Genomic DNA, 72,089 nt, shown 5'->3' on the forward strand with positions numbered 1-72,089 from the left:
ACTAAGCCAAGATTCATCAATATCATGGCTCCTAAGGGAAAACAAACCAATTTAAGAGGCAAGAAAGAGAATAATCCAAAGAATCTTTGGAATCAAGAGAAGTTCTTAACCAAAGAACATGAAGACCATTATCACAAAATAATGGGTCTGAGGTCAGTGATCCCGGAAGTGAAATTTGATCTGAAAGAAGATGAATATCCGGGGATCCAAGAGCAAATTCGAAACAGAGGATGGGAAGTTCTAACCAATCCTGAGACAAAGGTTGGAAGGAACATGGTTCAGGAATTCTACTCAAATCTGTGGCTGACAGATAAGCAGAGAATGACTGGAACCGCTTACCATACCTATAGAACCATGGTCAGAGGGAAAGTTATGTACTTCCATCTGGACAAAATAAGAGAAATCTTCAAGTTGCCCCAACTACAAGATGATCCTGACTCCTTCAATAGGAGGATGGTGAGAGTAGATAAAGGGTTGGATCAAGTTCTAGAGGACATATGCCTCCCTGGGACTAAGTGGATAACCAATTCAAAGGGTGTCCCAAACCAACTCAAGAGGGGAGACCTCAAACCAATTGCAAGAGGTTGGCTAGACTTTATTGGGCGTTCCATATTGCCCACTAGCAACCGTTCTGAGGTCACCATCAAGAGAGCAGTGATGATTCATTGCATTATGCTTGGAAGAGAAGTGGAGGTGCATCATGTGATTGCTTGTGAGATCTACACAATTGCAAATAAGAATTCCACTGAAGCCAAATTGGCTTACCCAAGCTTGATCTCCTTGCTCTGTAAAGAGGCTGGGGTGAAGATGGGAGTAGATGAGTTCATACCCATTGAACACCCAATCACCAAGAAGTCAATGGAAGGACAAGTGCAAGACAACTCTATCAAAAGGAGGGCGCATGAGTTCCTCCCTGAATTCCCTGAAATTGGCTACTGGGCCAACCTAGAAGCATCTATTAACAAGTTGCAAGAGACTATGGAGCAACTGAAGGAAGAACAGCAGAATCAAAACTGCATGCTCTGCAAATTGCTGAAGGAACAAGAGAAGCAGGGGCGTGAAATTCAGGAGATGAAACGCCAAAAGCTCTCCTCTCAAGTTGAGGGAGCATCCACTTCTCAAAATCAAGGTTGTTGAGTCCTAACTCTGTGAAAACCTCTATCATTAGGAGCCTATTTTTGCATTTTCTTTGTTTTCTATTTTTATTATTTTAGTCTCATCTTATATCTATATTTAAGTCTTGTTCTTAGTTCATAATTAATAAAATTTATGCCTTAAAGTTATGAATGTCCTATGAATCCATCACCTCTCTTAAAAGAAAAATGCTTTAATCACAAAAGAACAAGAAGTACAGGATTTCGAAATTTATCTCTGAAACTAGTTGAATTAGTTTGATGTGGTGACAATACTTTTTGCTTTCTGAATGAATGCTTGAACAGTGCATATGTCTTTTGAATTTGTTGCTTTGAGAATGTTAAAAATTGTTGGCTCTTGAAAGAATGAGGAGAAAGAGAACTGTTATTGAGGATCTGAAAAATCATCAAATTGATTCTTGAAGCAAGAAAAAGCAGTGAATACAAAAAAAAAAATTTCGAAAAAAAAAAGAGAAAAGAAAAAGAAAAAGAAAGAAATAAAGTTGTGAACCAAAGCAAAAAAGAGTGTGCTTAAGAACCCTGGACACCTCTAATTGGGGACTTTAGCAAAGCTGAGTCACAATCAAAAAAAGGTTCACCCAATTATGTGTCTGTGGCATGTATGTATCCGGTGGTAATACTGGAAGACAGAGTGCTTTGGGCCACAGCCAAGACTCATACACTAGCTATGTTCAAGAATCAATATACTTAACTAGGAGAATCAATAACACTATCTGAGTTCTGAGTTCTTATAGATGCCAATCATTCTGAACTTCAAAGGATAGAGTGAGATGCCAAAACTGTTCGGAGGCAAAAAGCTACTAGTCCCGCTCATCTAATTGGAGCTATGTTTCTTTGATATTTTGGAATCTATAGTATATTCTCTTCTTTTTATCCTATTTTGATTTTTAGTTGCTTGGGGACAAGCAACAATTTAAGTTTGGTGTTGTGATGAGCGGATAATTTGTACGCTTTTTGGCATTGTTTTTAGTATGTTTTTAGTATCTTTTAGTTAGTTTTTAGTATATTTTTATTAGTTTTTAATTAAAATTCACTTTTCTGGACTTTACTATGAGTTTGTGTGTTTTTCTGTGATTTCAGGTATTTTCTGGCTGAAATTGAGGGTCCTGAGCAAAAATCTGATCCAGAGACTGAAAAGGACTGCAGATGCTGTTGGATTTTGACCTCCCTGCACTCGAAGTGGATTTTCTGGAGCTACAGAAGCCCAATTGGCGCGCTCTCAACGGCATTGGAAAGTAGACATCCTGGGCTTTCCAGCAATATATAATAGTCTATACTTTGCCCAAGATTTGATGGCCCAAACCTGCGTAGCAATCCGGCCTCAGAAATTCCAGCGTTAAACGCCGGAACTGGCATAAAACTTGGAGTTAAACGCCCAAACTGGCATGAAAGCTGGCGTTTAACTCCAGAAAAGGTCTCTACACGAAATTGCTTCATTGCTCAGCCCAAGCACACACCAAGTGGGCCCGGAAGTGGATTTTTCTGTCATTTACTCATTTCTGTAAAACCTTAGGTGACTAGTTTACTATTAATAGGATCTTTTGACATTGTATCCGTACCTTATGACCTCATGACATTTTTTACACGTTTCTTTGTGTACTTCCACAGCATGAGTCTCTAAACCCCATGGTTGGGGGTGAGGAGCTCTGCTGTGTCTTGATGGATTAATGCAATTACTACTGTCTCTTATTCAATCATGCTTGCTTCCATTCTAAGATAATACTTGTTCTTAATCCGGATGAATGTGATGATCAGTGACAATCATCATCATTCTCAACCATGAACATGTGCCTGACAACCACCTCTGTTCTACCTTAGATTAAGTAGTTATCTCTTGGATTCTTTAATCGGAATCTTCGTGGTATAAGCTAGAACTGATGGCGGCATTCAAGAGAATCCGGAAGGTCTAAACCTTGTCTGTGGTATTCTGAGTAGGATTCAATGATTGAATGACTGTGACGTGCTTCAATCTCCTGAAGGCGGGGCGTTAGTGACAGACGCAAAAGAATCACTGGATTCTATTCCGGCCTGATTGAGAACCGACAGATGATTAGCCTATGCTGTGACAGAGCATCAGGGACTTATTTTCACTGAGAGGATGGGAGGTAGCCACTGACAATGGTGAAACCCTACATACAGCTTGCCATGGAAGGAGCCTTGCGTGTCTGAAGAAGAAGATAGTAGGAAAGTAGAGATTCAGAAGATGGAGCATCTCCAAACCTCAACCTATTCTCCATTACTGCAAAATAAGTACCTTTTTCATGTTCTTTTGCTTTTTACAATCAATCCTGATAATTTCTGATATCCTGACTAAGATTTACAAGATAACCATAGCTTGCTTCAAGCCGACAATCTCCGTGGGATCGACCCTTGCTCACGCAAGGTATTACTAGGAAGACCCAGTGCACTTGCTGGTTAGTTGTGCGGGATTGCAAAAGTGTTATTGCAATTTCGTGCACCAGTGCATCATTCTGGCGTTTAAACGCCCATTGGTGCACATTCTGGGCGTTCAACGCCCATGTAAAGCATGTTTCTGGCGTTGAACGCCAGTTTCATGCTTGTTACTGGCGTTCAGCGCCAGTTTTTCCTCTCTGGGCACATTCTTGGCGTTCAGCGCCAGAATGTTGCTTGTTTCTGGCGTTCAGCGCCAGAATGGTGCTCTGTTCTGGCGTTGAACGCCAGCCAGATGCATTTTACTGGCGTTGAACGCCAGCCCGTGCGTCCTCCAGGGTGAAATTTTTTTTCTTCTGCTGTTTTTGATTCTGTTTTTAATTTTTATGATTTTTTTTGTGACTCCTCATGATCATGTACCTAATAAAACACAAAATAACAATAAAATAGAATAACATAAAATTAGATAAATAAAATTGGGTTGCCTCCCAATAAGTGCTTCTTTAATGTCAATAGCTTGACAGTGGCTCTCATGGAGCCACAAGGTGATCAGGTCAATGTTGTATAGTTGTCCACACCAAACTTAGAGTTTGGATATGGGATCTCAACACCAAACTTAGAGTTTGGTTGTGGCCTCACAACACCAAACTTAGAGTTTGACTGTGGGGGCTCTTCTTGACTCTAAACTGAGAGAAGCTCTTCATGCTTACTCTCTTCTGTCACAGAGGAATGGCCATGTGCCTTAAACACAAGGTTGTCCCCATTCAATTGAAGGACTAACTCACCTCTGTTGACATCTATCACAGCTCCTGCTGTGGCTAGGAAAGGTCTTCTAAGGATGATGCAATCATCCTCTTCCTTCCTAGTGTCTAAGATTATGAAATCAGCAGGGATGTAAAGGCCTTCAACCTTTACTAGCACGTCCTCTACTATTCCATAGGCTTGTCTCAATGACTTGTCTGCCAGTTGTAATGAGAACAAGGCAGGTTGTACCTCAATGATCCCCAGCTTCTCCATTACAGAGAGTGGCATTAGATTTATCCCTGACCCCAGATCACACAGAGCTTTTGCAAAGTTCATCGTGCCTATGGTGCAAGGTATTAAGAACTTGCCAGGATCTTGTTTCTTTTGAGGTAGAGTTTTCTGAATCCAAGAATCCAGTTCACTAATGAGCAAGGGAGGTTCACTTTCCCAAGTTTCATTACCAAACAACTTGGCATTCAGCTTCATGATAGCTCCTAAGTATTGAGCAACTTGCTCTCCAGTCACATCTTCATCCTCTTCAGAGGAAGAATAGTCTTCAGAGCTCATGAATGGCAGAAGGAGATTTAGTGGAATCTCTATGGTCTTTATATGAGCCTCAGATTCCTTTGGATCCTTAATAGGAAACTCCTTCTTGTTTGAGGGACGTCCCAGGAGGTCTTCCTCACTAGGATTTTCGTCCTCCTCCTCCCTTGTGCATTCGGCCATGTTGAGTATATCAATGGCCTTGCACTCTCCTTTTGGGTTCTCTTCTGTATTACTTGGGAGAATACTGGGAGGAGTTTCAATGACTTTCTTACTCAGCTGGCCCACTTGTGCCTCCAAATTTCTAATGGAGGATCTTGTTTCATTCATGAAACTGAAAGTGGCCTTTGACAGATCAGAGACTATATTGGCTAAATTAGAAGTGTTTGTTTCAGAATTCTCTGTCTGTTGCTGAGAAGATGATGGATATGGCTTACTATTGCTCAGCCTATTACGTCCACCATTGTTAAAACCTTGTTGAGGTTTTTGTTGATCCTTCCATGAGAAATTTGGATGATTTCTCCATGATGAATTATAGGTGTTTCCATAAGGTTCACCCATGTAATTAACCTCTGCCATGGCAGGGTTCTCAGGATCATAAGCTTCTTCAGAAGCTGCCTCTCTAGTACTGTTGGATGCATGTTGCCAACCATTCAGATTTTGAGAGATCATGTTGACCTATTGAGTCAACACTTTGTTCTGAGCCAATATGGCATTCAGAGCATCAATTTCAAGAACTCCTTTCTTCTGAGGTATCCCATTATTCACAGAATTCCTCTCAGAAGTGTACATGAATTGGTTGTTTGCAACCATGTCAATGAGTTCTTGAGCCTCTTCAGGCGTTTTCTTCAGGTGAATAGATCCACCTGCAGAATGGTCCAATGACATTTTTGAAAATTCAGAGAGACCATAATAGAATATATCTAATATGGTCCATTCTGAAAACATGTCAGATGGACATCTTTTGGTCAGCTGCTTGTATCTTTCCCAAGCTTCATAGAGGGATTCACCATCTTTTTGTTTGAAGGTTTGAACATCCACTCTCAGCTTGCTCAGCTTTTGAGGAGGAAAGAATTTATCCAAGAAGGCTGTGACCAGCTTATCCCAGGAGTCCAGGCTATCCTTGGGTTGTGAATCCAACCATATTCTAGCTCTGTCTCTTACAGCAAAAGGGAAAAGCAAGAGTCTGTAGACTTCAGGATCAACTCCATTCGTCTTTACAGTCTCACAGATCTGCAAGAACTCAGTTAAAAACTGATAAGGATCTTCAGATGGAAGTCCATAAAACTTGCAGTTTTGTTGCATTAAAGCAACTAGCTGAGGTTTCAGCTCAAAGTTGTTGGCTCCAATGGCAGGAATGGAGATGCTTCTTCCATCAAACTTGGACGTTGGCTTTGTGAAGTCACCAAGCATTCTCCTTGCATTATTATTATTATTTTCGGCTGCCATCTCCTTCTCTTGTTCTAATATTTCTGAAAGGTTGTTTCTGGATTGTTGTAACTTAGTTTCTCTTAATTTTCTCTTCAGAGTCCTTTCAGGTTCTGGATCAATTTCAACAAGAGTGCCTTTTTCCCTGTTCCTGCTCATATGAAAGAGAAGAAAACAAGAAAAGAAGAGGAATCCTCTATGTCACAGTATAGAGATTCCTTTATGTTAGTAGAAGAAGAAAGGGGTAGAAGAATGAAGAAGGATGGATTCGGATTTTTGGATGAAGAGAGGTGAAGAGAAGTGTTAGTAATTAAATAATTAAATAGAAGAAGAAAAGAGAAGGGAAATTTCAAAAATAATTTTGAAAAAGAGGTTAGTAATTTTCGAAAATTCAAGATAAAATGTAATTAAAATTAAAACATGAAACAATTAGTTAATTAAAAAGAACTTTTGAAAAAGGGGTGAGATATTTTCGAAAATTAGAGAGGGAAAAGTAGTTAGGTGGTTTTGAAAAAGATAAGAAACAAACAAGAAGTTAGTTAGTTGATTGAAAAAGATTTGAAATCAAAATTGAAAAAGATAAGAAGATAGCAAGTTAGATAAGATATTTTGAAATCAAATTTTGAAAAAGATAAAATAAAAGATAAAAAGATTTAGTTCAAAAATTTTGAAATTATTTACTTCACTAACAAGAAACTACAAGATAAGATTCTAGAACTTAAAGATTGGACCTTTCTTAACAAGAAAGTAACAAACTTCAAATTTTTGAACCAATCACATTAATTATTAGTGAATTTTCGAAAATATGATGTAAAGATAAGGAAAAGATTTTGAAAATATTTTGAAAAAGATTTTTGAAATTTTCGAAAAATAGAAAAAAAATGAAAAAGATATGATTTTTGAAAAAGATTTTGAAAAGATAAGATTTTTAAAACTGAAATTTTGACTTGACTTGTAAGAAATAACGAATTTTAAAAATTTTTGACCAAGTCAACCCAAAATTTCGAAAATTTGGAGGGAAATAAGGAAAAGATATTTTTTTGAATTTTTGAATTTTTAATTATGAGAGAGAAAAACAACAAAAATACTCAATGCATGAAATTTTTAGATCAAAACAATGAATGCATGCAAGAATGCTATGAATGTCAAGATGAACACCAAGAACACTTTGAAGATCATGATGAACATCAAGAACATAATTTTAAAAAATTTTTGATGCAAAGAAAATATGCAAGACTCCAAACTTTAGAAATCTTTAATGCATGGACTTTAACAAACAAAAAATGCATATGAAAAACAACATAAGACACAAAACAAGAAATCATCAAGATCAAACAAGAGGACTTTATCAAGAACAACTTGAAGATCATGAAGAACACTATGAATGCAAGGATTTTTCGAAAAAATGCAAGAAAAATTTTAAAAGCATGCAATTGACACCAAACTTAAAAATTGACTCAAGACTCAAACAAGAAACACAAAATATTTTTGATTTTTATGATTTTCTAATTTTTTTGGATTTTTATTAAATTTTTTCGAAAAATATAGTTTGTGAAAACGAAAAAGAAAAGAAAAATTTTGAAAAAGATTTTTGAAAAAAAAAATTACCTAATCTGAGCAACAAGATGAACCGTCAGTTGTCCATACTCGAACAATCCCCGGCAACGGCGCCAAAAACTTGGTGGACGAAATTGTGATCCATGTTCTTTTGTACTTGTATGAAATCATTATTATGGCATCGGTTGTTTTCACAACTCCGTTCAACTAACCAGCAAGTGTACTGGGTCGTCCAAGTAATAAACCTTACGTGAGTAAGGGTCGATCCCACAGAGATTGTTGGTATGAAGCAAGCTATGGTCACCTTGTAAATCTCAGTTAGGCTGATTAAAATTGTTTATGGTTTCGAAAATTAATAATAAAATAGAAATAATAAAAGGGATAGAATACTTATGCAGATTCATTGGTGGGAATTTCAGATAAGCGAATGGAGAGACTGTATGGCTCAAGGACGCCTACTTTCCTACTGCTTCAACTCAATCCTTCTTACTCCTTTCCATGGCAAGCTGTGTATAGGGGTTCACCGTTCGACGATGGCTACTTTCAATCCTCTCGGAAAAATGGTCCTCTGCGGCTGTCACTCGCATGGCTAATCGTCTGGAGGCATCACCTGGCCGAAGGCTACATCCCATCCTCGCAGTGAAAACTACGCTCACGCGCTCTGTCACAGCACGGCTAATCACTGGTTGGTTCCCGCGCCTACTGGAATAGAATCCCTTGATTCTTTTGCATCTGTCACTAACGCCCAGCACTTGCGAGTCTGAAGCACGTCACAGTCATTCATTACCGGAATCCTACTCGGAATACCACAGACAAGGTTAGACTTTCCGGATTCCCAGGATCCTACTCGGAATACCACAGACAAGGTGAGACTTTCCGGGTCCTCATAAATGCCGCCATCTATCTAGCTTATACCACGAAGATTCTGTTGGGGAATCTAAGAGATACACATTCAAGCTCTGTTGCATGTAGAACGGAAGTGGTTGTCAATCACACGCGTTCATAAGTGAGAATGATAATGAGCGTCACATAATCATCACATTCATCATGTTCTTGGGTACGAATGAATATCTTGGAATAAGAATAAGATAGAATTGAATGGAATAAAATAGAATTGCATTAATACTTGAGGTACAGCAGAGCTCCACACCCTTAATCTATGGTGTGCAGAAACTCCACCGTTGAAAATACATAAGTAAGAGGTTCAGGCATGGCCGAATGGCCAGCCCCCATGATCTGAGAACTAATCGTCCCAAGATGTCAAATACATTAGTTAAATGTTCTATTTATAATAAACTAGCTCCTAGGGTTTACATGAGTAAGTAATTGATGCATAAATCCACTTCCGGGGCCCACTTGGTGTATGCTTGGGCTGAGCTTGATCAATCCACGAGCTGAGGCTTCTCTTGGAGTTGAACTCCGAGTTATGACATGTTTTGGGCGTTCAACTCCGGATCATGACGTTTTTCTGGCGTTTAACTCCAGACAGCAGCATGTACTTGGCGTTCAATGCCAAATTACGTCGTCAATTTCCGAATAAAGTATGAACTATTATATATTGCTGGAAAGCCCTGGATGTCTACTTTCCAACGCCGTTGAGAGCGCGCCATTTGGAGTTCTGTAGCTCCAGAAAATCCATTTTGAGTGCAGGGAGGTCAGATTCCAACAGCATCAGCAGTCCTTTTGTCAGCCTTTTTCAGAGTTTTGCTCAAATCCCTCAATTTCAGCCAGAAATTACCTGAAATCACAGAAAATCACACAAACTCATAGTAAAGTCCAGAAATGTGAATTTAACATAAAAACTAATGAAAACATCCCTAAAAGTAACTTAAACTTACTAAAAACTACCTAAAAACAATGCCAAAAAGCGTATAAATTATCCGCTCATCACAACACCAAACTTAAATTGTTGCTTGTCCCCAAGCAACTGAAAATCAAATAGGATAAAAAGAAGAGAATATACTATAAATTCCAGAATATCAATGAATATTAATATTAATTAGATGAGCGGGACTTGTAGCTTTTTGCTTCTGAACAGTTTTGGCATCTCACTTTTTCCTTTGAAGTTTAGAATGATTGGCTTCTCTAGGAACTTAGAATTTCGGATAGTGTTATTAACTTTCCTAGTTAAGCATGTTGATTCTTGAACACAGCTACTTATGAGTCTTGGCCGTGGCCCTAAGCACTTTGTTTTCCAGTATTACCACCGGATACACAAATGCCACAGACACATAACTGGGTGAACCTTTTCAGATTGTGACTTAGCTTTGCTAAAGTCCCCAGTTAGTGGTGTCCAGAGCTCTTAAGCACACTCTTTTGCTTTGGATCACGACTTTAACCACTCAGTCTCAAGCTTTTCACTTGGACCTTCATGACAAAAGCACATGGTTAGGGACAGCTTTGATTTAGCCGCTTAGGCCTGGATTTAATTTCCTTGGGCCCTCCTATCCATTGATGCTCAAAGCCTTGGATCCTCTTTTTACCCTTGCCTTTTGGTTTTAAGGGCTCTTGGCTTTTTCTATTGCTCCCTTTTTTTTTCCGCCATTCACTGCTTTTTCTTGCTTCAAGAATCAATTTCATGATTTTTCAGACCATCAATAACATTTTTCTTTGTTCATCATTCTTTCAAGAGCCAACAATTTTAACATTCATAAACAACAAGATCAAAAGACATATGCACTGTTCAAGCATTCATTCAGAAAACAAAAAATATTGTCACCACATCAATATAATTAAATTGAATTCAAGGATAAATTCGAAATTCATGTACTTCTTGTTCTTTTGAATTAAAACATTTTTCATTTAAGAGAGATGAAGGATTAATGGATTTTATTCATAGCTTTAAGGCATGGTTACATACTAATGATCATGAAATAAAGACACAAAACATAGATAAACACAATATTAAAACCGAAAAACAGAAAGAAATAAAGAACAAGGAATGAATCCACCTCTAGTGGCGTCTTCTTCTTGAATGACCAATGATGTTCTTTAGCTCTTCTATGTCCCTTCCTTGCCTTTGTTGCTCCTCCCTCATTGCTCTTTGATCTTCTCTTATTTCTTGGAGAATGATGGAGTGCTCATGATGTTCCACCCTTAATTATTCCACATTGTGGCTCAAACCTTCTAAGGAAGTGTTGAGTTGTTCCCAATAGTTATGTCTAGTCAAAGTTCATTAAAAATAAGGTTTTATCAAAACTTGCAAAGTTCTCTAGCTAACCAAACCAAATCCATACACAATCAATTCCAATCCTACACTTTCTTACACATTACCAATTACAATTATATCATTGTTCAACCCCACAACACTTAACCATGTAGTTCCAAAATCAACAACTACCTCTACAATTTCCACTCATACACCATCACTCTCAACAATTACCAATCCAAACCATCACGAGTCATTATTCATCAATTTTATCATTGTCAAAACCCTTAATCCGCATCATTTATCAACAACAATCAATTTTCAGCATTAATTATCAACATCATTTTTCATCATCAATCATCAACAATTATTAACAACCAATATCAACTCAATCCTATCTTAAGGTCTACTAGCCTAAATTTTACAAAATATTACATATTAACTAAAAAAATCAAAACCATACCTTGGCCAATTCTCAACACACACCAAATACCAAAATTGACTTTTAAGCAAGCTTCCAAGACTAAACAAGTCTCCAAACTCAATCCCAATGCTCTAAGGAGCCAAATCAACTCCAAAAATCATCAAATTCAAGATATACACATTCAATTTACAATAATTAATATCTAGGGTTCACAAATATACCAAACCACAAGGGTTTTGAAGTAATTTACCTTATCTGACAGTATTCGGGACAAAATTCAACAATAATCTAATACTAGATCACCCCTAAACAACCAAAATCACAAAATCTATTCAATAACTATATCCAAAATTTTGAAACTGTTAGGGTAGAGAACTGGGCAAGCAAGTGTGAGTTCTTTACCACTTTGTTTTACTAGAAATAACAGACTCGGCAAGAGCTACGCGTTGCCACAAATGACACGTAAATTGGAGCACCATAACTCAAGTTATAAGCAAATGAAGAAGGAGATGAATAGTGTAATCCCTCTTCTCTTCTCCCTTTACTCCCGATTCCCAGCTGCTATGTTTGGTTTGTTATAAGACTAAATGATCTTCATTTACACTCTTATATATGTTGGGCTTGGGTCCAACTTGGATCCAGTCAAACCTTTAGAATTAGCACACAGTTTTTAACTTTAATTTTTTTTAAGTTTTTCTACAGTTTTATTTTCTCTTTCGCAGTATCGGACAGACTTAAGACAGTACTGCTGGCTAATTTACCAGTACGCATTTTACGCAATTTTTCGCAGAAAATTACATTTTTCCACTTGAAAAAATATACTGAATTCAAATCTCACCTTTAAATTTTCTAATTAATATTTCTAAATTTTCGAACCTATTTCAGACAATTAAATTATTATTTTATTTTAATTAAACGGTTAATAACTTTTGGTTCTTATAGTTCGTCCCGCTCCCTGTGAGGACGGTGGTGTTATCCCGCATTCACGAGATGAAAGAATTGGTAAAATGAATGAGAATGTGGTTAGTTAACCTAATGATTTCAAAAACTGATTAAAAGACATTGATAATACATATTGCGATCTGATTCATTGTACTAGCAAGGACGGTGGTAAATTCTGCTTGCACACTGAGCTAAGTCAAGTCAGGACAAGGACGGTGCTTATTACTGCTTGTTCGTGGTTCTCTCTGGTTGCATGGTGACAGAGCACATATCATGGCCTGGGTGTTTGATCTGGATGTCACTACTTGATATGTCTGCATATATGATATACCAATGTATTTCAATGGAAAACCTTTTTGTCTCTAACACCGTACCAAACACATCATATAAAATATATTTGTGCCTGCTAATAAGATTCTATATCAATAAGATCACGAAAAATCCATTTGAAACTTCAAAGAGTTGTATTTGTTATATAATTACGTACGTATGATATCTATATAAAAAAGATGGTAAGTTCTATCCAACCTCCTCTAAATCAATATGTAAATTACCTCTTGTGATGTGGCACATTTTAGTTGGATGTTTAGTTTTAGTTTGAGTTAATTTAACCCAATAAAAATTAATATCTTAACTAAAGTAGGACAATTTTGTAATTAAATATTTTTATAAAAGGGACGAATATATAATTTATGTAAACATTAAAAAGTAAAGTTATATTTTTTATTTTTTATTATTGTTCAGAAACTCAATTCACCTCAGTCCCATTTTTCTCTGAAATTGTTTCAAAAAATCAACTCAAGCTCTACCCACCCATTGACCCAGTCTCGTCGCCCACAGCCCGCAGCCACGCCAACCACCGTAGCCACCTCAACCCCGCAGCCCCGTCACATGTACAGGCATCGTGTGTGGAAGCTTGGCGCTGTCGCAGGAGCTTGAAGTCGTCTCCTCTATTCGAGAGCGCTCTCCCTATGTTTACCGTGCCTCCGTCACCATCACCATAACCGTCATTATCAAGAACTTCTTCGTGCTTCCCTCGCCGCCTGACATCTCTGTTCGTTCTGTCTTCATCCATTAGCTGGAACCTTCATTCACCACTGATATCTCTGTTCATTCTGTTCACGCTTCAGGTAGGTCTTCTCTTTTTTTCTATTGTGTATTATTCATTTATTTGTGTATTCTAGCCTAAGTTTTGCGCTGTTGATTCTTGTGATTACTGATTCTGAAATTTTTAAGTTGTTCATGATTTTTGGTTCTGAATATCTTATCTTCTATGACTAGGAAATAGGAATCATTTATTTTGGTTAATTACTTAATTTTGTTCATGATTTTTGTTAGCTATATTTTAAATTTTGTTTGCTGTGACTTAGAATCATTTTGTAGTATTTATTTGTGCATTTTAGCCTGAGTTTTATATTGTTCATTCTTTGCTTTATGTCCTTTAATTTTGTTCTAAACTGAATTAATTGGAATTGAAGTAAGTGATTTGAATAAGAGTAGCTTTAATTTTGACCAGAAACACCTTGAATATTGTTGTGTTATTTTTCCGAACCTTTCATCTTGTTATAGTTGTTGATATTGTGTTATTTTTGGTGTTTTGTTTTATTTTTTAAATTTATCTTCTTGCAATTAATTAGTGATAGAAAGAGTACGCGTGGTGTACCAAATATTTAAAGATGATTATATGGGATTATGGAGAGCATTTGTCAGGGAGTGGCTGAATAGAAAAAAGAAAAGTAGGTAAGCAACAGTTGCTTTGTTGAATTGGGACCCTACATAAGTAGATATAATTTGACTTCAAAATAGTGAAATTAATATAATCCACTTATAGAATTGGTACTTGTTATTCATGGCTCTTTTACAACTAAGATTTTCTTAGAACTAAATTGACTACTTTATTGCTCATCTCTATGTATTTGCATAATCTACTTTAACAAACTTGATGGATACTACTTAGCAATTGGAGAAAAATAACACTCTGAAAATATGTTGCAAGCAGAAGCATGTTTCAAGTAAGAATAATAATGTCTGTTTAGGTCTTTAAGATACAAAGAAGCTAGTCAACCAAATGGGAAACATAAAAATAAATAGAATCCGATGGATTGTATTAAAATCTTTTAGTTCTTTAATAATAATTTTTTAGTTCTTTTAGTTCTGCCCTCAATATATTTGGCATACTTTGGGTCTTTTGGGGTTAAATTCCTGCCTACACTATCGGTATTTTGTTTTCTAATTTTAGATTTTTGTGAATAAAACAATGAACGCCAGATTTTTATTAATCATTAAATCTTAAAAAAGAAAAGACAAGGAAAAAAAACAACCAAAAGATAAATTAAAAATATAAAATTTCAAAACAAAACAGGACTTTATTTATCTTACCAATTATATACTTGCTTTGTGTCTTCATTTCCTCTTATACAAGTATAGACACCTTTAAAACATAATGTAAATTGGTGGATTAATTTCTCTACACTTATGGGAATTATTATATATTTTTATTAGTATTTTAAATTCAAAGAAAAGGATATAATCATGTAGATAAGTGAAGGTATCACTTGTTTACTCAAATTATTACTCTAATCTGATGCAGGGATATGTAAGATTGAAAAAAAAAAACTTGCATGGATGTGGATTATGCCGTTTATTTGTATATGGCTATGTATACTAAAAGTATAAATATGTAATGATTTTGTTTAATAAAACTCCATTATGTATATATGTATAAATGATTTGGATCTGGATATGGACGAGCCTGATTGAAAATATGAGATTACAAAAATGTGTTATGTATGTTATACAGAGGTATAGAGACTCAACCCCAAAGGTGACCCTTTTTCTTTTTGAATGAAAAATTAAATTTTTATTTAGAAAAAATTAGTGTGACTTTTCCATAGAATAGGTAATATTCAAGATGATATTTGTTTATTTGTCATGCTAGATCAGTTTATGTTTAATTTGTTTATAACTATTAGTAATTTTTGGTTCCTTATCTCTGTTCATTTAGTTTTTTATCATTGATCACTTGAGTAGTCAAAGTGGATTTGCTTTTCTCTTTATATCAGATTTACAATTTATTTTTTTCTTTTTTTTATAGTTTCTATTGTATTAATAAGCTACTAGACCAACTTGATTAAATTTGGTTACTAAAATAACGAGTATTTTTTACCACAAGAATTTTTCTCTATTTTGTCAATTCATATATTATTTATATCCGATGATATTATGTCTCTTGTATGGAAAAATATTTAGCATGTCGTTCAAAATTGATACCTCTGAAAAACTTTGCTTTATAAGACTAATGACTAAGCTCATTAGTTATGGAAATTTGCTTATCTATTTAGAGAAAGGATCTCAACAAATACAGGACTTGAATTGATAGTTTCAATGTTTCGCCTTGAAGAAAGCTATTGAATGTATACAAAGTGGAGGGTGCATTCAGTTATCAATTGAAGGTATATGATTGTGTAGGTAGAATGGTGGATTGTTCAATATCATTCTAAATCCAATTTTAACGTGGAACAGTAGAGAATTGGGGTGGATGTCTAGATCCTTTCCTCCATTCAAAAATTTCATCAAATTTGGGTTTTGTCATCTTTATACACCCAAATAGAACTTTTGAAAAATGAATGTAATGGTGGCATTTTGTCCTTATTGAATATAAGTTGGTTTGGTAAATGACAAAGTGATTTCTACTAGATTGAAGAAATCATTACCAGATTGAAGCAATTAGGTTTTTGTTATATCTTTTTCTTTGCTTTATGCTTTTTAATTTTGCTCTACATTGAGTTAATTGGAATTGAAATAAGTAATTAGAACAAGAGTATCTTTAATTTTGATCAGAAATACCTTGAATGTTGTTGTCTTATTTTTCTGAACCTTTCATCTTGTTATAGTTGTTGATGTTATGTTGTTGTTGGTGTTGTGTTTTATTTTTTTAATTTATCTTCTTGTAATGCCCGTGTTTGCTGGTATTCTTCTGTTATAAACAATGCCCCTTTCACTTTCACTTTCATACGGAAGAGGATGCTTACTGCTTTAACTTTGGTGTATAATCTCCTAAAAGTATTTACTTAATCTGAATTATTTCTATTTTATTTAATTGTGCTGCTTACTTTCTAAACTAATTTTCACTTTGCTCATTTCCTTCGAAAGAAGTGAAATAGAAATCATGAAGTAGAAAATGCCTTAAAAAATTGTATGAGATTAATTATGTATATCTATTGACTGATTATGAAGCAAATTAAAATGGGTAGTAGCCAGCCAGATATAAAAAGAAGCTGAATGCTTTTCCTTGTGCATGCCCTCAAGATTCCTGAACATTAGATTAAAATACATCCAACTCAGTGTTGTCTTCCTTTATACGCCTCATTTGAATCAATTTCTAATATTTATTATCTATATTGTTTCTATAAACATAACGTGCGTGACATAGTTCTGGTCAGGTGCCACTAAAACTATCACATATTTTCATTGTTACATACATTTTCTTCATTTTATCTTTGGTGAGAATGTCATTTCTACTTTGTACAAACCATGACAAATGAAATTCTAAATCATTGATGCACATTTTTTAAAAAATTAATCTAAATATATGTTGTTCTGCTTAGGTCTTTAAAATACAAAGAAGCTAGTCAACCAAATAGGGGACATAAAAGTAAATACAATTGGATGGATTGTATTAAAATCTTTTAGTTCTTTAAAGGTGTTGCTGTATTTTATGTGAATTAGTAGTAATTTTTCTAGTCTACATATCTGTAAAATGTTAATTGTGTGGTGATGTGTTTGTTTTTTTATAAATTGTAGGTGTATGTTGATTTTTGGGAGATAGAGCCGTCGGATAGCAATTTTTTTGGAACAGACTCCGATGAGGAGTTCCCAAGAGGAGATGATCTAGATTTTTTAGACGACAATTTGGAGGCTAATGAAGATAGCCCTCAAGATAAGAGAATAGCAGAGTTGTCACGAGAAGATATCATGCAACTTCAGTTTACAGATGAGGAAGTTATTTTTTGATTTTACAAGACTTATGCAATGATGCACCGTTTTGCTGTGAGGTTGGATGAAGTCAGACGCGATAGTGATGGTTGCGTAATTATGCGTCAAATTGTTTTTAATCGGGCGGACACAAGAAAGGAAGAGGTTGAAAAAGATGAAAGAATCAGGGACCACCGACCCCTAACTCGAAGTTGTTGCTGGGCGAGAATTCGTGCAAGACTAGATAGAAAAATTCATAAATGGAAGGTTGTTTCGTTCTACAAAGAACACTCTCATGGCTTAGTTGATCCACTAGACGTTAGCATGATGCTTGAGTATCGCACATTTAGTGTCTCAGATAAAGCTCAGGCAAAGAATTTGCATGACATAGGCATCAAGACCTGTCACATCTTATGATACTTGGCTGCTGAAAAAGGTGGATATGCAAACTTGTCATTCAACTAAAAAGATATGTACAACCTCATTACTCAACATAAAAAGAAAAAGGTGAAGGGTGGTGATACAAATGCTGCAATAAGCTACCTAAGAGGTAAAGCTGGAATGATTCCTATCTTTTTGGCAAGTACACATTAAGTAATGAGAATCGATTGAAAAATTTGTTTTGGGCTAATGGGACTAGCCATATTGATTATGAGTGCTTTGGGGATGCCTTGACATTTGATTCGACTTACAATAGGAACGTATATAATAAACCACTGGTGATATTTTCTGGTAGCAATCATCATAGGCAGACCGTCATATTTGGATGTGGTCTTCTTGTTAATGAGGATATTGGTTCATACAAGTGGCTGTTGGAAACTTTTTTGGAAGCAATGGGAAATAAACACCCTATGGCAGTTGTCACCGACGGAGATCTTTCAATGAGAGAAACCATTAAACAGGTCTTTCCTTATGCAACACATCGACTATGTGCATGGCACTTATATAGGAATGCATGCGAGAAGGTTAAAAACAGTGGATTTCTAAATGACTTCAAGAAATTGATTTATACTAATGTGAGTGTTGAAGAGTTTCAGGTCATGGAGAGACATGGTAGCGAGGTATAACTTATCAAGCAGCTCTTGGGTCGTCCAAACCTATGAGTTGAGAAATTTATGGGCTCTTGCATATTTGAGGAACCAATTTTTTGGGCGAATCAGGACAACATCCCAATGTGAATAGATTAACTCTCTAATAAAAGCATATGTGAGAAAGAAAGATACCCTTCTTGAATTCATCAATAACATGGAGACCGTTGTTAGTTACAGGAACAATGAAAGAGTTGCAGAGTTCAATAGTAAATATACCGATCCTGTACTTATGACTTCTTTGCTGACACTTGAAGATTTTGCTGCAAAGACTTTCACTCGTAACATGTTCCGGGAGGTCAAGAAAGAAATTGAGGGTGTTTGTGCTATGAATACAAAGTTGGTAATTCAGGATGGTGGAAAACTATACTTCAAGTGTAACAGTTTTGGAGTGCCAAAGATTGATCATGTGGTTGAGTTTGACAGAGTTGTGAGTGTTTGTGATTTGAAAATAGAGGGATTTCCTACATGCACATATTCACATGCCTAAAGCACCAACACGTTAAAGTTATTCCAAAACACTTAGTGTGCAAGCGTTGGACGAAGAATGCCAAGAGTGATTTCATGAAGTCAAAGGTCGACGATCCAAGTGATTCTGATAAGGTACTAAAGTGTCGTTTGGGTATGTTGGGTGCTGAGTGTTCTAGGTTGATGGATGTTGCATGTAAGAACTCAAGTGATTTTGTCAAAGTAATGAATGATGTTGTCAACACAATTACAAAACTCCAAAAGTAAGGTGAAAATTCACGCAACGGTAATTTAGACAATGACTACGTTGTTGACCCATTGGTGGTGAAGAGTAAGGGAGCTCCCAAGAAAAACTCAAAATTTAAGCAACAGAGAAGGTGTTCAAACTGCGGTATGACAAGGCATTACAACAAAAATTGTCCTAATGTTCCTGGTTGAATCCCAAAGGAGCCGGTAGACGATGATACAGAAAAGAATATCAGCAGCCATCCTGACATCCTCACTAAGGTATCTCATACTATAACTATGTCTAGAAATTTGTTGTATGGTGATTCGGCATATTGTGTTTTGGATTTACAAACTATGTTATTTTTATGCTTTTGTAACGGAAGATGATGTTTGGTTTGTAATCAGCGCAAAAGACATGACAGTGTAAAAAATCAGCAGAAGATGGAAAAAGATAGGAGCATTGGTGGTGGAACAGCACCAACCTCAGCAGCTAAATTGGCTTTTACTAATCAAGTGAAAACATCAAGTCCTAGTCCCGATATCCCGGTTTGTGCATCTACAAGTAACGAAGAGTCCAGGATGAGTTCCAGACCAACTGAGTCTCCTGTTGTGGCCCTTGAAACTGGAATGACAGATGAAAATGATTCAGATTTTGGGATGATTGGTAATTTTGTACCATTTACTAATTACCTTTTATTGATGTTTTGTATAGTTTGTATTCATTGATTGAATTGACATTTATTGAACTAGGAATATAATGTCATTTTACTCATTCACTATTGAATTTTTGAAATTGCTTTTTGACTTATCCTATCAATAACAGAACTTGAGCTTAATTTTAGTTCATTTGATATGTTCGCATGTACTGTAGTAAGTAATTACCAATATTCCTATTAAAATATGATGCAATATTTGATCCAAGTTTGCCTGACCCTTTTTGTGGATTTGAGCATTATGTGTGCACTAATATTTAGCACGAGTTGTGATTGATCATGGATGCACTGGTTTTAAATACCGAGTGTTCATTACTTCTAAGCTATTTAGTATCCGCAACTAATTAATCCAAGTTGGGATTGATAACACCAAGTTTGACATTGAAATTAATGAAACATTTCATTGTACAGAGTAATTCATGTTAATTCTTACTTTCATCGCTTTCACTCCACGAGTTGTAATTGATCATGGATGCACTGGTTTTCTCACAAGACTGCTATGCATCTTCACACTCACTTTCACTCGACGATCCAAACTTTGCTTCTACGTTGTGGAATTTGTTATTTTTCATGGATATCAACATGTGATCATATTGGAAATCATGAATTATTAGTTAATGCATCTACGTAATTTTATCATTTCAATAATGACTTAGAGACTTAGAGTATGAGTTAAAATAACGAGTAAAGTACTATTTTAGTCTCAAACAAATGACTTCAATCTTAATTTTGTCTTTGATACCTGAGATGTTATTTTTTCTGGTCCCACATATTTTAGTCCATCCTATTTTAGTTCTCTACTTAAAATTAATTTTTTAAAAAAAAAATCTTTTCTTTTTATATTATCACCTTTTTCGTTTACTAAAATAGGACAAATAAGACATTTAGAATAAAAATACGATGTTTAAAATGTTACTGAAAAAATTATCATGTACACTACCACAAAAACGGAGTTTAGCCATTAAATTTTAACTACAAACGCTAAATCGTGTCTTCTATTTATCACCAAATTGGCTCACATTGACGTGCCATAACCGACCTGTCTTTAATAGATTTATTAAGCTATAATATTATTTTTTAAAAATATTCTAACATTAACACAAATTTTTAAAATTAAATCTAAAAATATAAAAAATTAAATTTAGATAAAATAAAAAATTATAAAGATAATTCAAATATTCAAATATTTGAGCTACTTAAAAAGATAAAATTTATTTAGCTAAAATAATATAATTTGGATAGATAATAAAAGGTTCAGTAATTTTTAAGTAGAAAAAAAATTTCAGTAAATCTTTTAATAAAAATAAATTGTTTTATCATTTGTTAGATTTTAAAAATGACAATAAGTTAAAAAAAATAGTCTTTATTTATATGATTTAGTACTCACTATGTATCTTTGTGAGTACTGTACTCTTAGTATATACATAATTATCTTTTTAAAAATTATTTTGTGAAATTATAAATTAAATTTTTATTTATACAATTATTTAATTGATATATATGATTAATTAATTATTTTATAACTATTTTAGATCATAAGAAAATTAATACTAATTAATTTATGAGTAATTACTCACTTGTATAAAAGTTCATAATTTTATTAAAGGGCGGAGCAAGAAGTTGCATTTATAGGTGCTAAGTGAATTGTCGGAGCAAGAATTGGAGTCTCAATGGATTTAGAGTTTGTCTTCACGTGGGTGGTATAATTTGGAAGGTGAAATATAGTGAGACTTGAGAGTAACGACGAGAGGTGGAATGCATTCGAATAGCCTCTTCTTTTCTTGCAATTACCAGATATTTCTTATGGAAGATTGTCTTCTCAGTGATAAAGATCACCGAAACTTCGATTTTTCTTTTTGTTGCTTTTTTGTTGTCCAGTCCCCACACGTCAAAGGGTATTGGGAAAGAGAGGATATTGGATTTTGACAATGCATTCTTGTCGGAAAATTTCGCTTTGTCTCTCTAAGGGAACTAAAGAATGTTTTTTTTTTCAGCTTTGTGTGCTTCTTTTTTCCAATTTTTTCACCACCAACAACTCACAATACATACAAAAACTTTAATTAAAAAAATAGGTACTAATCACTAATCCATATTCTTTCAACCACATATATCAATCCCACAGGAACTCAACTTTTACTTCTTGTATTCAACCGCTATCTTCAGTGACCCAATATTAAAAAAAAGTCACAACAAATTCAGACATACATTATATCTAACAAACTAGCCAAATACACCCATTTTAAAACAATATGCTTTCATTCTCACAATTAGTCATGAAATTTACATTAATCAAAAGATTGATGAAAAAATAAAACCAATTTAATAAAGAACAAGAACAAAATAGATAATAGAACATGAGAAGCAAGCCCTCCTAACATTTTAATTTGTACTTTAGATATCCATCCCATGAACCATTTTTAAGCCAGCACGTTTTGAGATTATCCTCACCTTACAACCATTGAAATAAACTAGTAAACACTATCTCAAGTTTTAACTCCTTGAAGCTAGATAAAGATGCTGCATATCATCAATAATAAAGATCTTTTACCTCTCTGCAAATTCAATGGATGCCTCTCATGGCTTCTGATTCTGTGGCCCCGAGTACCAAACATCACAGACAACAGCTCAAGATATCATTAATTGCAGTAGATGCTTAATGAATGATTACCTGAGAATGCATGAAAATAAAAAATCTAAAACAAAAATACAAAAAGTTGAAAGATCAGAATGATTAACCCCTCGAGTATATGTTCTTACTTGTGATTATTCCAAAATGAATCTATAAAAATTTTATTGTACTTGATGGCTATTGGACAAATTGTGCATCTAAGTTCGAATGCACCCTACAAATTATTAAAATTAATAATCTTCCATTAAAACTTTCGGCATACAGGAATTAGAATGCAAGTCAATGAAATTAGAATATAAGAGTTTATACTAGTATTATCACTATTATGTATGTTTTGATGCACAATTTTATAGCTTTGTAAAAGAGGAACATTATCAATAGCTTGTAAAAGCTAATTGATATTATTACATCTCTAATTATACTGCAAAATACAAACACGTTTATTGTATGTAAATAAACAATTAAGCAAACTAACATAATCAAATATGAGTTTGATGAATAAAATAATGATAAAACATAAGACCTCATTGCATAAAGTCGTGGAGGGTACAAATTGATCCACTTATGTCCATCTTAACAAGTATGAGTACGTCAGAGAGCAAATTATTGATTCTTTTTTAGTTCGATGTAAGAGTCCAATCAATTTCAACTATTTCAATTTGAGGTACAATTCACTATGAGATAAATCTCTTCGAAATCTGTTTTTCTTATTTATATTTTTCCATCACTAAGAGTCAAGAATGATTTAAACCAACAAAAAAAATGATATAAAGCAATTTTCTTATTCATTTGCATTAGTATATTTGTTATTCCATTTCAAAATTGAACAAGTGGTACCTTCCAATGTGCAGCGTACCAAGGAACACAACTTCTATGGCAGTAGCAATAACAATTGAGAGTGGCTTGAATGTTAGCTACATACATAACTTTTAAGTGCAATGCCCAGGAATTAACAGCATTGCTCATGAGCTTTCCAAAATTTTCTGTGAATAGAATTTTATCATTCCACCAATAGATTAAATCCAGGCATAGTTAAGTTAGAGTAAAATACCTATTTGATACTTAAAAGATTAAAATCATTCATAATTTAGCTCCAAAAGACAAATTCTTATATGCTATCTGAATAAGAATTCAAGAAGCACGGAAGGAACTCAAGAAGAAACAATGCAAGATGGATTCCCGTTATTGGCTCAAAATTCTAACCACTAATACTAGCTTCTTTATTTGGATTATATCTCAAAATTCAAAACTACTAATACAGTCAAAGAAACTCATTAAGTCCTTAACTTATACACTATTGAAGGCATTAAAATTAAAAATAAAAAAATAAGACCAAAAGCTAATAAGAAAAATTAAAGCATATAAAGCACTTTTCATAAAAAAAACTATATACTCGTACTACTCTTTGAGACTGACCCTATGCCAATTGCAATAAATATATATAAAATTAGGTGTATAATATGGTCTTTTATTGTAGATTGTCATAAAAGTTCAATATTAGACAATTAAGGTAATTCTTCACAATTACCTATATGCATAACCTGATTATTAGGATGAACAACTCTTCCCTAATTCATGAACAACATAACTCTGTTCTAGTTCAATATCCCAAATCTCAGTATTTCATTAGTTGAATGGTAAAAATACACATCAAAACATGGTTAAAAACTAGAATAATCTAATTAAGATAACATATACCAAAGAAAATAGCGATTATTTACCTTGATTGATAAAGGAAAAGCCGTGAACAATGAAGAACCATAGTGAATAGCGAACAATGAACAACGAAGCAAAAAACACGAACGAGCAGCGAACAACGGAGCAACGAACATCAACTTAAAGCGAACAATAGCAGTGATACAAATAGAGAAGAATCTTAGCGATGTGAACATGAAGCAAAAGTTAATAACAACAGCAATTAAAGGAAGAGAATACCAAACCCACTAACCTGAATAGCAGTTGGAGAAGAGGGCCACTATGAACAGCGATGAGCCTCGGAGGAGTAGAAGTCGTGGCCAGTTATTTGTAGGAAAGGCTGAAGAGAGGATCACAAATTTGAGTGTGTGCTTTTCGTTTCACAAGTTTGGGGCTTTTGGGGTTTTGGTTTGGCGGATTTGTGCGTGAGAGAATAGTTTGAGTCTCATAGATTTTAATTTTTGGGGGGTTTCTAGAACCCCTACTATTCAGAACAAAAACCGCTATCAATTAAATTACAAAGGGCGTAAAGAGTTTTTGGGTTAATGTGCGGGAGTTTATTAAAATCTTTGTTATATAACTTTTGCAAAATTGTAATTTTTTTGTAGTGTAACCCTTCATTCAATTATGAGGTTGCAATGTTTCATCTTTTTATTTTACATTTTTAGTAAAATTAATGGAAACAACATAATACTACTGGCAGGATTAGAAAAAAAAATAAATAGAAACGGTTTTAATATAAAATCTTACTAAAATAAAATAACAAACACTATTTATGTATGAAATTCAAAATATCTTAAACTTAGATAAATTAATAAAACTCATATCATGAACATAATAAATGGCTGCATTTCAATTTATTTTGGTGACAAATTTCTTTGCGGCATCGATGGTGTTTTGTTTGGCCTTATTGTAATTACTCAACACTAAATCTAAGGCCAATCGCATGCGTGCAGTATTGTCCATTGGCTGCATGTTGTAAAATTAATAAATTAGTGAAGATTCTATTTAATAAGAATACAATGTCAGCAATTATAATGTTATACTCACTGGTATGATAAATAAATTTTCGGCCTCAACATATAGTTGCCATCTAGCAACCCATATCCCAGAATCAAACTTGAGGCATACGTATTAAAATATTAGCTTCACTTTCCTTAGATAGTTATTTGAATTTTCTTAAATTCATATAGTAACTTGTCTTACGAGTTTTCTTGTTGTGGAAGATTCTGTGGATAGTAGATCCAAAATTCACCGAGTTGATATGCAACTTCATCCAAATCTGACTTACCCTCTAATCTCTCATCGAGCAATTGTTCATGAATCATCTAGTCAATAAAATTTGCCTACATTGACAAGAAATATAATTATTAGTAATTGTTGATGAAAATTAAATGAGTTATGGGTAACAAATTTAATTTAGAAGCATGAATAACTCACTAATTGTCGAATCTGTCGCTCCCTTATGGTTTTTCTGGATCTTTGTTACATCGGATCTACACATATCAACTTCATCTTCTTCACGTCAACACATAATAAGTACTAGTATTTATAGTTGTCCTTAATTGGTACATAAATCTAAAAATCACAAAAACTCAAAATTATAAAAACATATCATAGCAAATGATAGTAAATGGGTAGGTTTCAAATTTAAAACAAATACATTAGCTACCTTTGATAAGCTGCTAACATCAGATAAATATGTTGAATGGTCTATTACCACAGCTGTTGGTGGGTAGCAAAATAAAAGTGCTTGTTCCTAACAAGTTTTACAATCAAGGAAAATTGCGGTTCAAATTGGTTGTTTTTTTTACAACATATAGTAAACGTTGACTTCCTAAGACTTACTGAGACCCTAGGTGGAAGAAACCATATCTTTGGACCTTCGGAACGAATTTTTTTCTCATGAGTCATTGTGCATGCAACCATTGTTATTATCTAGCAAGATTAAAGATAACAAATAAAATTAGTATCAGAGATTTAACAAAAAAAATTTAAAGTGCAATTTAGAGTTTTACATTAACATCTATCTGTTGCATAGGCTTAAGTGCATCGAATGATCTTCTACAACCATCTACACTTTCGTATACAAGTATTTCCTCGTTGTTGTAAAAATAAATAAATAATCTTACCACATGAAATCAAATGTCTAACAACTTTTATCTATATGTATATTAACAAGATACTTACTCGGGGGAGGTATTAGCATTATATAAATATATAGCTACCATTGCTTCTTCTTCATTAACGAGCATTTCTTTGGGGATTTCAAACGTCAACTAAAATATAAATAATTATGAAATCATAGGCAAATTATTCATACTGAACATAATCCTAATAAAATAATTTTTACTTACTGGTATTGTCAATGAACGCAACCTTTCAACTTCACATTTGACGACATCCAACTCATTAAGTTGTCCATCACGGTTAGTTGTCTGCATATTAAATATATACATTACAAGTATTTATTTTGATCATTTTCAGTTTTATTAAACACAGTTTTTTATATTCGTAGTTGACAAACTTTAAAAAATACTTAAAACAGAGATAACTAATTTTTGTTACTTAGCCTATTGCCATTTGCTTCTTCACCTCCAGCAGTAGACATTACTCTGTTTGCAGGAGGAGTTAATGTTTGGGCCAAATTCTGAAACTCTTGGCGTATCGTCCTTTGGACCTCTTGTTTCACTCTCAAAATCTTCGAATCAATGTATTCAGACACTGATACATAGGTTCTGAGAGTAAATTTAAATGTTGATTGTTGACAAATAAATTATCGAAGGAGGCTTGCGTATTCTTGTTGGAAAGCGTTTGGCTACACAAAGTGCGAAATCAAATTATAGTTAAAAGTTTCTTTTGTTTTAGACTATCACACATGTCTCTTCTTGTGAGAAAATACCAAAAAATAGCATAAGAAGAATCTATTTAATAATAATTTACTTTACATAGTTTTAAAATGTAAAAAATAAAACTAATAAACAAATACTAAAAAAATAATTGTAAGACAATTGACTTTTACTATTGTGAAATTATATAGTTGTTAATTTTAAATATTTAGTCATGGTTAATTAATTAATTTATGCAAAAAATTATTAATACGGTACAAATTTTAACCAAGATGTAACTAGCAAATTTGTCTACTCCAGCCCGATTAATTGAAATTTACTAGTTTATTAGTATCAAGTATTTCTTCAACAATGACTAGTGCAATGAAACATCTTACATTTTTAAAAGAATAAAGAGATAGTTTATACGAATTTTTGAACAACATATCACTTTTTTATATGTAATTGATATTTAAAAAAAATTAATTAACTAATTAGATTAATATAATATTACAAATATTATTACATTTAAAAATTTAACGTATTAATTAACTAATTAATGTTATACTAATATAAAATGATGTATTTTGATCAAAATCAAATGTTATGATAAAATACTACATAGTATAATCCGTTATAAAAAAATTTTCATAAAGTAAAGTATTTTGATAAACGAGCCATAAAAATTATAATAAAATAGAAAATAATTACAATATGATATAAACTAAAAATATTCTTAATATACTCAAACATATGATTACTTATTTAACATGGCTTAAATTGTAACATATTTGCTGAGAATATCATATTCTAATTTTTAATTGACTGTAAAATACTTAAAAGTACTGTATAAAAAAATTATTGTTACTAGAGTTTAAAAATAAAGAAAAATTGGTGAATAATTTTTTAATATAAAATAAGTAAGGTATAGAGTAAATTAAAATAGGTATTTAGGAATATTTGTTTACGTAAGATAAGTGATCAATATACATATGTCGTGTTGAGTTGATGTTGAGGTCAGGTTTTAGCGTAGATCATGCTAGTCTATGCTGATTTAGGCTGAAAAAAAGGATAAAATTCTATGCTATACCACGTTATATATACATCTTGATGTACAATATAATATCTAACAAATATTACTCTAACATGATTTAAATATAAATTGATTTAAGGGATTTACGTTTTAAATTTTCATCTAGGAGAATCAAGTAAATTTGATCCTCTTTTATTTTAATTAAATAAAAGAACTTTTAAGACCTATGTGTAGCCATCATGTTAAATTAAGCACTTCGGATATATTTTTACTAGTGTTAAACCCGTGCGATGCACGGGCTTATATTTAAATTTGATAAGTTAAATTAAAAATAATATTTTATAACTATATATTTTTTTAAATTTAGTATAACACTATTATCGTAGTTATATAATAAACGTGTTAAATATGTTGTTTTATCTTTATTCAAAGTAAAATATAAATAGAAAAGTTTGAAGTTTATAATATTCTTAAACCATAAGGAGGGAGACATGAAAAAAATAAGAACATATATAACTGTAATAATAGCATGTTAATTTTACACTAAATTTTGTATAAAAAGCTAATAAAAATTTATCGATCGATAACCTAGTATCTTACTAACTTCATTAGAAAAGCAATTGGCATAGGATGTTGTGCTCCTTGTTACACATTTCATTTCAAATCTGAAAAAAGAGTTATAGATAAATTAGTAATATCTATAGTAAATATTTGTACAAAAGTATAAATCATAACATGCTATTAAAATAAAAATAATATTATTCTTACCTAAATATTATTAAAAACCTCTTTGAACACGATATTTGTTGTTGATGACTTTGGATTGCCGTCTTCAACTAGAATTAAAACCCTGAGGCCACTGCGACTCTTAACTCTTGACAAAGCAACATAAAGTTGTCCATGGGTAAACACTGATTTTGACAAATAAAGCCCTACATGTGATAATGATTGACCCTGACTCTTGTTAATGGTCATTGCAAAGCATACTGTCAATGGAAATTGTCTCCGTTGGAACTTAAATGGCAATCCTGAATCTGAAGGGATCAAGTTCATTCTTGGAATGTACACTTTATCTCCAATATTTCTACCGGTCACTACTGTCGCTCCAATTACATTGCTGCCAAGTTCGTTAACTATTAATCTTGTCCCGTTGCATAAACCTGAAGTCTGGTCTATGTTTCGCAGTAGCATTACAGCGACTCCTGGCTTCAAAGTCAACTTGTGATTGGGTAGTCCCGAACATTTGATGTCATTTAGGAACTCTGGTGTGAACCACTCTTGTTGTACATCTTCATTCTCATCAGCTTGACATGTTGTGTCAGAGCTCAAATACTCCTTTTCCATCCCTGGAAAGATTGTCAAGACAAAATCGTTTACCTTCTCGACACTCTCAAGCGTGGGTGCAAGAATTGCCCTACTCTGAAAATACCTGTAATCTGACATGTTTTGCAACAAATTTGGATATGCAAAGTCTACCAAATGAGAGAGAGGGTCATCAGTAGTTGTAATCAATAGATCATTTGGAATTTCAACTTCTGATTCATCACCAACAACAGAGCCAATATTTCCATTTCCAACATCAAGTATCCAATTAGCAAATCTCTTCATTTCACCTTCATCTTGATCCGAAGAAGACATTAGAAGCCTCATATTCGTATGCAGTTTCAGAACCTTACAAAATGACCACAGATGGGATGAGTTAATAGCGGATGCCAATATATCGTGTCTACTTCCTTTCGGAATCACCGGAAGTATCTGTCTGAAATCACCTCCTAGAACAACAACCTTACCACCAAATGGTTGATGTATCTTATGTTGATCGGTAACTGACATAAGATCCCTGAGCGTCCGATCAAGTGCTTCAAAGCACATTTTATTGAGCATTGGAGCTTCATCCCAAATTATTAAGCTACTTTGGATGAGCAGCTCAGCCTTCAAACTGCCATGCTTGATGTTGCAAGTAGATTCATCAGTAATTGTAATGGGTATTGAAAATCTAGAATGAGCCGTTCTGCCACCAGGTAGGAGTAAAGAAGCAATTCCACTGGATGCGACATTTAAAACAATTTTTCCTCTAGACTGAATAGCAGAAGAAAGTACATTCCAAATAAATGTCTTACCACACCCACCATGCCCATAAACGAAGTAAAAACCACCAGAGTCTGTAACAACAGCATTGAGTATCTCATCAAATACTAACCTTTGCTTATGAGTCATCTTTTGTTCTGTATATAAGTTTGTATGAGTCAACTCATTTGTGTCATATGCTAACTCCTCCTCTATTAGCTTATTCTGAAAAAGGCGAACATGAGACATCTCAGGATATGGCATTGATTGATAGTCTCTTAAAGATCTCGCATTGCTGTTGAGTATCTTTTCAATCTCAATAAGGCAGAGGTTTTTCAATTCGTCATCAGTCATGCTTAGTCCTAGAAAAAGCACATAATGGTTTTATGAAATATTTAATAAATAATTCTAAAATAAAATTATTAATATTCTTAATAAAAATAAAGATAATAAGAGAATACAATCTTGATATAAAAAAAAAGACATAGTAAAATACCTTGGTTTTTCAAAGCTTTTCTCCTTTCATATAGTATTCCATTAGCCAATAATGTCCAAGTTGCATTCCAAACACGCTCTGGGTTGCTAATGCTATTAGATATCAGTAGCATCGCAAATAATTTTCTCAATTGATGATCAGATGCAAGTTCAGCTACCTCATTAATAGCTGCAATGAATTCCCTATCATCGCACAGTAGTCCCATGGAATAGCAAGCATCTTGGAAGCTAGAATATGTAATTCCATTAACTGTCCTAATAGACTCATATGTTGTGCAACCTCTCTGAATAGCTAACAAAATTCTCATATAATAAATATCACCTGTACCCGGTGGAACATAATTTAACCTCCCGATAGAATACCCTCTTTTGCGTGGATGCCACACCCTTGATTCTCTATCATAAACAAATTGATTTGGAAACTCAGCATACGTCAAAGTTTGACCTGCTTCAAATTTTTTATTGGCCTCCATCCATGCTAAGAACATTGTACATTTTCCTTCCTCTTCTTCCACGATTTCTTCAAGATCGTCATCATCTTTAAAGATGATATTTTGCTCTCCAAGCAAATAAAAGGTTAATCTCATCACTGAAGGCCACCTTTGATGAATATCATACGCTAAGGTTCTCCACACAGCCTCACATGCAGACAAATATCTGCAATCATAGAATTGTTTGATCTCATCAATAACCTGAGCATCCTCTCCACTGGAAGCTTCCTTTGTAACTCCAACTGCTACCCTGTCTGGACCTTTATTCACATACTTGAACAAATATTTGATAGCATTCGACTTGTTGCAGTACTCTACATTAACATGCGCTTGATAAGACATCAGTAGATATGCATTGTATGGAACCACATTCCTATTATCCATATGGACTCCCTTCTTCTCAGTAACCACCCCTGTGTCTCGTCTTCTATATGATGGGTATCCACTATCATCGATAACTGTGGTTTTACTGAATGTCTTGGGATAATATTTGGTGCAGTACCCATCTTTCATGCAGGGAGATTTTGAGAATGCTCTACCACATGGTCCATGAATCATATATGTAGATACAGCTCTAAACAATTTTGGATGCTGAGTAGGATCTGGCAACTCTGAAGATATTAATTGATCAATTTGAGTTGTCATTGTTATCTTATGGTCTCCACTTAACCATAAAAGAATGTGAGCATGTGGTAGACCTCTTTTTTGGAATTCCACCGTATACATCCCTTATACCAAAAAGACAAAAAAAAGTTATATGTTATATTTAAACTATCTATTTTATGTATGTGCTTTGATAAATTAAGGGTGATAATAAAAAATCAACAATACGTTAAGTAAGAAAATATTTTGCCATTTATTTTATAACAATCTAAATGAATATTTCTCTAAAAATAAGGTTGGATGATGAGCAATACCTGCATCTAGCACTCCAAATGGAATTCCTTGCTTAAGATCCGAGATTATCATGTCAAGCTTAATTTTGAATACTCTACACGATATATCCGGCCGGTCTTCAACCTTTAAGTTCCTTGGATTGTTAACCCTGCCAATCTCTTGCCAACTTGAGTTACATGTCATTGTGATGAAGAGGTCTGGATATCCATATTTCTTACAAATTGCCATAGCATCTTGACAATTATTAAACATGTATCTCATGCCACCAGTGAAGGACGCAGGTAGGATGATACGCTTACCTGCTTTAGAAGCACGTGTCTCACCCCTAACAACTGCATCTTGAATCCCTTTGTATATATCACTCCTCACCTTGGTTTGGTTGTTTCGGTAGTAGGTCAACCTTTGTGCTTCAATCATAGAAAAGCAATCAACCAAGAACTGCTGAAATAATCTTCCACCATTGACAATGGTTGCATACTCGACCTTTCTCTCTTGTATTCTAAATGCTATGAACTCCCTTAAACTCACACGCTGTCTCTTTCTATTTTCATCAGCCCTATGAGATTCTCGCAAAGGAATGTCTTCTTGGTAGCCATGTTCACCGTAAGGAAACATCATAGGGTACTGAAGAGGAATAAATGCGGTGTGTGTCTCATGAATCCTTTGCAGATGTCCAGACTTTAATTGAACTATAATATCACGCCCTGCATCTCCAGAATCAAAATCTCCTACTATTAGAGCTGCGACCTCGTTAGAAGATGGTAAATTGTAGACTCTTGCATCCTTTGATCTTTTTCGGTACAACCGTAGTCTTATATTTGCGATATCTCCTTGATTCAGGTAGTTTCTCACTATCCTAAATGTGTGAGCAAGAACATTATGTTGATCGATCATGTCCTTGAGATCTAGAACTAAGGACTGGTCAATGTTGTTATTGTTTGTTCTTGAACTGTATAAAACATCAATTGAAAAATATTAGTATTCATAATTAACCAAAATCAAAGTACGAACTACCTAAATAATTTTTTAATCAATTTGGAATGCATGATACAAACCTGAAAACCTCTATCCTGTTTGAGACCTCATTTTCTGTATCATAAATATATAACTGCGCAAATTTTGGTCTTTGTCCCTCAATTGGTACCAAGCTTCCAATTCTGTGGTAGTTTTGTCCACTCACAATGAACTGGGGAGGACCTGTCCCATCATTGATAGAGGTCTCTATTTTACCTCCGAGGGACGTGAAGCAAAACATGCTATTATAAGTTCTTATATTATCCTTAAAGTGTTTTCTTCTCTGGTCTGCTCCAGATAATAAACCTTGCAAGAGCTGAGGTGGACGTTGCAAAAACGGCAATTGTACCTTCCCTCTCATACAACATATTGAGAACTCAATATTGGATCCTGTTTTAGACTTTTCTGATCTCTCCTCATACCACATCATGGCGTCGCAATGCCGACAAAAAAATTCTGGGTCACCAATATCTATCACATCTAATAATCACCAAGATAATAAATTATGTTTCAGTTATATCTGAAAAAAATACTTTATATAAAAATATATCTTTCTTTCACCATGTTAGGTATAAAAATAATATTTATAAAAGATTACCGAATACTGCAATTTATAGATTAAAAAGATGAGATCATATAATACAATTTTTTTGTGCCAACCTCAAGGTTTAAGTTTTATATGCACACTAATCAAACAATAAGAATTACAATATATCAATGTTCAAATACAAAAATTATAATATATAACCATATCTTAGTTTGAATTTTAAAAACTTGAACACTAAACGATAATTTTTTGTTTATAAAAAGCATAACAATAGTAAATAATAAACTGCTGATATTGCTACTTCTTAGATTACCTGTATTCTCAGCAACATCGAATATGGCTGGGTATTCAATTTGCACAGAATCATCTAATATAGTCGTGTTTTCAGTAATATCCTCAACTTCTTCAAAAATTTTTGAAAGATTTATAGCCAATTCCTTCAAGAATGTTTTTCTTTGTCTCAGGTGTCTTCCTTTTTCAGCTATGCACACTTCTTCTAATTCTTTAGTATCTAAATTTGAATTAGATGTACTTGCTCCTGTAATCATTAGAGATAGTAAATCAAACACTTTATATTATAAAAAAAAGAAAAATGAATATATATTAAATGTTTGAATCAGCTGAGTTATGAATATATATTATGAAAGTAGTATTAAAGATAAAAGAAGTAGAATTTTAGCTTTATGATAATTACAATCTATCATGCTTATCTTACCATGTCTCTTTTGAAGTAGCATAGTCTTTCTATTCAGTCTTGCATCCCTTTGCAATCTAATTCGATTTGAGTACTCCAATGAATCTATAATAATTATTTAGCATATATCAAAGATTGTTTTTAAGAGACCAATTGAAAAGTTAAATGTTTGGTCTTTAAGTAATAAAAGCATATATTAACATACGCTGGCTTTGCAACTGGTCGATATTGTTTGATGTTTGTTGAAGCTGTTGTTGACTTGTCTGATGACATGGGCTATCATATGCTTCGCATGTGATACCTGAATTACTAATATCACTGATATTGGAACATCGTTCCTTTTCACCTACAGAGTGTAGATTAGTAGTTGGAGACCTTGATCGATATGGTGTTGGGTTATTATCTAATAAGATAACTCGAGATATTAGTTTTTTGAACATATTTTTTGTTAAAGTTTATAATTGAATAAATAGTAGGAAAATCAAAATACATAAAGTGCATGTACATTCACATAAGTAAGTTCCAAAAAAATCATCCAAAAATTAACCTGTATTGAGTCCATTTGTAATGTTCGACAACACGGATTGAAAATGCACATCATTGGAACCATCACTCGAATTTCCTGTAATTTTTTCATAAACAAATTTAGTAACATATTACAAAAACAATGTAAATTAATAATTTATTACTTGTCAATAGCTAAATAATATATAGAAAATATTGTATTTTATGGGCTTTCATTCGTCCAAAATACTCATGACATGTTAGTTATTTTTTGTATGAAGTCTACCTTGAATTGTGGTCCGCTTTGTATTTTCTTTGTCTTTTAATATCAATTTTCTCTTCGATCTTGCTTCTCTTTGGACTTCTTGCATCTTTCAATATATACCTGGAAATACCAAATAAATAATTTTTTTAACTAATTAAAAATATATATACCTTATACCTAATACATTTTTATTATCAATTTTTTTATATTATTAAAAAAAATAAAGTACACAGGAGTACACATATGGCGGCGTTTGTTTTTGGTATACATATCGATCAAAACATAGATACGGGAGTACATAGGAGTACATGTATGGTGCTTGAATACTGAGACAAAAATGATGAAAGACATGGTATGGATTTAAACATATTTTATGGAAAATAATATATATTTTTATGGAAAATAATAATGTATGGATTTAAACATATTTTATGGAAAATAATATATATTTTTTTTCAAAAGTATCTTTTTTCAAATAAATATAAGTTTAATCTCACGATCAATAAATTCAACTTACAGTTAAAATCTTTTTTTTATTTCCTTAAATAAAGAGATTGAAAATGAATAATTTATAAGTAAAAAGAGAGAAAAAGATGAAAGTACCTCTATTGTTGTGCTGAGATAATATAAAAAATAACAATGTAAACGAAGTAAACAGAGAAATTTATAAATGTGACAAATCAAAAAAATTTAAATTTAAAAATCAAAACGGTTAAGAAGTCACTTAATTAGGAATTAGTATTAGAATTTTAAATTTCAAATTTTTAAATAGAGTTTCCTAATTAGCTAGTTTATTTAAAAATTTTTAAATAAACTTTCTAAATTAAACGTTTGTTGTTTATTAAGAATATAGAAATTTGTTAATTTACAAATAATTTTTATTAGTTTTGTCATAAATAGTATCAATCCTATTATTTATCGATAAAAATAATAAAATTAAATATAATCTAAAAATTAATAACCTTATAAATATCGTAAATTTAGAAAAAAATATTTAAAAAGAGAGAAAAAGATGAAAGTACTTCTATTGTGGAGAAATAATCTAAAAGATAATAATAAAAATTTATAAATATGGCAAGTAAAAAAATTTAAATTTAAAAATTGAAATGGTTAAGAACTTACTTAATTAGAAATTAGTATTAGAAATTCAAATTTTAAATTTTTAAATAGAATTTCCTAATTAGATAGTATAAATTTTATATTTTTAAATAAAATTTTCTAATCAAACGTTCGTTGTCTATTAAGAATATAGAAATTTGTTAATTTAAAAATAATTTTTTTAGTGTCATCATAAATAATATTAATTTTATTATACTTTTTCTAAAATTTAAACAGTATTACATTTTTTTAAATAGTATAAATAACCTCACATCTTAATAAGACTATTAATTCTATTTATTTTATTATACTCCTTTGTAATTAGCATAATAACTTATAAATTATATAAATTCTTAAAAAATATTGTCAAATTGCTTACGTAAAAATTCAAAAAAAATTATATTTAAATTTAATTTTAAAATTCTAAACATAATACTTTAATTAAAAATTATAATTAGATTTTTTTTAAAAAATAAATACACATTAAAAATTAATAACTAACTTAATTGTATCAACAATAATTCAAAGAAAAAATTTATAACTTTATGACATTAAATATTAAATTAGATATTATCAGAATATCAACGGTGAAAATCAAATTAAAAATAAAACCACAAGTAATAACCAAATAACTTCAATTTATATTTAAAAAAATTTTAAATTCCAAACATAAAAATAGAAAAGAACCAAAAGAAAAATAACAACTCAAGAAAAGATAATGCATGTTTCCACCAAAACAAACATATGCTTGACATTATTCTATAAGATAGACTCTAAAAGGGATTCCAAAACATGTGCATCCAAATTCTCAACTTTCTTTCTCAATCTTGATCTTCTTGGAAGTTGAGGTATCACCTTTTACCTTCGATTCTTCCGACTCCGAGGATAATCGCTTAGTTGGTGTAATAACATTTTCCAACAATTCGGATTCATCATTGGCAGCAACTTCATTGGAGAATTCAACCAACAAATTCTGTACAAAATACCACGTTAAATTAAAGACTTCTTTCTAACCTTTGATTTTATAATTAATTATTAATTATAAAAAAATTAATTTCTAATTTTGAGAGAACAAACAAAAAAAAATTATTTTTTGAACAAATACCTTAGCACCTTCTACTTTCTCCCCTTCAATGATTGAGGATGTCTTTGAAATTGGAAGCAAACCACCGGTATAGTCAACATCCTAAAATTATAATTAATTATTAATTATAAATTAGATACTACTAATGACCAAGGAAGCAAAAAATAAATTAATTTTTAATAGAAAATACACTTATAATTATACTCACAATTTGAATAGGGTGAGCCTCTTTGAATTTATTTATGAGGTCCACATTATCAGTCATCTTCTTAACTTTATAAGAAGGTGAAAAATGTGGATTATCAGATATTTGAACTTCAACGATGAAGAGAAAGGTCTTATCAATTAGGTTGAGCAAAAGTGTAGGTGTATCCGATAGATCTCCTTTCTGCAGGGTATTACATAATATATTAATAATAAATAATATAAAAATTACCAATAAAAATATCTTCACTAATATTTTTAGAAATAAATATTGGTTAGATCTTACCAATAGGAGTGGATCAAGTATCTCTACACAGCTCTTTCCCAAAACTTGTTTTGCCTCCTTGTCAAAGACTACAAAACATGCACAGTCAGAATCATCAATGACACCAAGCTTTATTCGATTATTTTAGAAATAAATAAAAATAATCTATGTACAACGGATTTCAATTATTTTTTTCTCCATTTTTTTTTAAAAAAAATTACCGTTTCGAATTCTTTTAACTGCTCGATGGTTTTGCCTTGATAAATTTTTAAGAATGCAGCCTCATTTGGAATTCCGCCGATGTTACCTCTAGATTCTTCAAATCTTACAAAGCTTGATAAATAAAGTTAAAAAAAAAAATTATGTTAGATAACACACACATAGTATGGAACTAAAGAATTAAAAAGAAAATACCCACCTATTTTTAAATTGGATGACCGTTGTATCTTCAAGATTGAAGAACATCTTTGTGCCATACATGGAATTTTGTAAAACAATCTTTTCTGAAAAATTTATTTTAATACAAAATGAGTAAAAATTCACATAAACAATAAGTAAAAGCTCACATATAAAAATATATTGTTAAAAAAATATGGATAAATATTACCGTTAAATAACTTCACTCTAACAAACTGTAAGATGACAACAGCTCCATCCTTATTGCCAGATCCCAGAAAAGCATTTAATTCATGTGCATAGTTGCCAAAAAGTGCACACTCCATTATTTTTCTATATCAAATAGAATGTTTAATGTTAAAAAAGTAACTACCAATAAAATAATATCAAATTATATATATTTTATATTTTTAAAATTTAAAATTTAATAATAAAATTAAAATATCAAATACAATTTAAAAAATTAATAATTAATTAATTATTTTAAATTTGTAACAAATAAACCGCGGAAAGAATGCTTTTTATTATTTTTTTTTAAATTTGAATCTTTTTTTTTAAATCAATCCGAAGTGATTTTTTTTAAAAAAATTTAAATAATTAGACGTTTAAAAACGGTGGCTTTGAATCTAAAACATTTTAACTAAGCTTAATGTTAGTTAAGATACATTTGTTACTTATTAATATTAATAAAAATATTTATAATAAAATAAGTTAAAATAATAATTTAAAAAGATGAGATTAGCAAAATTTGTATATTTATAAAAATAAATAGATAATTACCCATCATCAATCTCTAATTCGATAACAGTATATTTGGTAGATCCTTTTCAAGAGTCTTCTCATTCCCAATTCCAGCAAGATATCCAACAACATCTGAAATGATTTAAAATAAAAAAAATTATTGTCAATAAATTTGTTAAAAAAAACGCAGAATAAATTATCAATAAAATAAATAATTATACTTTTTTTAAAATAATAAACTTACCAACTAAATAGGTGCAATCATACCCAGGAGCATTGAGAGTGTCAAAACTCACAAACTTAAATCCATATTGTAGGATACTCGACGATTCTGGAAGTCTGTGCACATCAGTACGTTGGTTTAAATTAACCACGTATTCATGATGTGTAGTCTTGAAGTAACCCTTATTGAGTCCAACACCAAAATATCTTATTTGGTAAGATATTCCTTCCTCCAGCAAATTCACGAATCGAGACACAAAAGCCTTCTTAACTGAGGCGTGTATTTTTCCTCCCTAGAATTAATGAACAAAAAAAACGATTAGATGGGAATAAACAAATAAATTTAAAATATAAATAATATAAATTTTAAATAAAATAGAAAAAATATTAGTAGAAAACTCACGTCTTCATCGAGCCAAACCATCTCAATTGAGTATGGCAATGGAGAATTTTCGTAACTTGGTAGTGTCCATAACCGTATCACTCGTATACGTACACACAAATTGTCGATTGTAGGATTGATGTCAGCAATTTTGTGAATATCAGCCATTAGAATAAATAGAGAGATTTTGGATATATGTAAAGAAAGGGATTGATGTACTTTAAATTGTGGTGTTTTACATCTCTCGTAACTTATACTTTTATAGTTGCATCATAACTAATATTTTTTAAATTTGGTTGACTTTAATTTAAAATTTAAAAAATAACAAACTAAATAAAATAACCAAAACTTAAATTTTAAAAATAACAACTTAAACAAATTATAATTTAAAAATTCTAACATAACGTAAATTTTTATAATAATATAATAATATAATAATTTTTATAATAATATAATAATATTAGTACGTAACAATCGAAGAATAATTAACGTAAATTTTTTTAAAATTCTAAATTTCTTTAAAAAAATTTATGTAGCTGCAATTTAAAAAAAATTAAAATTTTAAAAAATAATGCTAAAAAAGAATTAACAGATATTTAAAAAAATAGTGTTATAATATAAAAAAGAACAACCTAAGTAAAATCTAAATAAAATTAAAAAAATAACAATTTAAATAAAATAATTTGAAATTTAAAAAATAACAACCTAACTAAAATAACCCAAACAAATAAAATAATTTAAAATTTAAAAAATAACAACCTATGTAAAACAACCCAAACTTAAAATTTGAAAATAACAACTTAAGCAAATAATAATTTATAATTTATAAATATAAATCTAAAAATTTCTAGTCACGACACGTAAGCAAATAAACTCCCAGACTTAACGTATGAGTGCCACGTCAGCAAATTGGCTCCCCATTTGTATTACTATAAAGATTTTGAAAATAAACTGATCCATTTAAATTGAGAAAATGCATTTAAATGTTTACTTTAATTGTACTTAAACCTATATTATAATTTAAAATTATTAAAAATAAACAAAATCGTGTAGTTTATTAAACCAGCTTAATCAGCTATTTATATTCAATCCTAAAAGATAAAAAAAATTAATTCTTGAAACAAAGTAAAATCATATTTTTCTTAGGATTTTATTTTTTATTGTATTATCTAAAATTTAAATAGATATACTTCAAATTAATAAACTTAATTTAGTTTTATAAAGTTGTTTACAGTCGTATTATTATATTCATTTCATTAATTTTATTTAGTCGATTTAAAAAAAAAATAATGGCTTAAAACAGTTAAATTTTATCTACACAATAAACACGATAGACTTTTTTTAAAATTAAAATTTTTAAAAAATATGTACTCTTATTGGTTTGATGGTTTAATTTAAATAAATGTATTCGTATTAATGAATACAAGTACATGTATTTGAAATATTTAAATTATTTAAATTATAATATTTTGAATAAATTTCCTATTTTTTTGTTAAATTTTTGAAATTATGATTAACGCTCATCTTATTGTAAATCATTCTGAAAGCAATACAAGTACATTCGTTAACAATCTTAAAACAGAATATAATATACTTTTATCATGTTTTAGAACCACAACATTTTAATTTAAAAATAATATGATTATTTTTATCATAAAGGTACGCATATTCTTTTGATTTGTGCTTTCGTAATGTGAGATAAGTGGTTACATGTTAATTATAGTAGAAGGTGGAGAATAATTAATTGCATATACTTGGCGCTACCACCGTAGTGTAGGTTTAAAAAAAAAGGTTACACATGCTACCAGAACAAATTATATACAATTTAGATACTTCTTTTCATAATTTGTGGTTTTAACTAGGAATACATAATTGAGACTTAGCTAGAAGACATATCACAAACAGCATTTTAGACGGTGATGATTTCATTCTGTGTGGTTTTTTTTTCTATCTCTTTTTTTTGCGTTGAATTTAATCTTCAAAAAAATAAAAACACATGAATAATGTCAGATTGAGTTTTAAATAAGTTAACAATCAGTTTAAATTTTATAAATAATTGCTAATTTGTAGACATAAAAAAGCAATGTTATGGAACGAATAAATTTAAAAAAATAAAATAAAATTAGTCACAAAAAAATTATTAAAAAAATTGACGTTACAAACCTCTTTGAACTACTCCTAGTCGCACAACCAGTTATGGTATGGCGTTATTCGTAGGGTGAGTGCTGAAAAGGGTGGATAACAAAAAAAATAAAACAAGTTAATAAAAAGGCTGAATAGCACTGACATTACTCTATCAGTTATTTATAACATTTTTATACTCGTTTGAAATTTAAAAAGTAATACTCTCTAAAAAAATAGGAGGTTTAAGTTAATTTTTTTTAATTTTAAATTAATTCGACCACACATACAAAATTTGTTACTAGATTTTTTCGGTGGCCTTTAACAATATTCAAATTTAAGTTTTTTTTTTGCAAAGGTGGCAAACCGTTAAAATTTTCATTTAAAATCGTTGCCTATCAAATTTTAATTTAAATTTTAAACATAATTCAGATGAATTAACTGATTAATTTTACCGTAAAGTAAAATCTAGCTTGATCATTTAATAAAAAAAGTTAAACATCCATTTTTATAATTTTTATCCTTTTCGAAAAAATATTATATTAATTAACAAACGACTTAATTGCAATATTAATATTATGTTTACAAATTACCTGATCTTTATAATGAACTTTATTTTGTAACCTTTTTTTCTATTTATCCAATTGGTTCAAATCCTGGAGGAGGCCACAGAGGCGCCGACAATCATAGCCGGTGGCGGCAGAATTTTAATTTTTTGTAAAATGTATAACCCTAAGTTTTCAATTTGGTGGAAACTCACCTGTAGTCGACTTCACATGAAGTTGTGTTTGGATAGATGACACGTGTTAGTATTTGGTTTTAAAAAAATCAATTTATTTTATACAAATCATTTAATTAAAAAATAATTGATATAGCTATGATATTAGATTTTTTACCGTATTTTATTTTAAAAATAAATTGACTAATTTAAATTGAGAAATTGTAGTTAATTGTTTACTATAATTTTTTTAACCAAAATTAGAATTAAAAATAATTAAAAAAATAAAATTATCTAGTATATTAGACCAGCTCAATGTTAATAAAATTTTTTTTTCTATTATAAAATACTAGCGGCTCAACAGGCACGAGTGTCTATTCAGCCGCTTTTATATTATTTTTAAGAAATTAATTTTAGTTTTTTTGTTAATATATTATTCATTTTTCAAATTTATTTGATAAGTATTTTTTTATTTTAATATTAACAAGATCTTATTTATATCATATTTTGTTAAAATTAAAATTACTATAAAAATCTTTAAAATGTTAAATTATAAAAGCACACAATAAAAGATAATATAAAATTGTCATAGTTTAAAATTCTAGATAATATATGAATATTCGATAGAGAAGATTTTTTTCTCAATTTTGCTTAAATATACAAAGAGTATTTTTAGAATGATAATGCTTCTATTGTATTTCTTTAAAAACTGTGAATGTCGTCTATTAATTTACACTCCTATAAATATACCGAAGGAGAAAACTTAACTTTTTCTATTATGAGTATTTTTTTTTAATTATTTAATACATATAAAGTCATCTATCTTTATTTATGATAAAAGTTAAATGATATTAGTGCTTTTTTGTTTAACAACATTAGAATAAAGCACAAAAATAAGAATAAAAACAAAAAAAAATAGTTCTAAAAAAGAATAATATTAAATTTTATGCCATTATGTATGAGAACAATGATTTATTTTATTATATTTATTTTTATTCCAAATAATAAAAAGTTAAATTTTATGTTCATTTTTTTTTGTTACTTATTTTACTTATCTATATTTGTTTAAATTAGACTTTATACTTATTGAGTCATGTTTTCTTCAAACAAAAAAAAATAGTTATGAAGTCATTTTTATATTTTTATAAGAATACATTCATTATATCATGATTTTAATAGTTGATATAAATTTTAAAAAATTGAATAAATTTATATTTATTTTGATTACATTCAAGACTGAATTATATATATTTTTATAGTCGAAAAATAGACTTAACTTCTTCCGTAATAAGTAAATTTTTCAATAATTTAATTTATAAAAAAATCTCATCTTTTTATTTATCCTAAAAATTAAAAGATAAAATTCATAATTTTGATTAACAGAATTAAAATAAAATATAAAAATAAACCTTGAATAAAAATAAAAATATAAAATTTTGAATTCTAAAATATAAAATAATTAAAAAATAAAAAATTACTTAAATATAATTTTTTTAAGGCACTCCATAAAGATGAATAAATATTATATATAAAATAAATCATGATATATTATTGTGTATATATTTTTTTAAAAAAATAATAAACCTACCTCATTAATAACAATATTAGAACTTAAATTTAAACGTTAATTGATATTATATATTGTGTAGGTACTTATAGTATATTAGAAGAGTACTTTAATAATTTAAAGAGAAAAATTATTTTTTGTAAATTTATTTTTTTAAAAAATTATTCTTGTTGAACTATTTTACTTTTATTCCTTAAAAACATATCCTAATAAAAAAATCTGTAACATTAATTTACATTCAATAAAAATATCTTAACGAGGTTACTGTGAAAAAAAGTGTAGAAATTTTTTTATCTAATGTAATTTACGAAAGAATTTTTTTATAATAAACCTATTTTTAAGAGTAATATTAAACTTAAATTTAGACACCAATTATCATTATATATTGTATAAGTATCAAGAGTATATTAAAATAATATGATAATAATTTAAAGAGAAACATTATTCTTTGTACATTTAATTAAAAAAATTACCTTGTTTAAATTATTTTGCAAGTGGAGCTATTTTTATAATCTTACGTTGAGACTGAACAATTTTTTTAAATCTCTTTGATAGTTAAAAGTGAAACAGTTATATATTTTTGTTCTGAGTTAATGTAGAATTTACCGAACGTGAGTACGTGTATCTAGTTTTAGATTATAAAATAGGAGTAAAATAGGAAAAAAGAATTGGAAACCAAATTCTCCGTATTCTTAATATATATTGTTATAGAGATAATCTTACATTGAAACTGAGCAGTATTTTTAAATCTCTTTGACGGTTGAAAGTGAAGCAGTTATATATTTTTCTTCTGAGTTAATGTAGAATTTATAGAATGTGAGTACGTGTATCTAGTTTTAGATTATAAAAATAGGGGTAAAATAGGAAAAGAGAATTGGATACCAAATCCTCCGTATTTCCATTATATATTGTTATAGATAAAAAAAATTTAATTCTAAAAATAATTATGTTATTTTTTATGATTTAATTTTTTTATTATTTTTTTATAAAGTTTGCACAAAATTCACCGTTGACTTAAACTTATTTATTTATGAAAGTTTGTTTATGTTGTCAGCAAACTTGTTTAGTTTTAATACGATTTGAATTGTATTAGTATATTTTTATTTTTTAATCAATTTAATTTTATTTAAATAATTAAAATTTTAAATTATAAAATTTGTATTAGTTTGTAATTTAAAATTTAAATAAATATAATTTAAATTAATGATTTATAAAATTGCATGTATTCGTATTATTGTACTCATATGATTTGTAAACCCCGTTAAATTAGTATATAATTAGTCAATAAATTAGTTTTTAATAAAGAAGATTAGAAATGTGAATAGTATATTAAATTAGGATAGAGCTCATCGAAACAAAAATTTTGACACTAATTTCGAAGAAATCAGCCCAAGATTCGACCGAACGGGCCGAATCGGTTGAACTGGATCCAAACCGGACCCGTGGGCCCAACCGGCCCAGCAATTAAAGAGATCCACGGGCTCTTCTTTCTCTCCACATTCACAATGAAGCAAGAAGCTTTCCAGGGGAGGAAATGAGAGAAACCCATACATTGACGGTAAATCCAATTTGCCGTAACTTATCTGTCTGAGCTCCGATCGCCGCACCATTTGTGGCCACGTGTCCACCGCGTCGAGCTCTATATTTCTACCGGAATAATTTTATAGGTAGCTCGTTTTTTTATTCTCATCTTCTTCTTCCCCAATTTTTGGGAAATTAAGTGGAGGTATTGAATTTCTTTGTTCTTTGATGTTTTAGGATCCAATTAGCTTAAGAAAAATGTTCACTCTTACTTATGTGAAGCTTGGATAAGGTCAGGATATAATAATTCTATCTAAATATTTTAAATTTGGGGATTTAGAAATTAAATTGTGTATACATGTGTTATGAATGTGTATTAGGTTGTGAATAAATAATTTGAGATTGAAATTGTGGACGTTGAAATTTTTGGTAGAGGCTGGGCATTAGTATTTTGTTGTGCTTTGGAACTGTGTTTGTTGTGAGTGAATTATTTTGGTCGCTACGTGAGAATCGACCAAGGTATGGTTTAGATTTCTTGCATTTAATATATAATGTTCTGTGAAAACTTAGGCTAGATGACATAGGATAAGTTGGATTGCATGTGTATATTTAATACTTAGTATCCTGTTGATGAACATAGTTGGTTTGGTGCTTGTTGATTAATTGATGATTTGGTGAATTATTGACTTGAGGTATAACTATTGTGGAGGTTGTTGTGATAATGAGATATTTTGTGTTAAAATCCTAGGATTTGTGAACTATGATTCTTAGTTAAATTTTGGTTGTTGGATTTGAATATTGAATGAGTATAATTGTTGATCTGATGTAGATTTATTGTGGTGATTGTTATGATGATGAGGAAGGGTATGTTAAATTGAAAAGAATGCAGGTTTAGACCCGAAAAGGGTGGCAAAGTCCGAGTTTTAGAGGAGATGCTGCCAAAATTTTATAAAAATTAGAGATTTTGTTTAGATAATTATTTAAAAAGATTTAGATTCAAAGGTTATATGGTTTGATTTTGAGTTATTAAGAAAATGAGTATGTTTTAAGTTTGATTCATTTAGAAAAGAATGAATTATGTTTTGAAGTGGAACTATTAATGGATAGAATAGGAGTTGTGATAATGAAGGATAATGATTGAGTATGATTGATGTATGATGATGAATGAGATGCGATTGAGAATAATGTGGATGTTGATGAATTATAATTGAATTATTTATATGGCTTATGAATTTAAATGATCTGAGATACGAGATTTCCTGGATAAAATGCCGTGGCTTGCCACCACGTGTACCAAGTTAAAAACTCGATACTCTGTTCACCCTACGACGTAAGGGTGACCGGGCACTATAAATTCCCGGAAATAATATTACCCCATTGAGCAATAATGATTATTTGAGAAAAGCTATGCATAGACTCTTGGGGATGCACGTCAAGAGACAATCTAAGATTTTCGAACTTGTCGAGTTGGCTGGATAACTGACAGATGAGCCTTATCAGCCATAGGACAGGCATGCATCATATGCATATTACTTGAAATTACTTGTTTGTACTTTAACTGGGTGTGCCTAAATGTACTTGTCATGTTAAATGTATATTTGTTACCTGCAATATTTGTAACCTTCTTGTGCTTGCCTTTATCTGTTTATATGTCTGTGAAATGCATGATGGAGTTGGAGGTATGGAGGAATGGCAGTATGAGACTTAGATTTAAGGTTAAGTTAAGTTAGGTGTAGATACTCTTAGAAAATCACCTTTTATGGCTTCTGTTTAATACTTTAAGCTCTACAATCTGAGCGTCGGCGTTCTAAGATTGCCTCTGGCATTCCCAGGACCTTATATATTATGTGTGTGGCACCTTTACCATACTGAGAACCTTCGGTTCTCATTCTATACTATGTTGTTGTTTTTCAGATGCAGGTCGATAGGTATCTCACTAGGCGTCTGGATACCTGAGGCGAAGTGGTTACTGGGTTATTTTGTTGTGCTATGATGTATATATATGTACTTGGCTTTCTCTCCGCATAACTTATTCTTTTTTATCCTCTTAGAGATTTATGGAGAGGCGGGATTGTGTTTATGTACATTTGGGTTTTGGATATGTATGTATATATGTGTAAATATTCTCCGGCCAGTCTTGACTTCGCGGGCTGAGTTAGGAGCTTGTTATTTTGTATCTTTGGCACTCCATTCCTATTTATTATCTTATGTTTAATAGTTATAGTTTTCTTAGCACACAAGTAAACTTGTTCCTTGAGTGTTGCGCTTTTGTTTCGCGATTTTTATTCCCTCTATTCTTCAAGACTCCTAGCATATTATAATCTTTCTGCTATTATATGTACACATTTTATTTTAGAGGTCGTAATATCACACCACCTCTATTTTACGACTTAAGCGTAAAGCAAAGTGTGGTAGGGTGTTACATGATTAATTATATTTATTCGATTTTTTTAAAAAAAATAACGGTTGTTAAATTTTAACTAATAAATAAATACACTTATATTATTTTTAAATTAAACTTTTTTAAATAAATGTACTCTTATTATTTTAATTTTTTAATTTAAATAAACATATTCATATTATTTTAAATAAAATTTAAAATTAATATAAGTAGGTTTATTTAAAATTTTAAATTTTAATATCTTAAATAAACATACTCTTATTATTTTAAAATTTTTTAAATTTAAATAAACGTACTCATATTATTTAAAATAAGTATATTCTTTTAATTTGAAAATAATATGAATGTATTTAAATAAGAAAATAGCAACCGTTATTTTTTTTAAATTGAATAAATATAATTAATCATATGAGTACAATAATACGAATACATACAATTTTATAAATTCCTAATTTAAATTATATCTATTTAAATTTTAAATTATAAACTAATACAAATTTTATAATTTAAAATTCTAATTATCTAAATAAAATTAAATTGGTTAAAAAATAAAAATATACTAATACAATTCAAATCATATTAAAACTAAACAAGTTTGCTGAATCCATAAACAAATTTTACGTAAATAAATAAGTTTAGTCAACGTGATAGGTGAATTTTATGCAAACTTTATGAAAACACAATAAAAAAATTAAATCCTAAAAAATAACATGATTTTTTTATAATTAAAATTTTTTTATACTGTATAATAGAAAAAAACATGATTAACATTGAGCTGGTCCAATATATTAGATAACTTTATTTTTTTAATAATTTTTAATTATAATTTTGGTTAAAAAAATTATATAGTAAACAATTAACTACAATTTCTCAATTTAAATTAGTCAATTTCTTTTTAAAAATAAAATACGGTGAAAAATCTAACATCATAACTATATCAATTGGTTTTTTAATTAAATCATTTGTATAAAATAAACCAATTTTTTTAAACCAAATAGTAACACGTGTCATCCATCCAAAAACAACTTCATGTAAAGTCGCCTGCAAGTTAGTTTCTGCCTTTCAATTTTCACTCTAAGCTTTTCAATTCTTCACGAAGAGGGGTTTTGGGGGAAGGGGCAAGGGGCATGGGGTGGGTTAGGGTGACGCGTTTAAGCGTTTGTTTCTTTTCTTTTTTTTTCTTTTTTTTTTGTTAAAACTCAAAACGGAAACATTTTATAAGAACCGGTCGATTCCTGATCCGGTCCAACTGGCAGATAATCGGCCGATTCAGCATTTTTCAAACGCTATTTAATTTGGCGATTTCACAAGTTGGACCGGTCCATTTTATTTCCCAGTTCCTGGTTGAACAGAAATTAATGTAACAGAAAATAAATTGTAGCTTTAAAAAATAATCAACATACTTTTATCAAGATGCAATATTTGAATAAGATATTTTTAAATAAATTTAAAAAAAAACTATCACTTAAATTTAAAAATTGAGTCTATTTTTTAAATGTGGGCAACATTATGTAGATTGAAAACAAATTGAATTTCGTAACTTTAAATTTGATTTGTACAAAATTCAATATTTGAAATTATAATTTTTGAAATTTACTCAATTATTAGCCCTTATAAATTCGGAGCACCTAGATCATAGATAGTCAAAAGTTTTTATAATTTAGCTATTCGTACGAGAAAATACTTAGTTAATTTTAACTTGAATTAACTAATATCACAAAAATATGTCTTCGAGGGGGAGAGGTAGGAGGCCGAGCAAGGGAAGAGATAGATCTACCATCAATGTCACAAGCGAATCAACAGAGTCTTGTGTAAACATCATGGACAAGAATAGGACAAAGCAGATGAAAAGAATGCTAAAACAAATAATAGATACTTCATCAAGGTAACCGGTCCAATTTTATTGTACAACTAAATATGGTCATTAACTGTGCTAAGAGAAATACCAATGTCTAAGGAAGGCTCTGCTAGGGTTTCTAAGCAAGAAGAAGACTTGGTACAGCGTAGCACCAAAAAAGTAAAAACGCGTGCCAGCGTTGATCTTAATCAACCAAGCGAGGACATGGAAGTTACTTGTCCTTGTGATGGAAATAAGTCAGGAGCTTCCAAAATCTCGTATAAGGATACGCTCCTCACTGTGGCGAGCTCTATCATCGAGAATGAGCATGTTGACATGGAAGAGGTTAATGAAGACATACCGGATCCAGAGAATAGATGGTACCAAGATGCGGATAAAGACACCCATGAAGAGGAACCGTTCAATCCTTGTCCCACCATTCCTATTTCGAAGGAAGAGTTCAACGAGTGGTGTAAACCATGGAGATCCGCACTCTATGTCAAGCTTTTGGGCCAAAGAGTTGGCTTAGGATTTATGGAACAACGATTAAAGAGAGACTGGGGTAAGAAAGGCTCTATTAATGTTATTGATATGGATCGTGATTATTTTTTGGTTCACTTTGCAGATACAGAAGACTACTCTCATGCTTTAATGGAAGGACCTTGGATGATTGCTGGACACTATCTCATTGTGCAAAGATGGCGACCTTTTTTTTTGGAATCTGAGAAAGCAGTGAGAAAAATTGCTGCCTGGATTCGGATACCAAACCTCCCTATTGAGCTCTATAACTAGAAATTTCTATGGAGAGTTGGGTCTACTATTGGTCACATGCTCAAAATTGATCGGTCAACCTCAATCCATTCTAGAGGACGCTTTGCTAGGATTTGTGTCGAAATTGATCTTGCCAAAAAATTGGTCCCTAGGATCTCGATTCTTGGATCAGAACTCTATATTGAATATGAAGGACTGCACCAAATTTGCTTCTCTTGCGGCAAGTATGGTCACAGGTCTGATTTGTGCACTGATGAGCCGGTGGGAAAGATGGCTGGCCAGGAAGCCGGCGCGGAAGGAAACACTATGGTTTTCGAAGATCCACCTTCCGTCGAAACTGAGAACCAAAATGGAAAGAATCAAGATTCTAGTGGTGGTAATCAAGGGAATCAAATTTCTCCTGATTTTGGGCCATGAATGTTAGTTAAACGTAACTTTAGGCAGAAAAAGGGCATGAATAATCAAGGAAAGATTGGAGGCATGATTGGTCAAGATCTACCTAATAATCAGGAAAGAGAATATGAGGAAGATATGCCCACCAATGCTAATGGCTCACGTTTTATTACTTTGAATGAGGAAGGAGTAAATTCTTCGGCTAAGAATTCCATGCAAGAGGAAGCCATTATAGCTTCAAGTGGGCCCGAGGCATCAAAGGCCTTGATAGTAAATAATAAGAGTCAAATCATTCAAAAAAAAAAGTCTTACGAGCTGGTGCAGGTAAAAATCCACAAAGTGGTAAAATGGGCCCTTTAATAAAGTTAGGACCACAAGGATCTGAAAAAGGGTTAAAGCCTAATCCAAAAATGATCATCAAGAATCCTTCCTTCTCTCCTGAAGCTTCCAAGAGCATTGTCACCATGTCTCCTATGAAGAAGTCTCGTGAAACTAATGATATGAAAGGGGTAGTGATGGAGTATATGCGAAAACTTCAAAGAGAGAAGAATGAGGCTTTTGTTGCTATGAAGCAAATTGCTACAGGTCGTGAAGGTTTTGTAGTGAGGAATAATCCTCTACTGATGAATGCAAGCTCCTCTAACTTTCATATGGAAATAGAGGCTGTGTCGAGTCCAGGAAAAGATCTTGATAGGCCCCCAGATGAGAGTATGATTGATTCTGGTGGTAAAAAAATCAAAGAGAGGGATTTATCCCTTGGTAAGCAGAATGGCAAGTCAGGGTCTCATACCCAGGTGTAACGTTGTCGCTGGTGACTCCCCTATCCTTTTTTTGTTTGTTATAATGAATGTTATCTGTTGGAATTGTCGGGGTGCCAGTAGTAAAATTTTCCACTCTCTTATTAGAGACCTCAGAAAAGAATATAGTGTTAATTTCATTATTCTGTTAGAGCCTCAGATAAGTGGTTCGCGTGGCATTCGGATTAGGAATAATATAGGGTTCGATAGCTCTTTCATTGTTGAAGCTAATGGCAGATCTGGCGGGATCTGGTGCCTCTGGGACTCTGGTACTTGGAAGATTGATGTCCTGGATCATAATAGTCAGATGGTGCATCTCAAGGTTGCTAGTGGTGACTCGACCCCCTGGCTCCTATCTGCGGTGTATGGTAGCCCCCATCGCGTTAACAGAAGAATCCTTTGGGGCAATTTGCGATCCCTGGCGGGTAATATTACCATTCCTTGGTGTCTTCTAGGTGATTTCAATGCTACGCTCCACGATTATGAACGAGGGGAGGCTCTACTAATGTTGTTCATAGTGCTTGTCCTGATTTCCAGAGTTGTATCGCAGACTGTGGCCTTATTGATCTAGGTTTTGTGGGTTGGCCATTTACTTGGAGAAGAGGTAACATTGTTGAGAGATTGGATAGAGGGTTGAGCAATTTAGAATGGCAATTATCGTTCCCTGAGGGCACCTTGAGACATTTGCCCAATTTTAAGTCTGATCACTCTCCTATTTGTCTGCAACCTCACGCTGCTTCCTTTCATAATAGGAATCGGAGGCCTTTTCAGTTTGTTGCGGCTTGGCTGGCGCATCCGGATTTTTCAAATTTGGTTTCTAATTCCTGGGATGTCTCTTCTTCTTGGAATAGTGGTGTTGTCAGCTTTAAAAATTCTTTAAAAGATTGGAATACAAATATTTTTGGGAATATTTTCAAGAGGAAAAGAACTCTCTTGAGAAGGCTTCAAGGTATTGCCTCCAGTTTGGCTACTAGTGTTAATCGTAATTATTTTCTAGAGAACCTTCAGAATCTGCTTTGAAAAGAATATGAGGAGGTTCTGACTCATGAAGAATTACTTTGGTTTCAAAAATCAAGATGTAAGTGAATTAAATTTGGTGACCGAAACACAAAATTTTTCTATGGCTCAACTATGGTTAGAAGAAGAAGGAATAAAGTAACTTCCCTCATTGATGATTTTGGTAATTTGATCACTGAGCCAAAGTTATTAGAAGACTTAGCTAAGAATTTTTTGTGGATCTTTATAAGGACTCCTTGCCTGATGTTCCCTTTGTTCTCAGTAATTCCTTTCCTAACGTTAGTAGTGAAGAGCTCAACCAGATCGGCAGCATGGTTTCTAATATGGAGATTAAGGAAGTTATTTTTAATATGGGAAGTTTTAAAGCACCGGGAAGAGATGGCGTCCAAGCTGTTTTTTATCAAAGTCAGTGGGATCGTGTCGGAACTGATCTGTGCTCCTTAGTGCAACAAATTTTTGTGGAGCCAGAGAAAGTTAGGGATATTAATGAAACCCTTATCACCCTTATTCCTAAATCTGACCTGGTTACCAGCCTCAGGCAAATGCGCTCCATTAGTCTTTGTAATGTTACTTATAAAGTGGTTACCAAGATTATTGCTAATCGACTGCGGCATGAACAATATTGTCCAGCCCACCCAATGTAGTTTTGTTCCAGGAAGACAAAGCTCTGAAAATATTATTATTGCTCAGGAGGTGATTCATTCAATGAGAAATAAAAAGGTTCGAGAGGGTGGATGGCTATCAAAATTGATTTGGAGAAGGCTTATGATAGGCTCAAGTGGAGTTTTGTTGAAGATACGCTCAAGGATATTGGTTTCCCTTCTCATATGGTTAATCTTATTCTTCATTGTATTTCTACAGTTAGAATGAGAGTTTTATAGAACGGTGAAGAACTTGATGAATTTACTCCTTCTAGAGGCATTCGTCAAGTAGACCCCATCTCCCCTTATATTTTTGTCCTCTGTATAGAAAGGCTCTCTCAGCTCATTAATGCGGCAGTTGATCATGGCTTCTAGAAACCTATTCGCCTTAAAAGGGATGGGCCTACCTTATCTCATTTGTGTTTTGCGGATGATCTCATTCTTTTCTCAGAAGCTAGACTTGAACAAGCTGAGATTATTAACAAGTGCTTGGCAGCCTTTTGTGATAGTTCTGGTCAGAGAGTTAGCCATGAAAAAACTAGAGTTTTCTTCTCCAAAAATGTGGGTAACAATGTGCGTGCCGAAATCAGTAGTGCTCTGCACTTCTCCAAGACGGATGATCTCGGTAAATATTTGGGGGTTCCTCTCCTACATTCCAAAGTTTCGAAGCATACTTTCAACGATATCATTAACAAGTTGAATGCGAGATTAAATTCTTGGAAGGCCTCATCCTTATCCTTAGCTGGCAGAGCGACTCTGGTCAAATCTGTTCTTTCTTCTTTACCTACTTATACTATGCAAACTACTTTGTTACCTGTCTCTACTTGTAATGTTATTGATCATAAATGCAGGAGTTTTCTTTGGGGTGAAACTAACAGCTCCAGAAGGATTCACCTTCTAAGCTGGGAAGCCTAAAAAGTCAGGAGGGTTAGGTATTCGCCACGCCAGCACTATGAACCACGCGTTCATGGTGAAAGCGGGTTGGGGCCTAGTAGAAAGGAGGGATTCTCTTTGGGCAAAGGTGGTTCGCTTAAAATACAACGGAGGGAATGTCATTATTCCAAGAGTGGAAAGGAAGAGACAAGAATCAAATTTTTGGAAAGGCATTTGCAGAGTTTGGCCTGAAGTTCAACAAAACAACATCTGGATAATTGGAGATAGATCCAAAATTAATTTTTGAAACCATAACTGGGTCCCTGAGTTAGGGTCGTTGGTGCAACATGCTAATCAGGTTAGTTGTAATATTGATGAGTTTAGTTTACTTACGGACTTTTTTTTGGTCACAGGGAACTGGGACGTGGGGAAGTTGGAGACTTGGCTGGCCGAGGATGTTATTAAAAAGATAGTGGCTATTGCACCCCCTCACCTTGGAAATAAAGTGATTATATTGCTTGGAACCTTTCCTCAGATGGAGCCTTCAACCTGAAGAAGACATACCAGAAGCTCAACAGAGACTCCTCTAGTCAGAATGATAGTTTGTTAAGCCTGATCTGGTCTTGGAAAGGATCTAAAAGAATCCGATCTTTTATGTGGCTGACCTCTCACGGTGCTATCTTGACAAATTTAGAAAGAACCCGACGTCACCTTTCCAATACTGCAACCTGTCCGCGTTGCAACACTTGTGACGAATCCATCATTCATGTCCTCCGCGATTGTCAGTTTGCTAGGAGAATCTGGGTTCCCCTTTTACGTAACGTTGGTCTTGTGAGTTTCTTCAATCTGAACCTTTACGACTGGTTGATGCTAAATCTTACCTAGAAAGGAGATTGGCCTTGTCTCTTTGGAGTTACTATCTCCTCCCTATGGTATTTTCGTAATAAATTTGTTTTTGACAATGATAATACCCCAGCCTCTGTGCGGCTGGTTCAAGTGAGGGTACGTCATAGTGAGTTCAATAAATTTATCAATAAGTTTCAACATTCACAATCTATTGCTCCGACAGAAAGTAGATTGGTTCGCTGGTTTCCTCCTATAGAGGGCTGTCTCAAGCTCAATGTGGACGGTTCGTTTGTTTCTCACTCAAATGGTGCTGCTTGTGGTGGTGCTATTAGAAACCATCTTGGTCACTTTTTGAAGGGGTTCACTTGCAATTTGGGGAGCTGCTCTATAATGCAAGCAGAGCTCTGGAGTATTATTCATGGCTTACAAGTTGCGACTGCTAATAATATCACGAACATCATTGTGGAGTCAGATTCTATCTCAGCTTTAAACTTCATCAAGAAAGGGTGTCCGGATTCCCATCCTTGTGCTCCTCTGGTTACTGATATCTGCATGTTAGCGGGTCATATTCCTAATATTCAATGGTCCCATACTCTTCGCGAAGCAAATTTTGTAGCGGATCATCTGGCTAAGAAAGGACATGAGTTGCCTTTTGGTGTCCACTTTTTTGATGCTGCTCCTCCTGACATCCTCCATATGTTGGCGCATGATTGTTCGAGTATTCCTTTTATAAGGGGTTTTAGTTAGTTTTGGGTCCTCGACCCCCCTGTTCATAAAAAAAAAAACTAAATATGGTCATTATATTATGATCGGTCTATGTGAATAATAGATCTAAGCCCAATTTTGTATTTTTCTTAACATTAATTTAATTTTTAATTATTATCTCGTACTATTTAATATAATAGAAAAAATTGTTTTATTATTTATTAGTATATATTTTTAGTACAAGATTTTAAATATTTTTCAAAATTTTGTAGATTATTTTTTATTACAATTTTTAAAACATGAATCATTCATTCTTTTTTGTGTAAATAATTATTCTCCAACATAACTCATGGAAAAATATATTAGATTAATATTTTAGCTATGTTTTGTGAAGAGCGATATAATCATTTTTTCAACTTCAGAAAGCTACACTACTCATATGTGTTATATGTTTATGACTATGAATATATTAGAATAAAAAATTTTTATATGTTTATGCTTTCAACTTTATTATTTTCGATATTGTAATGCCTAAAAGATATAAACTTTATTTTTTTAATTAAAAAGAAAAAATAAAGTACATTCTTTGTGATAAATTTTTATACGAATTAATTTTTATTAAATTTTATGTACTCTTTAGAATACGATATTAACATTTATTAATTATTTAGTATCTGTTGATGCTTTAAATATATGTTCGTAATTTGTGTGTTATGTGCAACATTTAAAATACAGCTTTCATGGAAGTTTAAATACGGGTAACAAGAAACAAAAGGAGGTGAACTCGCCCTTTAACAAGAACAGTCTCAACACGTTGAAGCTCACTCACCACCCAACTACAACCAGTACCACTACCAGCGTGAAATTATTTTTACTAATGCAGTTGATAAGATGACAACATCCATAACCTCTCTGACGAAAATTCTCGAAAAACAAAACCAAATGGCTTATTCATTGTACGCTGTTAATAGAACTAGATCGGACAATCCGTACATTTAAAATTTAGTTATTAATAATACGACAAATATCCAAAAGCTGATAACAAAGTTGACATAGATAAAATAATGAGCAAATTCATTCGATCCCAAAAATGTCATAAAACAGTTGTACAACTCACCCTACACAAATTCTCCTCTAGCAACAATTCTGATAACCACGCAAAAGACGTTACTCTCAAGGAATTCTTCAAACCAAATGTCTCCCACGAAGATTAACTGAATTAGATTGGAATTTAAATACGGGAATATATATTGGTAAAAAGGGTACCTCATCATTTGCGTTGTCGCGCGTTCATGTGGCCCAAAAATTTCACAGGCATGTGTATAAAAACATGAATTTGTATTGTAATGACATTGTTTAGTATTACTATTTTTAATTTTATTGTTTGATTACACATGATGATGGCTTCGTGTTTGTAGTGGATGCCCATTAGTTTTAGACCACCGAAGAACATGATTCTAACGACGGATGAACTTGCTTGTGCCGCTTATATTTTTGGCCCGGATTTAAAGTTCCAAGCTAATCGGTAAATCCTTATAACACTATTCGATTTGATGCAAGTCTATTTTATACTTTGGTAACAACAATTTTCTGAACTAAATATTTGCATGTGTATTCGTAAAGGGATGAAGTACTGGTATCAACTCGTACCTCATATGCAAATAGAGAAAGTCTAGCCACGTTGATTCCAGGAGAACAAGTCATCCAAAATGTAAATATTTATTTTTTATTATTTAACATGAAAAGTACAAAATGTTAATGTTATGTATCGTAAAAATAAAAATATAAAAATATATTTGTTTGTAGGTTATAGATTCTCTTACTTGCATTCTCTCACAAGAGCATAAAAAGCTTAACAAATTGTCATCCGTATGGTTTTTACCAACAACCTTTTCGATATGTTTCAATACAAAAATACCCCAAAAAAATTTGTATTTGATATTTTGTTTGGTTTAAGTTTCAAGCAACATATGAATAATTTGATGTCATATTTTTTTATGATAATGTAATCAGCAACTCGCACTTACATGGTCCAGACCACCCAATCAACTAAGGAAACAATATGCAGATAACTACATGTATAAGATTGAGTACTTGTCAAGGATAAGTCCTTTAATTTTTAGTAAATAAAATATGATTTATTTAATTCAAATTGTATGTTTATCTTAATAGCATAATCTCACAATCTTCATTATATTGTCAATAAGTAGTTTTTTGTCTCCATTAACGACCTCAATGAGCATTGGTTCCTGATGATTGTAGACATAAAAAAAGAAAAGATCTTTGTGCTTGATTCTTGTAAAATATCAGACAGAAACTATGGTAGGCTATTATCAGTTGAAACCATGGTAAGTGGTCCAGTTTGATTTTTTTTAAAAGTAAAATTAGTTTTTCATCTTTTATTCTCTATAATTTTGAATGTTTTGTATATAACGAAAAAAATACCACATCGTTTGAAATTACGATTTGAATTTATATTTTAAGATCATTGCTATATTCGATTTGTAAGTGATTTACTAGTTTGTTTAATTTGAAATTAAGGTTCATTTGTTAACACTAATATCGAATTAATAATTTTTAAATTTTTTATAATCTAACCATTTTAGACAGGTAATAAAAATTAACCCGTTACATTACTTACACTACACAATATCCAACCATATTTTATATCACACAGGCTATATTCTTTGAACGAATGTTAGAACACAAATCTTTCTACAATTCCAGTGACATCACTGTACCTCGGATTTCTAAGTTTCGTATCGTGGAACCGTCTGACCTGCCACAACAGAAGAAAGGCTCGTAAGTAATATTATTTTTAATAAAATGGGTTAAGTACTTTTTCGTCTTTAAGATCTGCACTGAAACCAAAATCAAAATCGTCACCAACCTGTTTTTGTTATTATAATTATCCTCAACATTACAAAACGTTATAAAATCGTCCTTTTGTCCATAAACAATATTTTTTGAACAATTTTATCCTTAAAAAATGGAAAAACCCTCCCTACCCTCACCACTAACCTCCATCATCATCACCATCGCTGCACGTCTCTTTCTCCCTTTCTTTATCGCCATCACCACTGTCACCATAAGCATCACCACTTCCACCATAACTAGCACATCTTCTTTTTCTCTATTTCCAATTCATCATTCTAAATCACTACCACCCACCCACTATCCCCAACCCTTTTTTTCCACCTGAACCGTTTTCTTTATGCAATAATTTAACAACAACAACAATCACAATAAATCTACAAAAATTTTAAATTAAGGTGATTTTTCAATAGTCACCACCAAAAACCCACATATTACATAAAACTTCACTTCACCATTCTAAAATAATCAAATTTCAATAGAGTAAATTGAAGAAATCCAAGTTCAGAAAAAAAAAAGCATCACACCTCAACAGTCGAGAACAAAATTGAAAGGCATCAAACATTGGAGAGAAAATTGATTATCAAGAACATAGACTTAGTGTAGGTCTTGTACCAAGAGAACCAATTCTAGCCTTTACCAAATGATTCAAATTGAAATCAAACTTCTCTAAAGCACAAACGGGTACTCCACATGCGTCGCTGTAGGTTGATTCCAACCCTAATTTTTCAAGAACATGGCAGCGAAAAGCATCACTATATACTCAAGGCATCCAAACAAAACCCTATTCACAACGTGCAACACCTTCAGCGAAGGGAGGAACACAGCGCGCAACCCAAGCGTCCGACTCCAACCTGTTGTCATCCCCTGACGAAGCAACTGCTGACGTCTTCTTGTCGTAGAAGGCCGTCTTCTTCTTCACCGTCGTTACCCTCTTCTTCCTTTTCTTTTCTTTTTTCTCCCTCTTTTGTTCTTTTTTTCGTTTCAGTTTGTCTGTTTTAGGTGCTGGTAGGGGTAATGGGTGGATGAGACTGAAATAATTAGTAATAATAGAAAAAAGATATTTATGTCATTTCAACAATTATTATGTTCAAAAGGACAATTTTATAAAGTTTTATAACATTAAGAATGATTTTAATAATAAAAAAAATCGAGGACGATTTTGATTTTGACCTCAGATTTTAAGGATAAAAATAATACTTAACCCTAATAAAAATAATTGTTTTCGCATTTTTTATTTAAACAACCATTTCAAGCATAAATTTAATCAAACCACGATGTAAATTCTTTTTATGTTATATATCATAGACATGCACAGAATATCTCGATGTTACTGTGTAGTAGGCTGTAGGCATGTAGCTATCAATTTTTAATTAATTTGCTTAACAAAGGACTAATTCAATTGTCATGGTTACTAGAACCTGCAGGCTCTGCCGTATATAACTAATAAATAAATTAAAATAATTATAATTTTTAACTAAACAAAAGTCATATTTTTATCTTGGGTCCATCTAGTGTATAGATGTGTTTTGGTACAGATTTACAGATTTTTGTTTTTTTATTGATTTAAAAGTGTATCACTAAAAGTGTTGCTTAAAAAAAAAGTGTTACCCTTAATCGTTAACTTGGCTCTGATACCAATTTTTAGTTGTAATTTCTTTTTCAAAATTTTCATTAACTTTTCATATTTTGCTTCGAATAAGTTTATAATTTGTATAGATTTGGTTGGTGGTACTTTATAGTTTACAATTTCATAATTAAAAGTATTGACCATTTCTACTATTACTAATTCTGATTTCATTTTTATAGTTTTTCAATCTTGTTTTAGTTTATAATATTCTTTTTTGCATGGATTATTGTATATAAAATCTTTTATCTGTTTGTCTTTTTCTTTAATATAATTTTTCAAATCCTCAAAAACTTCTTTTATTTCTACACTTTCTGTTGTTTCTAAATATCTTTTTAATTTTTCAACTTCATTCTCCATTTTTTCTTTCAACAGCTTTAATTCTTTTAAGTCATAATATGGTTTTCCAGGCATTTATAAATTTTTTAAGTTTAGTTCCAACTTGTTTATATTTGTTCTTATTTCTATCCTTTTTATTATAAGGTCATTAATTTCGAACTGAAGATTATTTAATTCCCTTTTATACTCCTTTATTTTACTTTTTAATTTTTTTGCCCTTTTTCTTATTATTTTATTTTCTGGTCTTTCAATCTTTGTATACTTCATTTTTTATCTTAGAATTTCTGCAAATTCTATCATCGATTCATCACTATTTTCTAGAGATTCTATTAATTTTTCTAATTCTTCAACTTCTCCTTTCAATTTGTCATAGATTATTTTTAGAGCTTTGAATGCTCTTTGATTTATTTTAAAAAACTGTAAATAATTTAACCGATTTTCTCTTTCAAAGAGCTCTTGTTTCTTGTCTTGATAGGTTACATATATTTTTTCTTTATTTATTGTCATAACTTAGTGTTTAGGGTTTCATTTAATTTTTTGACCTTTTTTGTTAATTCTTTTATTTCAGAATTTTTTTCTTTAATCTTTAACTTAGATAAACTTAACGGGCTATTAATTTTGGATTCTCTTATTTGAAAATTCGATGAAACTAATTTCCCTGATGGTTCTTTTAGTAAAAGAACTGGATTTTCAATAGCTTTATATTTTGGTATTTCTGTCTTTACAATTTTCTGAAATAATTCATCGACATAAATTCTTTCTCTGTTTTTAAATATTATACTATGATGGCTATTTGTTAAAGCATAATTTATTGCATATGTAATTGAAAAGGGTTCATCGTCTTGTTCCATTAGATTCTTTCTGTGAAATTTATAAGCCAAACTTATAGATCTTCCAAGATTTTCAGTTGATAAAGGTATAGCATATCCAAGATGGGCATTGAATTTAACATTTACGTTTGCCAAGTTTCTATGAACAATTCCAATTATTTGATCTATTGGGTCATCAGTAATTCTTTTGTCACAGATTGCTAAGCTTATTGGTGAATTAATTCCTTTCATATACGTAGATTTGATTAAGACTTATATAGTACTAATATGAATCCATCCAATTTTAGATATTTTTTGTTGATCCTTAATTTTCTCAATCTGTTTACTCAATTCTTCATCATTTATCAAAGCTATTTCAAGTTCTCCATTGGCGGATTTTATCTTTATAAGGGCTTCAAGTTGAATTTTTTCATAGTATATTATATTTTTTCTATTAAAAACTTCTTTTAAAAGATTTTGTTTATTAAAATTTTCATTTGATTTGAGATTTAATTCTGTTTTTAGAACAGCCTGTTTTTCATTATCTAATAAGGCAGATAATCTATAATAATCAGATTCTTCCGTTAATTCTAAACTTTCTAAATAATTCATAACTATGAGATTAGGATAAAGGCGTACATTTCTGGAGAAAAACTTCCTTTATTTAGAATATTTACATAAGATGTTTTTATCTCCAGAGGGGAGATTGTAGATACTAACTCCAGAGGGGAGTTTAGAATTGATTTTTTCTAAGGGAATTCTTCTTCAGACTATAGAATCGCCTCGGCAGCTTCCTCCTTGCTCTCCTAGCATATGAGTACTCTTAGCCTCCTGCTTTCTATTGTCTGATGTCTTCTACAATTGCCTAAGCAACCTATTTATAATGGTTAGGTCTGATGGACAATTCCCATCCTTACCCTTCTTATGACGTCATTGCTTACGTCATTGTTTATTATCTTGCACCAACTACATTGTTGGTGCTCTATGACCTAAGCGCTTACGTCACTATGCAATAATGTTGAGAGATGCTTCAGATGTGCTGTCCTCCTCTTTCATTATGTGACCTTCAGATGCGTTGTCTTCTTCTTTTATCATGTGGGTTGATTCTGTTTCATTATTGCTTTCTTCAGATAACTCTGAGACACATAGCTGGCACTTGTGGTCTTCTCTGTCTTTTATCAAATAGCAGAGATTCCTCTTTATCCCTTCGGGGAGCTTTTCTAAGAGTCCAGATAAGTTGTAGAATGTTGATTCAAATTCCACTAAGAGTCTCATCTCTCTTTCTTCAATTTCATTCCTTTTACTGGACACAAGCAAAGTATTTCTGCTTTTATAATTGATTCTTGTGTGAGATTCCCTTGTTATCTTTTGAGTTCTTTCGAAGACCCTTGCTAGTGTGCTGGCTAGTCTTCCTTCATGACCGTAGATTGTTAAATCTTGAACTTGATCAATTGGTTGAAAATTTCCTGGAAAGACGGACATGAAGATTACTTGATGTGCTGGAACCAAGCATTCTTCTTCTTCATTAAAAATAGGTTGACTATTCGTAAATTTTAGGGATATATCCCTTGGATTTACGTTGTCAATCATATTTTTAAATCTCTTTACTGCATCAATGAATCCTGCAGGAAACTCACTAATAATTTTCAAATCATTAAAAATTAAGATTGTATCAATTAATCCATACTGGAAAAACTGATAGGTGTCAGATGGAGAAGCATCTGGAAATATAACCAGCTTTGTTAGCTGTTATTTGGCAATAGGATAATATCCCAAGATTGCCCTTTTTTCTTCAGTCCAATTCAGGACTATGTTAAGGGTTTCTCTGAGATTTGATCTACAGACCCTTTTCTTTTCCTTGATTTCAGCTCTTGTAGGAATGTTTCTTATTATTCATGTTCTCTGGGTTTGAATTGGAGCTTTATCTGCTCTTTTTAGGGTTTGCTCTGGATGAAGAGCTTCATATTCCCTGAAAGATTCCTTTGCTTCTTCCAGTGTTAAAAACCCTCCTTTATGAATTATCCTTGATTGATGTGTAAATGGTGCTGCTTTTTCCCAGGCATCATATACTCCTTTCATGGGGCCATTATAAATTACATAATATTTTTTATCTTGGGTGGATTTTTTGATAATTTCAGCAATTGTTTTATTTTCTGGAATTTTTTCTTCACCTGATTTGTCCACCACGCTTAGCTGGCTGAACTCTGATGGTTTTGGTTGTTGTGTTGATTTCATTGCTTCGATGGCCTTCTTGAGGGATTGGATCTGTGTCCTTATTTGCTGACAATGCTTGCATTTTTCGAGTTCTTGTTCGTATTTCTGAATTTCTTGATCTAATGCGTTGTAGACGAACTCCATTCTCTTGTTAATGTATCTGCAATAATATTTTTGTCACCCTTAATATATTCAATTTTTATTGGATATTGTAACAAAAATAATTGCCATCTTACCAATCGTCCATGATTATAATCAACTTTTAAATTATATCGTATGAAACCTGTTAGGTAACTTGAATCTGTCCTTAATGTAAAATCTCTGGGTAGTAAATCAATTTTCCATTTCTTAAGAGATTTAATTGCTGTTAGAGTTTCTTTTTCATAAGTGGTATATCTCTGTTCTGTTGGAGTAAAAGTCCCTGAAATATACCTGCAAAGTAATTCCTTTGGGGAATATTTAGAATCTAATGATTCTTTTTCTCGTTCCAAACTTTTTATAGCTTTCTTAGCTTTTAGACATCCTGACCAGGTTATGTCTGAAGCATCTGTTTCTACTATTAAGTAGTCATTTTCTTCTGGAATATAAAGTTCTGGAAGTTTTTCACAAAGTTCTTTAATTCTTTGAATTTGCATACTATCTTTTTCATCCCATTTCCATTCTTTTTTAGTACTTATTTTTTGAAATAAGCTTTTAGTGTATTCTGTTATATTCTTTAAAAATCCTTGATCGGAAATATAATTTATACACCCTAAAAATCTTTGTAATTGTTTTCTATCATCTATTTTATTAAGAAATAAATTTACCTTTTCTAGAACATTTGGTTGAAGTTTTAGCTTACCTTGAGTAGATAGAATTAATCCAAGAAACTCTATTTCTTGTTTTACTATTCTTGCTTTCTTTTTGCTAAGAACTAATCCTTTTTCTTTACATCTTTCTAAAACTATTAATAATTTTTGAAGATGATCTTCTTTATCCTGTTTTGTAAAAATTAGTATATCATCAATGTACACTAAAATAAATTCATTTAATTCTTTTAGATTTTCTTCCATAAATCTTTGATAAATGCCTGGGGCTTGTTTTAATCCGAATGGTAATACATTCCATTCATAGAGCAACACACTTGTTGATTCTTTTGTTGTGCAAGTAAAAGCAGTTAATTTCTTTGTTTCTTCGTCTAAACGAAGTTGCCAATATCCTAATTTTGCATCAAGAGATGAAAACCAAGTTGCTCCTTTGATTTTTTCTAAAATAGAATCTTTTCTTGGAAGTTTATGAGCATCACCAATAGTTGCTTCATTCATCTTCTTATAGTTAATAACCATTCTTCGTTTTCCCCTTTTAATTTCATTATTGTTTTCGACATAAAAGGCTGGAGCCGCATGAGGACTTTTACTTAATCTTATAATTCCTTTTTCCAAAAGATCTTTACATTCTAATTAAAATTCTTCTCTATCTCTTGCGGAATAAGGAATTTTATTTGGAACATTTATCTCTTTTGTAGGATCTTTTAATTTAATACTTACTAATTCGTTATTTGTATTTTTAATATCTAAAGGATTTTCAGCACAAATTTCATCCAAAAGTTCTTCTATCTTTATTTCAAGATTATTTTTTGGGATATTTATCTGAAAGTATAGATTTAAATAACATGTCTCTAATATAGAGAATATTTTAAATTTTAAGATCTTATCTATAGTAGTAGTTGGTATTTTTATACGTTTTGATTTTTGATTTATTGAAGAATCGTGTGGAGCTTTTAAAACTATATATGTTAATTCTTGAATGAATGGATGATATAGCTTTAAAAAGTTATTTCCTATGATAAAATCCATTCCAGAATCTAACATATATATTGATGGAACAATGAACCTATAATTTTGAATAAAAATTTCAACCATCTCTGCTTTTTGGTCAATTTTATGTATTGATTTGTCAGCTATTCTAACTCTTAATGGTTTCTTTAATTTTTTCCAATCAAGTTTTATATTTGAACTAGCAAAGCATTGTGTTGCTCCAGAATCTATGAAAGCATTTATAAACTTTTCTGTTATTTTTATAGTAATAAATGTGGCATTATTACTCAGTCTCTGAGTCTGTTTCCGAGACATATTCAAAAATATAGTCTAAGTTATCATCAGATTCCTCTAATGGTTCCATGAAACAAGACTTAACAATTTCTATTTGTTTAGTAAGATCTTTTTTATCCTTCTTTTTCGGGCATTCATTTGCATAGTGTCCTTCTTCTTGGCAATACCAATATTTACAATTTTCTTTTTTATTCGGGCAATAATTATTTCTGTGTCTTTTATTTTTACTGTTATTTTTCTTTCTAAAATATCTCTTTTTTCTCCAGTTTGGATAGTATTTTCTTTTTCTAAATTGATATTTTCTTTTTCTTTGAAAATTTTTATTAAGACCATATTTTTGAGGTATCTCTTCATTATCCTGACAGCAAATTCTAATTATATTTGCAAATCTTTTTTGAGTTGCCTCTTGCATACAACGTTCTTTTATTTCCTCTCTTATTGCAGAGGTTGCTCCACCAAAATTATTTTCAATTGTCCCTCTATTTATTTCTCTTATAAATCTTCCCATTATAAATTCATTAGCAGGATATGGAAGTTTTGTTATATACATACTAAGATAATGATTTTTATCTTCTTCTTTTAATTTGTAATAATGTATTCTATATTCACATATATAAGACTCCACATTACATAAATCATATATCTGAATATTAGCTAAATAATTTTTTGCTTCTTGATATTCTTTATTATAGACTTCTTGTCTATGATCTATAATATTTTTTCCAAAAAATTCTTTGTATAGAATCATCGTTATATATAATATCTTATCATAAGCTGATGTTTTTGTTTCTAATTCTTCTATTATTTGGTTTTCTATTGATGTCATATAATCTCTTATAGTTCCTTTAGTATGAAACCCTATGTAATTCCAAATGTCTCTTCCAGACAATTCACTAAGCTTTGGATTAGTAAAGGCTTCTAATAAGAAGGAATTCAACCAATTTTCGAAAATTTCTTTTTCATTCTTTTTATAGTCTAAATCGAGCATTCTATCTCCTTCCATTTCCTGGATTTTAGGGATGTATTTTGATGGTATTTTTGTATATTTTGAATCTTTATTTATAAACCCTTTTTTAAAGGCATAATTATCAAAACCTGTTTCCCATTTAAATTGAGATTGATTATCCTTAGATGTTCCAGCTTCATTTTTTACTTGTATTGGAATTGCTGGTTCTTCGTCACTTGAATAATCTAGGATGTGTTCTTCATTTTCTATATTTTCAGAATTTACTAATTCTTCTTCTATTTGAAATCCCTGTTCCATAACATTATTTTCTTGAGCCATTTTTAATTGTTTAAAAAGCATTGTAACTTCTTCTAATTTTTCTTCAATATTCATAATTTTAGTGGTGGTTTTACTTTTAAATCTGTTATGTTGATTATATTTTGAAATTTTTCTTATTTGGGATTTTCTTTTTCCTTATTTCTCTGAAATTTTATGGATACTAATATTTCTTCAAGCATGTCTACTATAGAATTTAATTGTATGTTAAAGGTATGATAAAGATGTGGTGAATCATTTCCATGGTAACATTTTTTAGAAATTCCGTGTGAAAAATAAGTTTTTTCAGGTTTTTGAAGTCCTTCAATAAAACTTATAGTAAAATAAAGATTTTGAGAAAAATCATTTTGTATTGATTTTAAGAATTCGGTGTCATTACAATTAACATTAGTTAAAATTATTAATTTTTGATCTATTAATTTTGATAACTTAATTATTTCTTCTCTTAAATCTTCTAATTTACTTTTTTCCATTAGGTGACGCTTTTCTTTGTGAAGAGTTACGGTTTTAAGTGAAAAGTGTAGCTTTAGGATGTGTGATTTAAATTTTGCCACATCATTATATCTTTAAATCTGTACAGATTTAGATCTGTACCATATAATTTTCTTTTTATCTTTTGTTCTAGAAAATCTTCACGTGACTTTTATCTCCATGGTGGAAAAAAATAATTCAGCAGGAATAATCTAATGATTTGTTGGTAGCATTATTTAATTAATTTTACTATGGTTGATAAATTAAGCCGTCGAAAATTTAATTAATTTTAACTTCTTTTATTATTAAAAATAAATTATTTTATTTATGCACCAAAATATTTTATTTTTTTAATATTATATTTAAAAACTAACTTTCATATAGTACTGTAACTTCTTCATATATTAAAAGAATTCTTAAAATAATAATTAAAAAAATTATTTCTCCCAATAAATCATAGATTACTAAATTATTTTTAAAAATTATCAACAATATAATATAGGATTACTTTCGCTTAGTTTTAAAAAATATTTATTTTTATTTTTTAAAAAAATGTTTTTTAAGAAGTTCTATTTTGTATTTGTATAAATTTTTAAAAAAATACATTAAATTTATCAAAAATAGTTTTAATTTTATTTGAATAAAAAATATAATTATTTAAATTTATTTATTAGTTATATTTTAATAGAAATGAAAAACCATAACTATAAATATAAGGCTATAAATACATTCATACATGAATTTAAATGACTATAATAAATATATTATTTATATACTATATGAGCAGAGACAGACTTATGGGGGACGAGTGGAGGCCTCGATCCCCCAATTTTTTTTTAAAAAATTAATAGTAATAAATTATTAAGTACGATTTAATTTTTTAAAAATTTATTTAGTATTTAGTCTAATATAAATAAAAGTCCAGTCTAACCTAAATATTAATGATTTCTAATATCTAAAAAGTAAGTAACAATATTAAAAAAATATAAAAAAATATTATTACTAATGTTTTTTAATTAAATAACGTTTTTCAAATCTCATAAAGTAGATTTTTTTTCTTCTTATGAGTGTCCTTCTTGATTCATTTGTTATTAATTTTCTCTATTTCAACTACTACAACTGAGAGTTTTTTTTCAGCTATGAATATTGTGAAGAATAATTCAAAAACAAAATGAAAGATAAATTTTTTGCTAGTTGTCTTTTAATTATATTGAAAAGAAAATTGCTGAAAAATTTGACACAAATTCTATTAATATCGATGAATATTATGAAATGAAAAATCGACCACTTCGTTAATAAAAAGTACATATATATTTTTTGTACTTTAAAATATATTCTCTATCAGTATATTTTTGTAATACATTTTACATTATATAATTTTTTGCATAATTTTTTAATATTATATATATTATTAACCCTCATAATATTATTTCTGAATCCGTCCCTGTATATAAGTAGGTTTAATTTAATCATTTAAATTAATCTAATAACTATAATAAATACATTTTCACATTCTCATAAAAATTTTCTCTCACACACGCACACGCGCACGCGCGCCCACACACACATATATATATATATATATATACACACACACACGTCTCATTCTTATTTTATTTTTACGATGATATGATTATTCAAGGGTAATTAGGCCTCGCATCACTTGATATTTATGATGTACTTTTGTTTTAGTAAATAATTTTGATCATGCATGTGCATTATTATTATACTAGTACAATGCTCTTTTGCATATTATTCCTCAAGTCAAATCCCATAGAAAAGTGAGAATAAAGAAAAGACAAAAGTTGTCACCCCCGTTTGACAAAAAATTGACACCCAAACAAGAAATGTTCTTCTTAATGCATATAATTATCCCATTATGATCTTATAAATGTCCCCAAAATCTAAGGCACTCCTATTTTCTGATTTGATTAAACCAAAATTATGTGGGAGACAAGGTGACCACCACAACAATGTAGTGTCAATTTTCTCATCCTCTCTACAAATTGTTGCTAGCACAACGTAACCTTTTCTAATTTTATTTTATTTTTTGTGCATAACCAATAATTCTGTGTTCCAATAATCAAAGTTTACTACTACTATTCCTCCGTCTTGTGCCCATCTCTTTCCATGTGAGGCCAACGTGCGAGGAAGCAAACAGACATTAGTTAAATTAAAAATCATCATCATTTGGATGGGAAAAGTGAATGAAAAAGGAAAAAGGAAATTGATGAATCTTTTTCCATTCGTGCATGCATGAATTTGTCGAATACACATCAAAGGGGGAACACCACTTTATACTAAAGTGCTTAGGTTTTTGTCTTGTTGATGACTAGAAATTAAAAAATAGCAATGTTTTCTCTCATCAATTATGATTATTATTATTTATAAAACTCTCTCATCCATTATTAACATGGTTATGAGAATCATATTAAACCGATCAATTCGATTAGATTAATCGAAATCAACTATCACATCGGTCAAAAATGAGTTGTCATCAATAAATCGATAAAAAATGGATAAATTTAGAGCTTAAGAATTTGATAAAAATTGAACTATTAAATAAATTATGAGAATAGTAGTATGATTATTCAAACTTGTAATTTTTAAATGAGTATGAAAAGACTATACTATTTGAATTATAGTTTGTTAGCCAATTCTCTCTTGTTCACTGTTTAAATAACCATGTTTAAATAACCATTTGATAGATTAATTCCTAAATTATTTTTTTATGTAACAAGAAATCCTAAAATTTAAGTTAATTAGTTAAAAGTGAAAAATGATTTTCCATTAGGAAAAGTCTAGGCCAGTAATTTTAGTATTTTGTGGTCAACACTTAACCATCAAAAGAAAAATGGGTAATCTCCTACTATTGGATGTAATCTCACACTATTAAAAACACTATTAATGGCCAATTAATGATTACAAAACACAAAAGTTACTGCCCCTAGCACTCCTCTTTTCATTATCATCCACAGATGAGTTATATAAACTCCAAAATGGTCCCTGAGATTGGCGTTATGCACTAAAATCGTCCCTGAGATTTTAATTGCACCAATTACGTCCCTGAGATTGAAAAAAGTGCACCATATTAGTCCCTAACCTATTTTTCATAAACGACGTGATGACATGGCATGATGACGTGGACTGTAAGTGACACGTGTCACTTCATAATTTGGCCACGTGTAAAGGTAGGATGATGTGGTGACCAGTGACACGTGGCATGCTGACGTGGATGGTTGTGCCACGTGTCACAATGTTATTTGGCCACGTGTCACAATAGTATTCGTTCACGTGTCATCTATTATGTCATCGTTGTAGATGCACCAAATTAGTCCCTCACTTTGCATTAAGTGACTCATTTTAGTCCCTGAAATTGAATGTCGTGCACCAAACTAGTCTCTGTGCCAGTTTTTTCTCATTTTTTTTAATTTAAAATTTTTAATATCTTTGATACACTAATTTCAATTCTATTTTTTCATATATCGTTTAAATACAAGTACTTTCATAAAAATTTTTAAGATTTTAGTTTTAATTATATAATTTTTTTAATAATTTAACATTAATAAATTTTGTAATATATAAATATGTTATTATAAAAAATTAATTATCTAATTGATTAGACACATCTTTTCTCTTAAAAAAATATGTGTTTTTAACAAGAAATTAATAATTAAAATAAACATCTTTTTTTATGAAATACACGTTTTCGTTATGTGTAAATGAGCTAGATTGAAGGCACTTCAAGCACCCTCACTACCATCTCCGACCTCTGCAGTCTAGACGAAAGAGGTCGGAGATGACAACGAGAGAAGCTTGAAATGTCTTCACGTCAACTCCAAGACGGCGGTTAGGGGTATCCGCAAGAAAAAAAATATTTTATAAAAGTACTAAAAGAGGTCGGAGATGGTAGTGAAAGTGCTTGAAATGCCTTCACGTCAACTCCAAGTCGGCGGTTAGAGTATTCGCAAGAGAAAAAATATTTTATAAAAACACTTTTATTTGAAGAACATGCAAAAAGATAGAATTGAAATTAATACATTCAAAAATATTGAGAATTTTGAATTTATAGAAAAAAATGAGAAAAAACTGGTGAAGGGACTAGTTTGGTGCAAGACATTCAATTTCAGGGACTAAAATGAGTTACTTAATGCAAAGTGAAGGAATAATTTGGTGCATCTACAACAATGACATAATGGATGACACGTAGACGAATACTGTTGCGACAAGTGGCACAAACGGACACGTGGCATAACCATCCACGCAGCATGCCACGTGCCACTAGTCACCACATCATCATACCATTACACGTGGCCAAATCATGAAGTGATACATGTCACTTACAGTCCACGTCATCATGTCATGTCATCACGTCATTAATGGAAAATGGGTTAGGAACTAATATGATGCACTTTTTTTAATCTCAGAGACGTAATTGGTACAATTAGAATTTCATGAACGATTTTAGTGCATAACGCCAATCTCAGGAACCATTTTGGAGTTTAACTCTCCACGTATACTAACCCTAAACTTTTAAAATTATCTTACCTCAATAAATATATTCGATTTTCTATACTCATTACTTCTTTTTTTAGTCGTTAATTTAATTTGTATAAATCTCGTGCAAAAAATATTGTAGACATTCAAATATGTAATCCGTTGTAAAATTTGATTTAATATTTACTATTCAAAAAGTCATGGAAACATAAATATCTACTAAATATCAGCATAACTGTGAGCGCATCTAACAATAAAACACAAATTATGTATATGTGACAGAATTTATTTAATATTACTATAAAAATATGTTTAATACAGCAAG

At 31.2% G+C, this 72,089-nt stretch overlaps 1 protein-coding gene across 1 annotated transcript; it reads right to left on the reverse strand.

Annotated features, from left to right (window-relative positions):
• Positions 1–25,328: 25,328 nt before the first annotated feature.
• On the reverse strand, positions 25,329–39,521 carry LOC130980655 (uncharacterized). The gene is made up of 24 exons (XM_057904315.1): positions 39,375–39,521; positions 38,994–39,264; positions 38,815–38,881; positions 38,220–38,341; positions 38,031–38,115; positions 37,834–37,945; positions 37,634–37,741; positions 37,352–37,531; positions 37,165–37,245; positions 36,915–37,032; positions 34,740–34,814; positions 34,398–34,538; positions 34,214–34,297; positions 33,812–34,036; positions 33,550–33,555; positions 32,993–33,431; positions 31,958–32,886; positions 30,551–31,651; positions 28,774–30,416; positions 26,484–26,564; positions 26,355–26,405; positions 25,975–26,064; positions 25,799–25,885; positions 25,329–25,454 (listed from the first exon to the last, which is right to left on the reverse strand). Exons 1-24 carry the CDS (start codon positions 39,519–39,521, stop codon positions 25,329–25,331), a joined length of 6,369 nt encoding a protein of 2,122 aa, XP_057760298.1.
• Between the last annotated feature and the right edge of the window lie 32,568 nt (positions 39,522–72,089).

Source organism: Arachis stenosperma, chromosome 5 (assembly GCF_014773155.1).
Source record: "Arachis stenosperma cultivar V10309 chromosome 5, arast.V10309.gnm1.PFL2, whole genome shotgun sequence".
Taxonomy (NCBI): Eukaryota; Viridiplantae; Streptophyta; class Magnoliopsida; order Fabales; family Fabaceae; genus Arachis; species Arachis stenosperma.

What these genes read in the sequence shown, in the direction of transcription:
- LOC130980655 (XM_057904315.1), bottom strand. Translation starts at nt 39,521, where the DNA reads ATGGCTGATATTCACAAAATTGCTGACATCAATCCTACAATCGACAAT. An exon ending in AACAGGATAGAGGTTTTCAG is followed by an intron (nt 32,887 to 32,992) that starts GTTTGTATCATG and finishes TGTTTTATACAG; the next exon opens with TTCAAGAACAAACAATAACA. An exon ending in TGCGTTCATTGACAATACCA is followed by an intron (nt 26,406 to 26,483) that starts GTAAGTAAAAAT and finishes TTTATATTTTAG; the next exon opens with TTGACGTTTGAAATCCCCAA.